Genomic DNA, 53,344 nt, shown 5'->3' with positions numbered 1-53,344 from the left:
ACTACATAACTCGCAAAAGCGGTGCCTAAAATTTTTGACCGTGTTATGTGTGTTGTAAACTGACGAATAGCAAGTAATTGTCATGCTGTACGCATGGTTCCATATACAAATTCAGTTATACAACCGGTATGAAACTGAGAACTGAGATACCAAGTACAACCTGCATTCACACACGGAAGCAATATACTTGTGTGTATGCCCTCTCCTCTAAAAAATGTATCACTAAAGTATTTGCATTGTAATAAATATAGTAATGATAAAACTTGGTAATTTGGTAGGTCTCCGACAGATATGATTTTCAGTTTTTTTACACCTTTGATTGATACGGATTACGTACCTGTAGTCTTGTCACTGTCTCTAATGTATCTGCTTGTTAGAAATTTCAAATGTCTTGTTACAACACTGTTCCTAAAATACGGCAGTTTCTTTTATCGTGTATAAATAGTTGATTCGTCTTGTCACGCAGTCATTTTTTACTTGATCGAATGATTTCCACAAAAAATTACGGCAGAGAGTTTTGTATTTTATTATATTTTTAGAAGATTTTAGAAGATGCTTACATCACTGTATCTCAGAACGTAAAACTGATAACATTCAAACATGTAATTAGTACACAGTTAATTGTTACATATAATTTCCTGCATATTCCTTTTTGAACAAAAAGCCTACATGTATACTGATATCGGTGTCCACTGTTAAAAGGGTATTAGTGCAGTCAGCCATGGTAAATGGAGAGACAATAATAAGGTGATTAATTATAGTCTGTTGCAGAATATGCGGTATAAGTGTAGTCATTGATACATATACACATTACACATATACAGATGAAATACACGATATGATGCAGTGCAAGAACAAATTAAGATACGGTTTCTATTAAAAATAATTATACGATTTTGGATTTAATTAGCATGTTTAAATTTTCAGGCCAACACGGCTGAGATACAGCACCGGCATGCTCAACTGGAGTTGTTTTCTGCCGGTCGTAAGTTCATTGTTTGACTGAGCACACTCGTGTCGGGGTTGCGATATTTTCTTCTCTTTGTTGGCAGCCTGCCACCGGTCTGAATTTTGAGAAAGGTCTCAGCATGGGACTGTTAATTACTTCTTAATGATGTCTACAAGCTTACAAACTTGTAGATGTTGGGTGCGGTTAGGACCAAACTTTTTCAGCTCAGAGTGTTAGTGGTCCTGGAACCCATAGTGTCAAACAGGTTCTGCACAAAACGTCCATCAGATTCTACTGTTCAGTAACATTGTCACTGAATTTCAGAACTCTGGCATGATATAATAATCAAGGATTTGGAAGGTGAACGAGGTGAAAGGCAGACGCACGTGGATTTACCCTCAGGTTATTATTGTCTGGTGTTCACATTTTGGGGCATTTCATATACTAATTGAACAGAGTTCACCTGCACATGTCCACTTTAGTGATACAGACTGTAACCAAAAATGCAATGAGCCGTAGCTCTTAATCCCTTATAACAACGGTAACAACAACCAGGGTGAGGACACAGTAAGGTTAAACCATGTCCAACAGACAATCTGAGGTGGCTATCTCCCATCAAGTCAGCTCTGTTTTTAAGCGCATAGTTATGTTTTTACATATTGAAATAAAAGGAATTTAAAAAATTATATTTAACAAACCTACACATTACCAAATACAAAAATGTATAACCCTCTCTAGACTTCGTTCCAATTAACCATTCAACTCGCTCGCGAAGGTCGTATGCGACTTTAAAGTGAATACGTCTACAGTGTACAAGTAACTTTTAACTGTATCATATATACTCATGATAAGCAATTATTTTCGTTCCTAATTCGAATGAGCACATTCTGAGGCTAAATCTGCAAAAGGACAGATAAAATATTTCTTTGTACAATGCAAACGATACAAACGTAGCGGCTGATAATAGAGACAATGATTTAATAATCTGCAATATATCAAGTGTTCTCGTTCAATCTATTGTACATATTGAAGTGATTGTAAAGTTTCAAGGAGTACTAAAATGTTGTGGTATTATGAATGTATTTAGAATATGAATAGCGAAAAACAGTCACCATATCGGATGTACATGTATAACTTGTCTTCCAACACCACGCTTGTGCCGAGGCCCATGGTCATAAAACTAATCGGTCCCATAAAAGGAGCAAATAGTTTCGCAGATACTTCTTGCTATGGTTCACTCACAATTGTCAGACGACCTAATCATCAGTCAGACCAGTCAAGTGTGACCGTCGTACCTGCCTGGTTTTGGCTCCTAATTACTGAACTGCCCAATACGTTCATACTGTGGGCAAAGTAAGCGGCCTCGTTGAGTGATACAGACTAACCAGATTATGATTGTGTTTGTAAGTTGCGTTTAATCTGTGTCGGGTTGCAGTTGTTTTATTAGTCAAGACTAGGGGTAGTTTTTTCAATGAAACCTTTTAGCCGTTGAGTTTGTTTTGCATTCATTTCATTAAATACATTGTTAGGTAGAATAATAACACGTTATATGGATAAAACATCTCCCTAATCTGAGTATAATCTCACATGTACTCTAAGTACCGTACTATATTACTTTGCGGAGACACTCAGTATAATTTTTTAGTTGGCATTGTATGCTGTCTGAATGACTTTACACAAATCCCTGCATTCAATAGACCCGTGAAGATCTTCAACAAACCATTCTTGGCGTAAAAGGGCGACTGGATTGTCTGGTCCAGACTCGATTATTTACAGACCGCCGTCATACAGCTGAAATATTGCTAAGTGTGGCGTTATACAACTAACAAACAAACAAAACACAAAAAGTGAAAGTGTATGAGTACTAAAACTTGCAAATGGTATGCGTACCCTACGTACACACATGTGTCCCATTCGACAGTCTACAACACACGAATAACTGTCAAACAAGTTTGGGTACCCTTTCTGTTCAGGCAAGTTATTTAGTTCGATAATTTTGTATTAAAATCCTTTTCAATTTGTTTTCATCCTTTTTCCCTATTCCATGCATGTTTATGTTGCTACATCTTATTGCTCATGATTCCAAGTATTGTAAAACACTTTAATGATTCTCCTTCTTAATCTAACGTTATAACATTTCCGGTCATTGCCATCATCTAATACACAAGAGATGATACCAAGACATATTTTATTCGGTTTTATGGTCTATGCGGTCTTACAATTGATTTTATTAGTCTTTAAATCTTATGTCTAGTAAATATTTTCACAAACAGGGCTGTTAACTGATATAAGGAATGTAACATCCAGTTGAGGACTGAATACGACGTACGTTAGTCTGGTAACGACATTTCTACAATTATTATTTTGAATAAGCCGTTAATACGCCAGTTGTGACAGGGATGATGGTATGGTAGATGTAGCAGACATATTGACAGCCGTTGTTACGCGAGTCACTAGGTTATTAGTACGGCATTGGCCTTGTTGATTGGTACTTTACTTTCTGTGGCCACTGGCGGACGTAATTCAAACTCCTTCCACACTGACATCGCACCAAATATATTTGTGTACCGATTACATAACTCTTACTGACAGGGTAGGGTGGTAGTTCACGCGAAACGGACGACACTGTGTATATTGAGCGGCTCCTTTGATATCGCCTCACAACATACTTTTAATGATTGACCAATTAAACGATGATACACATCAGGATCGCGGAGAAAATACAAGCTTCGCTCGCGTTGAATATATATATCAAGGCACAAATTCATCTTTCATAAACTTTTTGTGTCTTGGTGCTTAATATATCCACATATCAACGAAAATATGTAATACATGTATCCACAAAATATACATGTACAGGCTAGGTATTTGCCCACAGCAACACCTGCATAACTGTTTATTCACGCGTGGTGTGGCAGATTGTAATTGACCGACAACAAGTATTGTAGAATCACCTGTAAATAAGGCCGACACTGTAATTAGACACAACGTACTAATGAGAATATGAGAATTATCATAAGAAGGCTGTTACGTTTTTCTTAACTATTACCATTTTCATACCAAAAGTGACAATGCAGTTAAAAGTTGCTTTAGTGTCACAATATTCACTCACGTTTTCCTCAATCGCATTGAAACATAATTCCTACTGGTCAGTTCGACACTGCTTGTAATTAAATAATTATTTCGAGATTTCGTTAGAATGTAAGATATTCAGCCAAACGTTATGCAATAAAAGACGAATAGTTTCTTTCCATTAAAATACGCGAACGCGTACCTGTCACGTAATTGCACAGTGGGATGTATCAACGGGTCATAAAATGGGAAATGAAATAGAAACTAACTAAAATTTAATGTTGTACACGCACATGAATTCGTATGATAAACTGCCAAAACGTTTTGAGAGATAAGGCCGGGTTCATTAAAGATGTTGGGTGCGGTTAGGACCAAACTTTTTCAGCTCAGAGTGTTAGTGGTCCTGGAACCCATAGTGTCAAACAGGTTCTGCAAAATACGTCAATCAGATTCTACTGTTCAACAGCATTGTCACTGAATTTCAGAACTCTGGCATGATATAATAATCAAGGATTTCGAAGGCAAAACCTTTTCTCGCCCATGGGCGAAATATTTCAATAAATCTGTAAAATAGCTGAATTGAGTAAAATTGTGTTACATTATGTGCCATGAAAATAGTAAGAACACCTGCATGTATTTGCGAAACAAAAACATAAGTTTTAAGTAAAGGAAAATATTCTCGCCCATGGGCCAAACCCTTTTCTCGCCCATGGGCGAAGTATTTCAATATCGCTATAAAATCGTTGAATTAAGTTAAAATGAGTTAGATTTTGTGTCATGATACTTAAATGAATACATTAAATGTATTTGCGAAACAAAAACATGAGTTTTAAGTAAAGGAAAATATTCTCGCCCATGGGCCAAACCCTTTTCTCGCCCATGGGCGAAGTATTTCAATATCGCTATAAAATCGTTGAATTAAGTTAAAATGAGTTAAATTTTGTGTCATGATACTTAAATAAATACATTTAATGTATTCGCGAAACAAAAACATGAATTTTAAGTAAAGGAACATATTCTCGCCCATGGGCCTGCCCATGGGCCTACCCATGGGCCTACCCATGGGCCAAACCTTTTTCTCGCCCATGGGCGAAATATTTCAATATCGCTATAAAATCGTTGAATTAAGTTAAAATGAGTTAAATTTTGTGTCAATATACTTCAATAAATACATTTAATGTATTTGCGAAACAAAATCATGAGTTTTAAGTACAGGAACATATTCTCGCCCATGGGCCAAACCTTTTTCTCGCCCATGGGCGAAATATTTCAATATCGCTATAAAATCGTTGAATTAAGTTAAAATGAGTTAAATTTTGTGTCATGATACTTCAATAAATACATTTAATGTATTTGCGAAACAAAATCATGAGTTTTAAGTACAGGAACATATTCTCGCCCTTTGGCCAAACCTTTTTCTCGCCCATGGGCGAAATATTTCAATATCGCTATAAAATCGTTGAATTAAGTTAAAATGAGTTAAATATTGTGTCATGATACTTGAATGAATACATCAAATGTATTTGCGAATCAAAAACATGAGTTTTAAGTAAAGGAACATATTCTCGCCCATGGGCCTGCCCATGGGCCTACCCATGGGCCAGACTTCGCCCATGGGCAGGCCCATGGGCCACACTTCGCCCATGGGCAGGCCCATGGGCGACATAGTCTAAATATTGAGTTTTTAAACAATTTTTTTTTCATTTTTTCTTCCTTGGTATGTTCCCATGAAAACGGCATGTTTAATTTTGTAAATACCTTTAACCGAGACTGGGCAAAGAGCGTAGAGTTTCTGGACTTTTGGGTTTCCAGAATTAAAATGGGACGTGTTTAAATCATTTAAGCTTTATCAGCTTTCGGTGGCGGTGACAAACCTTCGACACGACATCATCCCGATGAAACATGGTTAGGTTTGTCGGCAGAATGAGACCAAAGGTCACTGTTGGCATGGGGTCATATTCGAATAAATATGCAAATGAAAATGGTCAAGTAGATACGACTTTCAGTGTTTACAAACAAACATGGCGTCGCCCTAGTCCAACGTCCAAGTCCCCATGTCACGAGTGACTGATTTTCCGTATACACTCATCAATCATGGGTTATTCTAATTATTACAAATAATCATATTAAAGACATGTTTTTAGAAAACAACGATCAAGATCAAGAATAAGCCACCGCGTGTGAAAAAACAATGTCCTCTAACGCCAAACGTATTTCTTAAACGTATTCATTAAAAATATAGTTCTGTTGAAACGCTTTAAAGATCACATTATTGCAGCTATATTTCTGTCTGATTTCACAGCGTACACTATCTAGCATTGATAAAACAAGACAATTTTGAAAAAAGACAAACGAGTTTTCAATCAGGGGTTGTTTTGACAATAGAAGTTCTCGCCATTGACAGACGGCTGCCGTTAAGCAAAGACGTGCATTTCACATAAAGACGAGGAAACGCGGAAAAAAACATGTCATTATTTTCATGCCAAAACCTGTTACAACAAAGAGAGGATGTACACAAGTCATGGGTGTTGGCTAAAATTTACGAAAGGGGTAAACTTTGAAAAGTACTATTGCTGTCACGGTGTTGAATAACCCGACTTAACCTGAAACCAGGAACGACAACAGTTTATTCCGGACAACAAGCTCTGTAGACTACCCAAAAACAGAATCAATAAGAATTGTTATCTTTGCGACCGGTAGATGACTGTCGACACCGGAGTGACCCGATTTGTTAGAAGAAATGGAGAAACTGAAAACACTTCCATATAAGAGCCTCGAGAACAGGGTGCGCAATGGTGCAGGAATGGACATCGCTTGGGATTTGAGACAAGTGCGATTGAAGGGAAACATGAGCATCTGGGATTTTAGGAGGACTTGTCAAACACACTTATGGAGTAGACATAGAAGATGACAAGATTTCTTTGATATTTTGATGTTATGATTCATTAACTGTCGAATAGCTGTTGGTAGACTGGACGTTATTGTGTCTCGAAACTTGCATAATCTAATTCTCTGGGGCACCATTGTCGGAAAAAGTTTCTGACAACACTCTCAATCTGAATCTTCGAACTTCAATCTGGCCATATGCATTTCTACATCAAAGACATTAAATGTGTTCAGAGGCTGAATACGAATAACTCTTCTGTCAGATTTCCGTCCGTATAACGAGGTCATTTACTTTGAAGGGCGTCAAGTGGTCAGCCATGTTTGTTTGCAAACAAAGTAGGCTTAGTTTTGTTTCTTGTAACTATGTTGATTGTAAACTGAAAATCATGTGAAATAAAAGCTTTGTTGATTATTATATGAAATTATATCGTTGACATGGAACTATGTTTCTTGTCTTATAAAGCTCGATTTGTGAGATTGTAGCGGGCAAAAATTACTTAATTAATGTCATGGACTTGTGCATGAACGCAATGAGAGAAAAAATAGTCCCGTCGTCCAATGAAAATTGATCTTTGTTAACTGATCACTCAGCTTCGACAAGCACCAACCGCACAAAATATTACACTGCATATTTTAGACCGTATGGGTAAATATACATGATATTTACCATCCCAAAAGACACTTGCGTGATACACTCTATATGCTTAAACATTTCTCGTCTATTAAAGGCCCTACTGAAATAGCATTGGTTGCAATGACTTTCAGGGTATGCTGCAGTGTATTACTGATTCTATATTTACACTCATAGTTATGAGTAGCCATGTGGTCGTCCATAGGTAGAGCGTTAGCACGTCATACCGATGTGTCAGGTTAAACTTTTTTTCAGATTTTTCAACGTGTGAAGCTGATTTTTCGGTGTCCCCGTCCTGTGACTGGCATGGTTTTGGTTTTGTTTGTTCTTTAACGCCACACTCAGCAATGTTCCAGCTATATGACGGCGGTCTGTAAATAATCGAGTCTGGACCAGACAATCCAGTGATTGATATCATGAGCATCGATCCACGCAATTGGGATCGATGACATGCATTTTACGACAAGCATAGTCACCTTTTACGGCAGGAATGGGTTGCTGAAGACCTATAATAATTCTACCCCGGAATCTTCACGGGTCGTGACTGGAATGGAGAAAAAGTGACGTTAAACCACCCTGTACATTTTATTTATGATGCGGAAAATGCAGAATGTTCTGAATGAGAAGCCGAAAATGTCAGATGCATATATGTATATCAATAAGTGTCCGGAGTGTGTCAAGAGTCCGGATCTGAAAACAGTCAAAGCCCAGGTTAAACAGCTCGATTGGTCAGGAATACAATAATGAGTACATAATCAACAACTTTGCTTGTTCAATTTGTTTTTTACTTTTCTTTTTGTCAGCTAACGTTGACAAGCTCAACTGTGCCACCACTACGTGTGTCAGTGGAAGCACCTGTTATGACAATGGTGGAGGAGCCAAATGCTACTGCGACAGCGAACACTACGGCGACTTGTGTGAAAGGAATCGATGTAAGGAAGCGACTCCATATATCGTACCTTATGTTGACATATTCTTTAAAAAAAAGAACAAAATTTCGTGGAATAATTTTGACAGGCATGAGTACATAACATCGAAAGATAGACACATCAAGATATTATTTTCAAACACTGATCCTCTTCAGTTTCCCTGACCTGCGTTGCGGACTTGATGGTCATTGGGATTAACCCGTACAGTACTTCTGGATTCGAAGCTTTCGTGGAGGACAAGAAAGGCATCGCTGGCTGCGACTCCCAGCCAGTGCCAAATCCGGTAGACACGTTCGATAAGATCCCTGACAGCTGGGAGGGGCATTACATCCAAGTAGAACATGACAGTGCAGGCTGCGGCCCCAGTGTGCCAGTCATTGTAAGTACATACCACATGCATGATGCATACGAGCACAACGATTCTGTTAATAAAGGAAACTGAACCCAAGGTAACGTCCCTCTTCTGCATGTATCATTTACCACAGCATGCCTGGCGTATTAAATATTATGGAAAACTAGTCAAAAGAAGAGCGCAAGTGTACGTCAACATTCTAAGCCCAACCTACACACCAGGAATAATCAGGAAGGTTGGTCCTGATTAAAAACAGAACATTATCTGATAACTCTGCTGTGGCCTAAATGATAGGCCAATCGCCAGTGTCAGAAATGGAAAGTCCCAATTTAATAAAAAATGTTCTCATAATGTCAAGATGTAAATCTTAAATCTTGCTTTTTCCCTCTGATTATATTTTTTACTTTTCAAAGATGTTTACTCGTCCAGACAATTATTACATGTCTTATATTGTCATTTGTCTTACTATGATGTAATTGATCGAGGACATCATATCCAACTTTTGTCACCTTCGTGCAGACCGGCAACAGGAAAGAATTTAACCGTGTGGTGGTGGTGAAATACAGCCCGAATGACCTGACCTTCATCGACGATCGCTACAACGTTAAGTGTATCCTAGATAACACTGTACCCGTTGATAGCAGCGTCGTCAAGATGAACGTCACGGGCGCGTAAGTACTGACGTGATAGTTTATGAGAATGCAATGGCACGATCGGGCAAGTGATTTTTGTGGCATTAGATTGCCTAATCAGCCATCTTTTTGCGTTTATGTTAACTTACCATAAATTTTAAACTCCATGAACGCCAAACATATTGAAGTCGATACTTTAGTAGAGCAGCGGTCATGTGAGCACTTGTGAAACACACGAGCGTGAACGAATGGGTTTTTTAGCAAATGTTCACTTGGGAAACAGAAAATCAATTTTAACGTGAAAGTCATAGATGTTGTCATGGGTTTTGTGGCCACTTTTTCACAAATCATCAAGTTACAAGTGGATTTTGAAAATCGCCGTGCCAAGACTTTATAAACATGCGAGAAATGCTATTTGTAGGCTTGATGCTGTTGAATCAGAAGGCATTTAAATGCTACCAAGAATTAAATATCACGATACTGGCAACGTGGTAGCACCCGAGATCGTCCAAGATCAGGCACGTAACTCTGCATCAACACTGCCGCTGAGGACAACTACACCCGTGTCCTTCACCTTCAAAACAGGACACTTACTATCACGAACATGACAACACATACTCCTGGTTATTTCCATTTTGTGCTCTGTCATCCGTTTACGACCTGACCCGTGAAGATTCCGGGATAGAATAGGTCTTCAGTAACCCATGCTTGAAGTAAAAGGTGACTATGCTTGTCGTAAAAGGCGACTAACGGGATCGGGTGGTCAGGCTCGCTGACTTGGTTGATGCATGTCATCGATCCCAATTGCGTGGATTGATGCTAATGATATTAATCACTGGATTGTCTGGTCCAGACTCGATTATTTTACAGACCGCCGTCATATAGCTGGAATATTGCTGAGTGCGGCGTTAAACAACAAACCACGACCTGACCGAATCTGAGAAAGAAGGTCCTTCGTTGGTGTTATTTTACTTCGTCATATTCGACACAGTGGCTGCAGTTGTGTCGATGACATCATCAGCGCCATACCCATCGCTGGTGTTGCGTTTGCTTAAGAAAGTTTGGTGCATAACACATATTGGTGATTCAGATCCAAGTGATCCAACTCGGGTGTACAGCCTGATCACGACCCTCGCCAGAAATGAACTTGCATAACACAAGATTTTGAAAGAAATTTATGACTCACGGGAAACCAATGTCATAAAATGTAGGTGAAACATGATCATGTCTATGGCGAGGGGGAGACTTTTCTTGCTGCTGTATTTTGGATGCATTGTAGCTTGCTATTCGGTCATTGAGGTGCCCCGCAAAAAGACTAGTTACATATGTTCTGAATTGGAGTAAAGGGCTGACATGATCCTCTAAGGTCAACTCAGAATTAACAATTACTCCCAGATCCCTGACATATACTGGCAGAGGATTGAGGCTTTCTCCCACCTGAATGGAACCCAGTTCGCTAGTACAAAATGAATGCTTAAAACAATGTCTATCAAATGATAACTTAATATAGCCAGAAACTAGTAGACTACTTCGAGGTATGATTGCAAAGGGTGGCGAATGATTCACGACAGATACTGCAATGAAAACCTTCAGCAAAGGAGATTGTAGATAATTGTGCAACTTTTTCACATTATATCCACTTAGTAGGACTACAGCTAGAGGTAGGCAACATATGTTAGTTAAATCGTTAATGTTACTTTCCAACCAACACAAGTTTTTAAAATGTATAAAGATTACGAATCGCAACATGTAAACGACACCAGTGATTTTCCTTCTCGCTCTATTCAAACGGTGGCTAGAAAACTTTATAGCGATTACATAACATAAAACTGACCTCTCTTTTGTCTATTTCTATTCCTGTTCTATTTCAATGATATTAGAGCATCGTTGTCAATCACTGTATGATATGATAGAAAACAATAGAAAATTTTAGGCACCATCTACTATATAGTAATTTCCTTTATGTGTCTGCATTACCTCTAAAGTACCCCATCCTATGTACATGTCCATCCCTGACTCCATACCTACCGATTTCTTAAACCAGAACATAATCGGATCTGATTTTCCCACCGCACACACATTGGGTCCTTATTTTGTCTCTCATGGATATTTCGAGCATCGTTTTGTTGATAGGCAACATGTAGGATACATTCGTAACATATTGGAACTGTTTACTTTCATCACGATGAGTTAATATCAAAGAAATAAAACATCATGGATTTATGCTCCCATATTTCTGTTGCAACACGAACAGTATTTGCACATTCTCATGTCATGTAACACATCTCATAATAAGGGATCACATTTTAAGAAAGCATCTCATGAGCCACGAGTGCCAGGAGCGAAACTTCTTGTCCTCAAGGTACAACTATCATGTGAACACGAATAAAAGCCTTGGATGTCTATTTGGATCCGTTCATAAAATACGAACGCAAATACAGCCGTGTCAACACCTGTATGTCGGTTAGTGCCCTGGAATAAACAGATAACTTCTGAAACATCTTGATAAATTGAATGTAAAATAGCATATGGAGGCAATATTAAAATCTTTGAAAGTGATAATTGGATTTGTTGTTTCAAATAAGGCAATATAAACGTATCCTCGAATCTTTCAGTATGAAACTGCCAAAGTCATAATAAGGAATATATCCTCAGGAACAGCCAGCACGTAGTGTCTCGCGAGGATATGGTCAAGGCTGTGGACTTCTATCTATTTGTCGATGGTGGATTCTACAACGGAGATCTCGTTGACGCTGGGGCAGAACTTAAATTTTTGTTTGGAGTTCAAGGAGGTTGGTTTTTAACAAACATTTTCATCAATTAGTTTCTATTTAAACATTCAAAAGCCACAGGACTATAGTACACACTGTATGCTTAAAACAATGTTTGTAAATATTTATTGTCTATGCTAGAGAATAACCAGTCAAGATAGCTGTGAAAATAATATGAATGGACCACTGAAAATCGGAGATGACACATCTGTATGGCAACATCTCTGTACTATATGTACTAAAGGCATTGGGACTTTAAGAACTTGAATACAGATTGAAAGATGCAAAGATTTATACGTTTCTTGTTGAATGTTATAAAAAAATTTTTTCGAAATATCAAAGCCTTATGGTTATCAAATATGTAATCATAAGAAAGGAACTTTCTCCCACGTATCAATGTAGAAGTTACAATCATGACACCAGGAGTAAGTGAACCATGTGACCATGACCGCCTTTCCAGTCCAAGACCAGAAATATATCAGAAAATACTAATTTAAAGATGGTGAAATATTGGCTGAAGTATCCCCCCGGGGTTTGACCATAGCATTGTTAGTAATGCTATACATATATGAACACTGTTTCCCCAGTGTACACGTCAATGCGTGTGGAGGAGGGGGAGGCCAACAACACCAACTCCAACACCGAAAAGACGCTGAAGCTGATAGAAGGAAGGTAGGTGTGGTCTTCAGGGAGGTGCGTTACAGCGTTCACCTGGGACGATGACGAGCGAATGTTCAATCCTCCATACTGGGACACCGTATACTTAAAATGAGGAATTTGTAAAGCAAATAATCTTTTCCGGAAAAAATAGTTAAGAAGTTATACATATAATTAAGGAAAATGTTAATTTCTTCTCAGGTTTCACCCCAAACTGAATTTCACCGGTCACTTTGGATTTTGTAGATGTTCTGAAATACGAGGGGTGTGTAAAACTAATGTATGGTTAATAGAAAAAACAGTCTTGAAGCAATTACTTTAAAAAAAGGAATCTGTTTACGAACACACCCATCCCCAGAATATTAAATGTCGGGTCCCTAATATGTTTAGAATAAACATTTCTTTGTCCAAAATATCCATGGCCTTTCTTCAGCTCCTGAATAATAACATATGTCATTCTATAAAGAAAATGTATACCTTTCTACATCTTGTATTGGACAATATTCACAGAGCAACCATTTAATCATATATTGTTTGTTCTACAGACGTTGCGGTCGAAGTTTGAGACATTGTTGTAAAAATGTGTTGTTTGTTCAGTGGTTATGGGCAAAGATGGAAGTGCGTACCCCAACTCAAACATGATTTATGAAATGTACTTGTAGAATCTGCAAGATCATCGCAGAGAATTGCCTCAAGTGCAAGGTCGACATGTTTATTTGTTTCAGCTGTGTGCACACTGACGGGCTTCCTTTCATCTCAGAAGCAGTGACCCCCGACCATTCTAACAGCAGGCTACTCAGTCTGGTGATAAAGGCTTTCCACTTCGACGGAAATGACGAAGTGATTTTCTCCTTCCGGGTCAGAGTTTGTGTGGCAGCAGACAACTCGGCCTGTGACCCGGTAGGTGACAACTTTTATTCATCGTCACTGAAACTAAATCATACAAAAATATCCGACATTTCAATTGCACGTCTTATTAACATACATCGACAGATACATGATGCATGACACTAAACAATGAAAGAGAATGATACTCTTCCACGCAACTAATAATATAAAAATAATCGCAATCTTCTTAAGAGGGAGATGTTTGTGTGACGGATGACATGTCGGCCTGTTGCTCTGTAGGTGATAACGTTTATGAAACATATGGAACATTATATATTTCTACTTTCTCTTAGGATCTCAAACTTAAAATCACCTTAAAATGCTTTTGTTATATTATTGATATGATCTCGTTGCATGTATAAATGGGAGAGATCTTAAAATGTGCATTTCTCACCTTCTGTGTGTCAGGTTAACTGCACCGCGCCTGACAAAACAACCCCCACACCCTCAACAAAAAAACACCCCGCCCCACCAAAACAGCCCCCACACTCCCAACATATGAACTCCCACACCCACAACAAAACAACCGCACACCCCACACCCAACAAAACAACCTTCACATACCAGTCAAAATTAATTATCTTCGGAACACAAACTGGCCTTTGAACTGCCTTGGGATATTAAACTGAACATTTCTCACCTTCTGTGTGTCAGGTTAACTGTTCCGCTCCAGGCGGTGGTTACGGCAGAAGGAAGAGGGATGCCGGGAACGAGGTGCAGCTTTCCAAGGTGGTGAAGATCCGTAGTCAGGGCGGTATGGTTTACCTCGATTTTATATATATATATATTTTAAGGACCACCACTGAAATAACAACATACATAAACTTCAACAATAAACAATAAAGTAGATCTTCACAGCCTTGTCTGACATTAGTAGTCAGTAAGAATGTTTAGTATTCATCTCTCATACAGTACATCAGTGGTAAACAGCACAGAGACACATACGTCCCATTATCTCGCATACATTACGCCAGTGGTACAAAACACACAACTGCTATATTCTGATACAAAACAAACCACTCCGTCCGCCCGACAGAAAAGCTTCATTTGTTGGAGCACAAGGAAAAGTCACTCCTCGATGATTCTTTCCCTTTCAAACTGCTATACATTTTACATGCGGAATGGAAATAACAAGGCATTGTATATTACCCAAACATTGCTAGGCAGAATTTGAAATTAAAAATTTGAATTTTCCCAAAAAAATCCTACATGTGATAGACATGATAATGCTACTTAGTGTGCATGTTGATTTCTGTATCAGGCGATATAGTTATTAATGAGACTCATTACTAATATATCTTATATGTTTCGTAAATTATAACAAAGGACACAATTCCTCTGACGCCACTGTATTAGTCCTGCATCAATTGATTCAGTACATTGACCATCCATACCTTCTTCACAGAAACCTCCTCCCAAACTACCATCTCTGGCTGCGAGACATCTTGGGAGATCACAGCAACTGTCATCGTCATGGCTGTGGCCATCGTCCTTCTCATCGTCTTCTCTGTTGCCCTCATCGTCATCGTGGTCATCCTCGTCAGCGTTATTGCTGCTGGAAATCGAAGATTGGTGTGTATGCAAGGTTATCAGCCACCGTGAAACATCGGTGAACAACGGAAAGAAACGTTCCCCTTTCTTTCAGTGATGAGGCGTTGCACTTCTCAGATAAATAACTAATTCTGATTTTTTAATAATTCCATTCTACATACAATGATATTTCAAACCTGGATCAGAAAGTCAACCCAACAAATGTCTTGTTACAGATACACAGAGCCTTGATAAGGGCGTTTTGAACGCTTTCGACCTTTCAGCTACAATGACAGAGCATGCCACTTCATCGTGAGGTCCGTTGTTTTTTTACCTTTCAAAGATCGATGACTCACAAACTCTACTTCATGGAATGGATAATAACATTGTCAACATTACATAAAGACATCATTAAAAACAAATCTCTGTCACGTTATTCTTTATATGCGCATAACAGCTTTGTTACATTTTATGTTAGTTCCTGATGTTATACAATGACAGTCAATCTCACACATTGATTACGAGACACACACGCACTGTGTTTTCAGATATGCGGATATTATCTTCAAATGTGACTATTTAAGCAAATCGAATTATAAAATCACAAAATGTTTTTCAGACAAATTGAAAACGTCAACTGTTACTCCTCTCCACACGTGCCGTAACAACCGTGAGATAGACATGACGCATACGTCACTCTAAAATGCTTTGACGTAATATGCTTCCGCAATCCAACTAGGAGCAAGCAAAGAAAGCGAAACTAGTTAGCAGAAGTTGTTTCGATAACAAAAATCAAGTTAAAAGTACATAGCTGAATGCCTTTATGCCGAATGTCACTGTGTTTTTTTTCAAAGTAGGATTGAGAACAAAAAAAATGCTCATAAAGAGAAGTGTTGCAGTTAGAAGTCCATAACATTCTCGGTCTTATCGATCTTCGTCAGTTATTCAAATATATACCAAATAACGTAAGCAGCTTCCTACCAACTGGGGGGCGGTCGGGTAGCCTAGTGGTTAAAGCGTTCGCTCGTCACGCCGAAGACCCGGGTTCGGTTCCCGACATGGGTACAATGTGTGAAGCCCATTTCTGGTGTCCCCCGCCGTGATATTGCTGGAATATTGCTAAAAGCGGCGTAAAACCATACTCCCTCACTCACTCCTACCAACTGGGATTCTCTAAAATCGTTATGGATGCTGTTCAAGCATATGCAAAACATGGACAGAAAGAGAAGAACAATGTCTATCAGGGCGAGGTAAGTCAATGCGTCATGTTGTCATTGGTGAGAATGCACAAATGAAAAAAAGAAAGCAGAATTGGAATAACCCATTCTGTCCCAGCCATGCACCATCCAAAGTCAGGCTGCCCTACAAGTAAAGTAGTTGACAATGCCTCAAATAACATAACCAGTATACTGTAAGCATCACTACATTAATTGTTTGAGCAAAGAACTATAAGTGACAGATCAAATAAAGCCACCTATGCCGCCAGTATGTAAACTGGGAAAGACTGGGATAGTTCACAGGTTCGGATCAATTTAAAAAAAAATCAAATCAAATGCCATCAGAAGTTTACTGAGAAAACAATATGTGATATTCTGGACTTCCTCGTTGAAAACGTTAATGTTAACCTTGGGGCTATGACATTTAGGTAAATCGGAATTTCTGCTCGGATTGGCAAAGTTAAAAAGGAGAATTTGGCTTCAGGTATATGAGTGATATGATATCGTTCAAAAACAGTCAAATAGCCAATTCCCTTCCACTGATTTACTACTCTGAACTGGTAATAATGGAGACTAGTTGGACCTCGTCTGTATTTATGATTAGATCTATACACAAAGATTCAGAGTGACAATAACCTATCAACAAGCGTGTATGGCAAGAGGGATGACTTTCCCTTAATGTCGGCCAATATTCTAGCAGCTCCAGCCTGCAGTGTCTACATTTCACCACAATTTCTTCAGCTACAATCGAGGATGCTCTTTCTTCGAAGAATTCACAGAGCGTCATACGACTCTTCCTCCCTTGCTCAAAACTTGTTTGATGAATGTCACACCATTCAATGCCTCTGCAAAGCTTTCAAAACGTTTTATAGAAAACATTTGTACAATTGACTTGCCTTTGCACGTGTTTTTGACGGATGTCACTGGTGGGAAAGGATACGCTGACCTTTTCGCGAACACCCCTTATAATCACTTAAAGACTCTAAATATAAATATATATATTCCTTGTGGAATATTAAAGAATACATGTTATGTCACTTTTATCACAATTTAGGAAACAAATATAGAATATATGTCAGTCTGTCATACATTTAATATCGTATTTTTGCTGCATGCTCCTCAGAACTTCTTTGGGTGTTTCAATGCTCACCAGATACATGCATATTTAAATCAAGTTAATTTAAGCAAACAATACCTTACACCGACGATGTTTTCAACAAGAAAAGGAGCCTACGATTTCTGATTTAAATTGACATGGCTATGCGATTGAACAACTACAACGGTATATTGTGTGTATACGCCTTGTTTATGCATCCTCAAATTGGCAATTATAATAAAAGCGACACAACCCTGTCCATATTTCTTTCCATGTCTGCGAAAAGAAAAGTCCTTTGTACAATTCAGAAGTGGTTGTGTGTATGTGTGTGTGTGTGTGTGTGTGTGTGTGTGTGTGTGTGTGTGTGTGTGTGTGTGTGTGTGTGTGTGTGTGTGTGTGTGTGTGTGTGTGTGTGTGTGTTTGCTTATCCGGACACATTTCACGTTTCCTTTGTTTGACTTCTACAACTGAAATACAATAACATCTAAACGTGTACAAAATTAAAGTTAAAAATAACACCAACGGTAACTTATGATTAACATGACTTTTGATTTTGGCTATGTTTGTTGTTTGTTTGTTGTTTAACGCCACGCTCAACAATATTCCAGGTGTATAAAGGCGACGGTCTGTAAATTATCGAGTCTGGACCAGACAATCCTGTGATTGATATAATGAACATCGATCCACGCAGCGGAATACGATGACATGCATTACTCAAGTCAGTGAGCGTGACCACCTGTTGCATTTAGTCGCACAGATTTCTAGGGACCACTGTTATTACCTAGAATCCATACGGGAAGTCATGACTTTTGAATGTTGAAAGACAAAACTAGCTGTATGTGACCAGCCATGACATGAGGGACCTTAGGGTGAAAAAAATAACATTTTATTAACTACAACTACAGTATCTTAGGACCACAAAATACAATTCATCAGCTTCGACTCATATTTACAACAGAGACACATGGCATCAAACATTTGGTCTCATTTTCTGCAAAGTCCCATTTTCAGACTTATAACTGTTTGTGTAGTGATTGCAGTTTTCAGATAGAATGTATCATTAATTGAAAGTAGACATATATGCTGGAATGATTTAAAATATGTTTTTATTCCATTACAAAGTGACGAGAGAAATACAAGATATATGTGTACAGATCGCACACATGGCGATTAATACGGAAGTAAGTTGACGTCAAATGTCTTTCAGAGCAAAATTGTATCCTAGCACCCAATAGTCTCTTTTCTGGTTGGTCACATATCATTTTGATACATGTGAAACTTCAACGGAAGGGGTACTCGTGCAAAATCTAAACACTGAAATGATATCTAAGTATAAGAATAGTTTTTAGTATTTGTTCAGAAAATATTACCACACCCATTTACATTCTTATATTCTTAGCAAATGAGACATGCATGATTCAATACGAGATAGTAAATCATTTCCAGTCGGCAGATCATGCGCCAATAAACGAGCAGTGGGTGTCGTCATTAAACGAACTTACCAACAAGCCAAACAGTTGTCGTTTAAGGAACGTCAATGGGTCTCTTTTAGCTTCGATGTGGCAGTGCCACGATCTGACCTTGAGCTACAAGCTGCCATGTCCGTATCACCAATCAGGATGTGCTGACAATAGTTTATCGTTACTCGGCAGATACAGAAGAAGGCTGTTACTTTGATCGAAAAACCACTGCAGCATGGATCATATTATATATAAACTATTTACCGGCTGTTGTAAAATAAACTTATGTGTTATTCTGGTTGGAAATATCAATTCTAACAACGCCGCTCGATGACATGAACAATGAACATCATTATTTATCCTCTATATCTAAAAACCCAGACTACCTCAATACCAAATATATTATATTATATATATATATATTATTATATCGTCATTCGGCAGATACAGAAGATATATTTCTCTGGTGGATTTGGAAGCCTCCCTGCAAGTTACATAATGACATTTCCCTCACTCTGCTTACTTCGATTTCGTTCAGCCAAACTACATGTATGAATACAACACCCAATATCTGATGCATAGCGCTTCATACAGGCGCTGTCAGGGCGTTCTAAGCCAGGGCACCTACACCCGCCAAAACCGAGTAGATACACCAAAACCAAGTACAACCTGTTTCTTAGTTCCTCCCTGATAATGACACTCATGTTTGGATATTAAAATGTAAGAAAGGTGACTTCTTCAAGTGCATTCGCCATCTTCCAAACATTGACTACGGACGAGAGTCTTATGTTACATACACGTGTGTGTGTGTGTGTGTGTGTGTGTGTGTGTGTGTGTGTGTGTGTGTGTGTGTGTGTGTGTGTGTGCATAGTCTAGTTCTGACTAATGCTAGTTTTATAGTGCTAGCCCACTGAGATACCATGCCGCAGTTTAACATGGATACCTCTCTCTGTCACAGTATACTAACTCCTTGCTTTATCTCAGCCATGCAGAGCACCAGTCAGGAAGGCAACAAGCATTATTTTTTACGTCTTTTGGCATGACGTGGGATCGAACCACAGACGCTCTATCAACATCGCTACGGAGGCTGTTTCTTTGATTGAAAAACCACTGCAGCATGGATCATATTATACATAACTATTTACCGGCTGTTGTGAAATAAACTTATGTGTTATTCGGGGTGGAAATATAAATTCTAACACAACGCCACTCGATGACATGAACAATGTTTGTCAACCATCATTATTTATCCTCTTTACCTAAAAACCCAGACTACCTCAATACCAAATATATTATATTAGGAGGTACATGTATACCCTCATTCTACATGTGCTATCTCTGCAAATGCGATTCAAACTATCAAGAACAGTTACATAAGTCAAAAGGCCTTTGTAATATCCAATTTAAACATGTAAATAATACACGCATTATTCAAAAGTTTGACGACGAAATGTTTGTTTGCACAAAAAGAAATACCTTTCAATTACATTTCACATATGCAGTGTACATCTCCAGCCAATGGATATTGTCAACGTGTTTAATAACCCCTATAAAATGGACAGGAGAGCGAATGTTTGCGCACTCGTTAATTTTCTGGATAACAGACAACAGAGTTTATCTTGGTCTAAAATAGGTAAGGCCTTTGATTGACACATTGCATGTCTCAGCAGGATACAATGGATTGTAGGCTTGTTTCCTTTCGCCCATCTCAAACCTGTCGTTTATAGGATCAGGCCAGTTGTCAGTAATAGCTTGTTTCCTTCAAGTCTCACTAATATAACTGTGTTGGTTTAACTTAACGTTGTGATGTATTCGCAGCAAACTACCAATATAATGGTGCGTCAGCTTCACTCTGAGGACCGACAGTGAGTGAAACTAAATTGAATTTGTCAGAGCCTGTCTATAAATAATGCATAATGATGTTATTGTCATTTGTCTAATAGGGTGAATATTTACACGATGCATCTTTCTATATTAAATTTTAGGATTAAAGGCCATTCGGAAGGACCATACTTATATTGTACCTGCCTGGTGCCTTTAAAAGACATTGTGACTTTAGAGCGTGTACATTCTATTCCTATATCATAGAAACTTAAGACATATCTGAGTTACAAATAATCAATGTTTCGGAGGTCATTTTTCAGAAATGTCATTGTATACATTCAGGGGAATTTACTAAATATGACACGTCGCTTGTCTACATGATGCGCAATACTGTCTCATTCTTTGACGCTCTTGCTCACTCTCACTTTATTTTTTTAATGAAAAGTGTGAGATTGATGTTTGGTATCAGGTAAAGCAAAACATGTCTACCCTTTTCGCGAACACCTGGTGTCTACACTGGTTTTCCGTGACCCATCATGTATTTTCTATATTGATGTGCCGTTTTTGCCCAATTAGATCTTTTGTGGCCGATATTAGTGATTGATTGTTCTCTGGCGTTGACGTTTTGAATTGATGTATTGGAAGCTGGGATATTTGCTATAGATCCCATTTGACACTAACAAGAAACCACCCTTTGACGATGTTTGATGTATGTGAATTCTGAAATTATTTGCTCACTTCATCAGACTTCAGCCCAGATATTTGTTTACCTGTTGTAATTCCTTGATGTACCGATAAACACCGCGCATATAATGTTGTGTGAATTCTGTACACATTCGACTTCTTCATTTCATTTACTTCACCACAAACTCGTGGGGATTCGAGGTTAGACACCCTCATCAAACTATGCTGGTCGTATGAGGCGACTCACTTCGTCTCACTTTCTTTATCACAATTCCGTGAAGATTCCAGCCTAGGGTAGGTCCCTAGTACGCTGGAAATGCCCTTTGTGACAGCCTCAGTGAGGTCTTGAATGTTGTAATACTGATCATGATCAAATAACTTTCGAGGCACTTTGAGCATGCTCGATTGTATCTCAAATGTTGAGAAATGTAGTCACCAAAAACTAGAACAGCTGGAATAGTGCTGGACATTTTGAAATCATTCCTCTAGTCATACAGGTTTATGTCAGTGGTACATACATACATTTTCCAAAGCTATTTTGCCCTTTACACAAAATGGAATCTGTTTCGGTGGATTATCAAAACTGGTTTTGTCTCTTTTGTTGAGAGATCTTCATTAGATGTACTGGATAGCTAGTCTGGATGAAAAGATGCTAAATAGTGTATGTGTTTAGTACAACAATGTTCTTTCAACGCAATACATATTTATACACGAACAAATTTAAATTCCTATTTCACACTGTGTAGTTGAAGATGTTGCCTATGGCTTACGATATGTTAAGACCATGACAATGTTTTTGTAAACAATAATCCTAGATGTGTATAACCTGAACCACTTTCAATAACATTGCCAATGTTCATACCCCAATAACACACTATGGCTTCCGCTTTATGAATACAATAACTTTTGAATATCTAATTTCACTGATTTGTTTTGCTGTATCAGCAAAAACGCTTATCATCGGCAAATAGCCATAGCCTTTCGTATCTATTCATCATTAAGTCTTTGTAGTTCAGGTGATGTCCCATAACATCATTTGGCACCAAATTGACTCATCTCACCCAAATCCAAGAGGTTACGATTTTGAAACTGGCTATTACATGTTCAGAACCTTTATTATATATGTTTATAGTCGGTATATATGGATATAGATCATGTGTTTCTCGTGTGAAATATTTTGTTTCATTTAAGAAGGAACCTTTATATATTTATTTCTGTGGTTGGCATTAATCATATGAATTAATGAATATGACTTCTGTTGCTGCTCTAGTTCCCATCATGGCCAGTGTTCCGATATTGGTTCTGACATTGTCACTCGGCCTTGGTGAGTAGTACTCCTACATCGACAAGTGTCTCATGTTGTCTTCATTAGTGCTGACATTTGTAACTGACATTTATAAAACGTGATGTAATGGTGTGTTTGTTTCAGAAAGTATTGAAGATATTCTGCTACTACTTTTTGCCGACGATGTGACTATGTTCTCATATACAGTTATTTGTCTACAAAGACAATTAGATATCTTGCATTACCTGGGGCCTAAGTGTGAATCTTGATAAAACAAAAACAATTGTTTTCCGAAACGGTGGCATTATACGAAAACATGAAAAATGGTTCTATGGCTCTATAAATGTAAAACTTGTCACTTACTACAAGTATCTTGGAGTATTTTTCCCCTCAAGGCTAATCTGGACAATGGCCTGTAAAAGCCTAGCATCACAGGCTTCTTAAGCCACTAGAGCCATTTATCATGTTTTCAAAAGAAATAGCTATATAACATTCGAAACAGCTTGTACAATGTTTGATTGTAAGATTGCTCCTGTATTACTTTATGGGGCTGAAATCAGGGGGGCAAAATATTATGAATGTATACAAAAAGTACATACGTCCTATTTTAAAAGTTATCTTTGTATCGGAAAATATGCCTCTAATAAAGCTATTCTTGGTGAAACTGGACGATTAAATATGTTCGTGTTTAGCAAAATAAGGGTACTTAAATACTGGTTGAGATTGCTACGTATGAATCAATGTCGATATCCAAAACAATGTTACAATCTACTTAAACAGTTAGATGATAATGATAAACACACCTGGGTGTCTGATGTAAGATATATTTTGTTTTCTTCAGACTTTTCATTTGTATGGATCTCTCAACATATTGGCGATGAAAATCTCTTTTTGCTAAAAATAAAACAAAGGCTGAGTGATATGTATTCTCAAGAGTGGCATGACTCTATTTCTTCATCAAAATATCTGTCACATTATGCAAATTTGAAATCACTTTTACAGCCAGAATTTTACATCAGTAATCTCACGAATTAATCACTCAGGAGAGCATATTGTAAATTCAGAATATCGCTACACGGTTTTAAGATTAACATGCTACGAAAGTCAAAACATACAAATGAAGACTTGAGTTTATATCTATGTACCCACTGTAAAGGGAGGCAATTAGAGGATGAATTTCATGTTTTGTTTATATGTTCAAAATATTCCTCTGTCAGAAACCACTATTTGCCTTGGTTATCCAATGTCCATCATGATAATCACAGTTTATGTAATCTACTCAACTCCAAAAATATCAACATTGTAAAGGCTTTGGCCTTATACTTAAATCATGTATTTAATGTGAAATAAGACTACTTGTATTTATTTTCCTGACATCACGTGACGCAGCAATTATTGTAATTGTAATTGTACTCTAGGCCACATGGCCCAAAATACTGAATAAAGAATCTTGAATCTTGAATCTTGACATTTGAATAAGATAGTTCATTTTTATATTATGATTTTTAACCAGTTGCATGTTCTTATAATTTGTTTGTTACATTATTTCTAATATTTCAGTAGGAATATATAGTAGCATAATTAATGTTTCATGTACAATTCGGGGCGGTCGGGTAGCCTAGTGGTTAAAGCGTTAGCTAGTCACGCCGAAGACCCGGGTTCGATTCCCGACATGGGTACAATGTGTGAAGCCCATTTCTGGTGTCCCCCGCCGTGATATTGCTGGAATATTGCTAAAAGCGGCGTAAAACCTCACTCACTCACTCATGTACAATTCCCTTTTTCAAAGTGCGTACCTGTATGTACATGGTCATTGAATTAATATACACATATAAACTGTTGTTTGTTTTTCGCGGAAAATCCGTTATGCAAAACAAACTTCACCAACAATCAGCGAAAAATACTATGAAACAAGAATCACACCCAAGAACGTACGGAACTAATTATAACAAGTGCAAAAGTGAGCGTGGCTCACTAATACCCCCGACCCGCCTTGTGTGTCAGTAGTTACAAATTAAATAGCTAGGATAGGGTTAGCCTTAGGGTTTGAAAAATTCATTAAAAAAATGGAAAATTAATATAAAAAAAATTTTCCTTTTGACTGCATCCCTCCATATGACACAGATTATATGTACTAAGTTTGAGATGGATCCACTGAATAGTTTAAGAGAAATCACGCGGACAAAGTTTTCAGACGGACGTTAGGGTTTGAAAAATTCATAAAAAATGGAAAATTAATTAAAACATTTTTTTTCTTTTGACTGCACCCCTCCATATGACACTATTATATGTACTAAGTTTAAGAGAAATCGCGCGGACAAAGTTTTCGGACGGACGGACAGACAGACAGACAGACGGACATTTTGTCGGGGGTTTAATAAAATTGTGTATATTGCCCTTTCGACCTGCTCTTTCCAGCTCATGCCACATTTGACTGCCGACGCCCTAACCAGGCCTGTCTGAATAGTGGCACCTGCACCTTCACTTCCGCGGACTGCCTCTGTACCACGGAATACAGTGGCTATGACTGTCGTCTTGAATTAGGTGAGTGCTCAAGTGTTTATCGGCACATATTTTCTTGAAATGGACGTTTTCGTAAATCTTTTACACTTCTAAGAAACCTTCGATCAGATATTGACATGACGTAACTTTGTCGTATAATATGAAGGTTACTCCGCAGGATAAAGCCAAAGGTATCCGTTGGGGCCATTTTTGGATACATTACAAATAACAAAGTTCAGGTAGAATAGTTTTAGCGTATATAAACATGGCGTCCTGACCAGAACTCCTCACCACCGTGACATACCTGCAATCTTTGACCGAGGCAGTAACCAGGAAGCTCTTGACTGATGGCGTTGTTTTGCCGCCGAACTGATGATCACTTAAATTTAAACCAAGACGAACTTAGAAGTCTTTTTCACGTTACTTGAATCATATTGTTACATCATACGATCCAAATAATAGTCTAAAATACTGAAAATCAGTGTCCAAAAACTTTATTGCCTGTTGTCACTGTCTGACTGACTAATTACAATCACACTTGTGTGTCTTGGGATGGTAAATATACTGTATTATAAATTAACACTTTGTATTAAGGTTCATTGACGATATTTACCATCCAAAAAGACATTCATGTTCTAACCTCTATATCCTGAATTTCGCATTGTCAGGTAACGTTGATCAACACAACTGTTCCACCACTGCATGTGAAAACGGAGGCACCTGCTATGACGACGGTGTGGGAGCCAAATGCTACTGCGACAGCGAACACTACGGCGTTATGTGTGAAAAAGATCGATGTAAGCACGCGATTCCATATATCATATGTTATGTTGACAATGATATCATGATATCCTCTTCAGATTCCCTGATCTGCGTTGCGGACTTGATGGTCATTGGGATTAACCCGTACAGTACTTCTGGATTCGAAGCTTTCGTTGAGGACAAGAAAGGCATCACTGGCTGCGACTCCCTGCCAGTGCCGACCACGGTAGACCCGTTTGACAAGATTCCTGACAGCTGGGAAGGGCATTACATCCAAGTAGAACATGACAGTGCAGCCTGCGGCCCAAGCGTACCAGTCATTGTAAGTACATCCATATGCTTGATGCATACGAGTACAAAGAATCTGTTAGTCAAGGTAACACCCCTCTTCTGCATGTATTATTTACCTCGGCTTGCTTGCCATGAGGCAGGTTCCACGTACATTTTTTAACTGGAAATCGTCCAGCTCGTCAAAAGAAGAGCGTATGTTATGTTACGCGAGTGTACGCCAAACCACAGCCCCCCTAAGTAAGGATAAGAATGCAAAACATAACGTCAAAGGCATGTAAGTTCATACAGAACACAGCGCCACGGGCGTGTAAGTATATGCAAAACATAACGTCAAAGGCATGTTAATTCATACAGAACACAGCGTCACGGGCGTGTAAGTATATGCAAAACATAACGTCAAAGGCATGTAAGTTCATACAGAACACAGCGTCACGGGCGTGTAAGTATATGCAAAACATAACGTCAAAGGCATGTAAGTTCATACAGAACACAGCGTCACGGGCGTGTAAGTATATGCAAAACATAACGTCAAAGGCATGTAAGTTCATACAGAACACAGCGCCACGGGCGTGTAAGTATATGCAAAACATAACGTCAAAGGCATGTTAATTCATACAGAACACAGCGTCACGGGCGTGTAAGTATATGCAAAACATAACGTCAAAGGCATGTAAGTTCATACAGAACACAGCGTCACGGGCGTGTAAGTATATGCAAAACATAACGTCAAAGGCATGTTAATTCATACAGAACACAGCGTCACGGGCGTGTAAGTATATGCAAAACATAACGTCAAAAGCATGTAAGTTCATACAGAACACAGCGTCACGGGCGTGTAAGTATATGCAAAACATAACGTCAAAGGCATGTAAGTTCATATAGAACACAGCGTCACTGGCGTGTAAGTATATGCAAAACATAACGTCAAAGGCATGTAAGTTCATACAGAACACAGCGTCACGGGCGTGTAAGTATATGCAAAACATAACGTCAAAGGCATGTAAGTTCATACAGAACACAGCGCCACGGGCGTGTAAGTATATGCAAAACATAACGTCAAAGGCATGTAAGTTCATACAGAACACAGCGTCACGGGCGTGTAAGTATATGCAAAACATAACGTCAAAGGCATGTAAGTTCATACAGAACACAGCGCCACGGGCGTGTAAGTATATGCAAAACATAACGTCAAAGGCATGTAAGTTCATACAGAACACAGCGCCACGGGCGTGTAAGTATATGCAAAACATAACGTAAAAGGCATGTTAATTCATACAGAACACAGCGTCACGGGCGTGTAAGTATATGCAAAACATAACGTCAAAGGCATGTAAGTTCATACAGAACACAACGTCACGGGCGTGTAAGACCTCCACCACGGTGATCACCTTGACGCAAGGGCAGTACTAAAATTCGTGTTTTTTTGCGCCCTTCGAGGTAGTTTTTTCTTTTCAAAAACATTTCAATCAATCTAAACTTAAACGCCACAGGCGTGTACGCGTGGCCTTGATTGATTGATTGATTGATTGATTGATTGATTGATTGATTGATTGATTGATTGATTGATTGATTGATTGATTGATTGATTGATTGATTGATTGATTGATTGATCGATTGATTGATTGATTTGGTTCTAGTTGAAATCATGTACATATATTCTCAGGAACACCCAGGCGGTGGACTTTTATCTTCTTGTCGGTGGGGACATCTACGCCGGACATCCTGTTGACGTCGGGACACAACTTATATTCATATTTGGCGTTCAAGGGGGTAATTTGTTTTCATAAAATAGTTCTTGTTGATTTCAAGTAGGCCGCAGTGGGCAATATTATGTGAAAGTGTGCTTTTTTTAAACATCATATTGCTTTCAAATATGCAATCATAATTCCAGAACCTAGCCCTACGAACAATAGTACAGGTTACAATGATGACACAAGGTGTTCGTTAACCCTGTGTCTATGTCCTGACCTTCCAGTCCAAGACAAAGTCTATGGCCAGAATGTGTCAGGAAGTAGTAATTTAAAGATGGTGAAATATTGGTTGAAGTATCCCCCGGGTTTCGACTATAACATAGTTAGTAATGATGAACACTGTTTCCCCAGTATACACGTCAATGCGGGTGGAGGAGGGGGAGGCCAACAACACCATCTCCAACGACACGAAGACGCTGAAGCTGATAGAAGGAAGGTAGGTAGTGTCTTCTAGGAGGAGGTCGGGTAGCCTAGTGGTTAAAGCGTTCGCTCGTCACGCCGAAGACCCGGGTTCGATTCCCGACATGGGTACAATGTGTGAAGCCCATTTCTCGTGTCCCCCGCCGTGATATTGTTGGAATATTGCTAAAAGCGGCGTAAAACCATACTCACTCACTCACTTCTAGGAGGGTATCACAACCGCCACAGTGTTGAGTGAAGGTTTACTCCTTAATACTAGGATACTTGATAATTAATAATTAGGATGAATTTACGAGTAAAAGGCTGGGAAATAATTATTTATTCTTAATGTTTTACCCCTCAACATTGTTCAGAAAAATAATTAGGGGGGTGGGTCCAAACAGTCTTTTTACTCATTGAAACACATAAATCTTTTGAGCCAATTCGTCCCAGACATCCCAACCCCAAATGCTTGAAGAAAAAAATCTTTTCACGAAAATGCAGGAAAAAATAATTTCTTCTTAGTTTTTATGTCTTGAATCGCTGAATAAGTAAATTGTTTAAAAATAAACTTTCAGACATGATCTCAATCCCAAGAATATGAAATGCTTGGTCCATAATACATTTAGTATTAACATTTTCTTGTCCTGTATTTTCCACAGTCCCTGAATAATAGTAGGTAGCATTCAATAGAGCCAATGTAAACATTTTCCATCATCCAACATGTGTCATAAACATCTAGTATAGGACAATTTTAGCAGATCATCCAGTAAGTAATATATTGTTTGTTCGACAGTAGCTGTGGTAGATGTTTGAAGTACGTTGTTTTCCTTAAAAATATGTTGTTTGTTCTGTAGTGGTTGTGGGCAAAAGTTGAAGTGCGTACCCGACAAATTAAACGTGTACATAGCTTGATTTGCGTTCAATTATTAATTACAATATAATTTTGTAGAATCTGGAAGATCAGGGTAGAGATATACCTCTTCAGGTGCAGGGTGTACATGTTTCTTTCAGTTGTGTACACACTGACGGGAACGCTTTCATCTCAGAACCGGTCACCCCCATCTCTGGTAACAAACAGAAGTTCAGTCTGAAAATAAAGGCTTTCCACTTCGACGGAAATGACGAAGTGATTTTCTCCTTCCGGGTCAGAGTTTGTGTGGCAGCAGACAACTTGGCCTGTGACCCGGTAGGTGGCAACTTTTATTCAACATCACTGAAACTGAAGGACAGAAAAGAGCCTCGAGACTCCAAGTGTATCATTTGCAAGCCACATTACAATACATTGATAGATTTCCAAGCAATGGAAGTGAAAACGATACTCTTCCTCACAACTAAATATGGAAGGTGGTACATCTCATCAAACAAAGCTGTCTGGAATATGTGGTCTTTTAATGAGAAACAAAACAACCATCAACGAAACAACTCTCACAACACCACAGACACACACAGGCACGCACGCACATACGCACACACACACACACACACACACACACACACACACACACAAAAGTCAAAATCTTTATAATCATCTTTGAAACACAAACTGGCCTTTGAACTGCCTTGGTTATATTGATAAAATTATGTTGCATGAATAATACGTGTATCTTAGAAGGGATATTAAAATGTGCATGTCTCGCCTTATATGTGTCAGGTTACCTGTACAGCTCCAGACGGTGGTTACGGCAGAAGGGAGAGGGATGCCGTGAATGAGGTGCAGCTGCACAAGGTGGTGAAGATCCGTAGTCAGGGCGGAGGACAATATGGAGGTAACGTAATGTAGTCCTATTTGGTGTAGATCCGTAGTCAGGACGGAGGACAATATGGAGGTAACGTAATGTAGTCCTATTTGGTGTAGATCCGTAGTCAGGACGGAGGACAATATGGAGGTAACGTAATGTAGTCCTATTTGGTGTAGATCCGTAGTCAGAGCAGAGGACAAAATGGGGGTAACCTAATGTAGTCCTATTTGGTGAAGACCCGTAGTCGGGGCGGAGGACAATATTGAGGTAGAGTAATGTAGTCTTATTCGGTGAAGAACCGTAGTCAGGGCAGGGGACGATATGTGTGTGTGTGTGTGTGTGTGTGTGTGTGTGTGTGTGTGTGTGTGTGTGTGTCTGTGTGTCTGTGTCTGTGTGTGTCTGTGTCTGTGTCTGTGTCTGTGTGTGTCTGTCTTTGGTTTGTTGGCGAGTCTGTTTGTTTGCTTGCTTCCTTGCTTGCTTGCTTGCTTGCTTGTATTGTAGTTCGGCTAATGCCGGCTTGATACTGCTAGCCCATCCATTGAGATGCAATGCTACAGGTTATCATGTATACCAGGACACAGCATACTGATCATGCCTTGTTTTATCCATTTAATACCGAGCGCCAGACAGGGAAACATGTACCATCTATTGACGTCTTTTGGAATGACGCGGCCGGGGATTGAACCGCCGACCTTCCACTCTCCGAGCAGACTTTTTATCCACTAGACCACGATGACGGTCCCCACCAGACAGACAAGCTTGATGTATTGAGGTACAAACCGAAGTGCCACCTCGATGTTTCTTTCCCTACCAAACTGCCGTACATCTCCAATACGGAATGATTACCAAAAACGATATTACATGGCAGTAGTTTAGTTAGCAGTTCTACAAACATGACTATTCTTAAATGAGTTCACGATTTCATTGTTAAAAGCAAAAGATTCGAGTAGCTTAATTTTATGCATGTAGTAATGGAAAACGGCTATATCTTATTTCACAGACACCACTTGTATTGGCTTCACATATTTAATTTGTGCATTTAGTATGTTTATGTTTAGCACTATCTTACATGTAATCTTAAATATAACCAGCTGTTGTAAAGTTATTACCTGGAGAGGTATTTACATAATTTATCAAGTTTTGCTTGTTTACCGATCCAGGTTTCTGTTGAAATTAAAATATGTTTCAACCATACGGAATGAAAATAACGGCGTTGTAAGTGACACAAACATTGCTTGGCAATGAAGTTGATTTCATAATTTTGAATTTGTTTTATATATCTGTACATGTAGTTAAATATATGTGAATACAAAATACTAAATATAAATATATCTGCACGCTATAAATCTTCACACTTTCAGAAAATCTTAACGACAAAATTAAAACTATAATCAATCGTAGCATAATAACAGTTTCTGATACGTTAAAACATACTATTGAAGAGACCCTGGTTCAGTTACTCTTACGCAACGGTAAGGGGGCAGCCCCAACAGAGTGAGTTTACTGACCATCCATATCCTCTTCACAGAAAACTACAATCCAAATACCTTCCCTGGCATCACAGGCACCGTCTCTGAGACATCTTCGGAGGTGACAACAACGCTCATTGCCATGGTTGCCATCTTCTTCCTCATCGTACTGTCTGGCGCCCTCATCGTCATCATTGTCCTTGGGATTCTATCTAAAAAATAAATTGTCTCCGAAAATTCTTTGAAATCTATATTTTATTTCAGACTGTTGAAAAAGACATTGCCGGGCACAAAGATTACGTTGTTGCAAAGTGGTTTTGTATAAAAAATAAATCAGGCTTATATAGATTTAAAAATAATATCTGCTTTTGTAGATGAAGATGAAAAACTCATTTGATACAAAATCCCACGATTCTGACTTTATATAAGCAATTATGCTTTTAGCAACGTTTCCTCTACTTTGTGAAAGTGCCGACAATCCGCCGTACAGTGCGTGCTTACATTACAAGTAGTTCACCACAATACTTGCTTCACATCAGCGTTATATTTATTGTCGCGTAATCTTTGACGGATCGTTCAATAGAACGATGCAGCCTGTATGGTTTACATAAATCGAAGCACTGTGCCTATTAATCTGTATTTTAATGTCGAATAATAGGCTTTATATTGTCTTTTAAGTGTCACATATGTGTTTAAATTTACAATGTATACCACGAACTGCTCAGTGAGTGGGTATGGTTTTACGCCGCTTTTAGCAATATTCTAAGCAATATCGGACGAACTTATGATAGTGATCGGTAGGCAGTAATCAATTTGATTCAGAGTATTACTGTTTTCCACTCACTGGCCAAGCCCTTACTCTCCTAGAAAACGTACGTTTATCATTGATATTACGCAATTAATGTATTGTTACTGTGTACATTTTCACAGTTATGTAGATTATCCGGGTATTTCTATTTTTTAAACCTTGAGTGCAACGTATCCTATATGCATATATATACCAGTGTATTATGTATGAAGGGAACAAGTGTTTTGGGGAAACGAATAAATTCTATTCAAGAGTACGTGTATGTGTCGTTATTACTTTTTTACATCTAGTTTTTAGAGAAATGAATATTAACAGGATGAAATTACGGTAATCTTTTGATATCGAATTTATGAGCAAAAGTCGATAGAGTGGCAAAACTCAGAGAGGTTGTCTACTTTTATCGACGAATGTTGATATATTTCATATTTAAAGACACTATGGTGAGACTTTATTTATTATCCAATGACATTCTCAGTGCAAAAAGTATGTGTTAATTCAAAGATCATCTTTAAATGTTTGGTTCGTCACCTTGCAAACAAATATTAAAATGCACTTCTTTTATTTAATTGAAACGTGTACCGTCCAGCTGTTCTTTGTAAAATCATCACGACCTTATGAAAAACGCATATTTAACAGACATGACCGTTTTCGTTCAAATGGTACATTTGCCAAAGGTTATATCTGCTGAGAAGCACAGATGACTGTAGATATTGCTATGCTCCCTTGTGTGATGCAACAGCCGAAACGTGAGGTCACAACAGTCGAACAATGACGTTACAACAGTCGAACAATGACGTTACAAGATTAGAACGTTTTGGTCTTTCATTCAATCACATTCTCACAAACAAAAGAGTTCGGGATTTGAAATTTGAAATAGCGTGACAATGATGGAACGAAACGAATAAATATATGCTTTTCAGCAAACGATAGTCAAAATTAAAGACTAAGCCAACGTGTTTGTCAACCGACCAATTGGTGACTAGGAAAGCAATTACTCCAAGGAGATTCTCATTGCATACCTAGACATATTCACATGCACAGGACTGTCATAATCCAACACGTGTCATAAACGTTATTTGTATGTTCATTGTGCCCCCCTTGCTGATCTTTTGAATATCTGTTCGGATCGGCAAATCAAAACAGGTACTTTGGCTAATAGGTTTAAAAAACCGATTGAAGCATACCGATGATCTGATATAGATAATAATGGTTAAATAGCCACTTACCTGAGCTAGAAATAAAAGAGACCAGTGAAACTGACTCATATGTTTTCAGAATGGCAGAAATCCATCCACAAGACTGTATGACAAGAGGGATGAGTTCAATCGCTGGAATGTGATGTGCACGATAATAATTGAGATTTAATCGTTCCCTTTACACTAGCTCGTGCTATTCAAATATAAATTTTATTTGCCAAAACATAATGCTTCATTACCTCTTCAAAACATCGTATATGTCCCGCTAATGTCCAAAACATAGCCATAATTGTCGAGCGTCTGGACCACACGATTCTTCAACACATGTTATGACCGAGTCCCATTAAAAAGGACAAGAATCTGAAGTCCTGGGTCAAGATTTGGAAGATGTCGAATGCACATGACGAAGTCACCTTTCTTACATTAAATTTTACATGACAGCGTTGATGTTGTATTGAAGTAGATGTTTTGTTATTTATTTCCCATGTGTCATCAGAAGAGAGGAACTAATTAACGGGTTGTTCTTGGCTCCTGTGTATCTGCTGGGCATTGGCGGGTGAAGGTACCCTGTCTTAGAACGTCCTAACAGCGCATGTATGGAGCATTATGCATTACATATAAAGTATTATATTCCATGTTTAGGCACATGAATGGTTCTTTCTAAGTCAACAGAGACAGGGTTGGATACATAGACATTTTATTGCATAAATAAAAGCGACAAAAGACTTTTTATATTCATACGAAATTTCTACCAAAAGCAGAGTCGATAACTGGCAGTGATACATCTTTTATCTTTGCCGAGTGATGATAAACTTAAATCGTCGCAAGCAGCTTTCATGTGAGGATCGCTCATCATCCCTGATTCCCTGACTAGTCGTCATATTATTGGTTATACAGATATCTAGGCAGCTCTTAGCTCAAGGTCACCAGCGCGGTACTGTCACGCCATGACTTGAGGAGATCCATTGACGTTCGTTAAAAGACAACTATCTGACGTTTTTGTTAATTCCTCTTTATGACATCCACTGCACGTTTACTGGAGTCTGCCGTTTGGAAATGTCATTTTCTATCTGGTATTGACTATTGATGAAAACAAATCTGTCCAGAAAACCTTTATGTTCGAGGACAGCGTTTGATGTCCCGTGAAATGGGGTTAATAACGTTACGGCCAAGATTATTTCATTTTTATAGCGACGTGCATGTTCATATATATGTGTGGCTGCTTCTACTAGTCCGAACTTATGCTGGTTTTAATAGTGTAGCCCATTGAGATTCCATGCCGCATTTTTACATGGATATCCAACTCAAGTACATTATACTGACTCCGAGCCGATCAGTCCTTGTTATCCCATTAATTAATGTCGAGCGCCAGGCAAGGTAACACAAAGAATAATCTATTCTACGTCGTTTGCTAAGTACTTTGAGAAGTACAGACATGCAAAAACCAGCTTGAATAATATTATGCATAAAATATTTTCTGGCGGTTTTTAAGTACACTGTTGGTCTAATGTGTTGGTTTGGTAAGAAAATACCAATTCTAACAACACCACTCGATGACATAACAACGCTTGTTGACCATCATTAATTATCCTCTTGATTAATAACTTAACGTCGCATATATAATAGTAACAGGTATACTCTCATTCTTCATGTGTCTTCCAAGTAAAAGAGATTCAATTTCATACGTCTTCAGTAAAATCCAATTTAAACATGTATATAACATGCCTATAATACACATGTGCATGAAAAGAGTAAGTGTTGTTTTTTTTGTTTTATGACGCCGTAATTCTCCTCGACGGCGGCCTGAAAACAAAGAAGACATATGCGTTAAAGTGTACATTTCCAGCCAATGGATATTGTCAACTTTTTTAAAGTGCCCCTATAAAATGGACAAGGGAACATATGTTTGCGCACTGGTTCATTTTCTGCTAAACAGACATCTTGATCAGAATAAGGTAAGCCCTTTGATTAATATTTTGCATGTCTCTCCAGAACACAACTGAAGGCTTGTTTTCCAATATGCAGCTCAAGCCTTTTGTTCTATGTTACTTGGACCACGTCAGTTGGCAGTAATAGTATGTTTCATTCAAGTCTCACAAATATACATGTGCTAGTTCGTAAGAGAGTGTAAACACTCCACGTAAAGTTCATAACATGTGATATCATCGCGCTTCAGGGGGCACGGGTGGCCAAGTCGTCTAAGGCGCCGCGATTCGCTGTGCAGAGTTGCGTCCCCTGGACACGCCAGAAACCTATGATTTGAGTTCGAATCCCTGTTCACCCCGATTATGTTTCTAGGTTTGTCAGCACCATACGCGTGCTCGTGGGTTTCACCGAGGTGGTAAACGTCTGAGACCTGCATCACTTCGGGCTTTTCTCCCACATTAAGTTGACACGCCGTGATATAACTGGAATAATGTTAAAAGTGGCGTTAAACCCAACTCACTCACTCACTCGCGCTTCAAGTTGACAAGCGACGTGTCATATTTTGTAACTTCCTCTGAATGTATTTGTTTCTTTGGTTATTTGTTTGTTGTTAAACGCTGCACTCAGCAATATTCCAGCTATATGACGGCGGTCTGTAAATAATCGAGTCTGGACCAGATAATCCAGTGATTGATATCCTGAGCTTCGATCTACGCAATTGGGATCGATGACATGCTTCAACCAAATCAGCGAGCCTGACCACCAGATCCCGTTAGTCGCTTCTTACGACAAGAATCAGTTGCTTTTTACATAGAATTTATGAGGAAACATTAAACGTCAACACAAAAGAATAACCAAAGGCGATTGTATTGTTTCATTTTAGAGTAGGAGATTTGGTATACAATACAATCAGCGATGAAGGATCAACCTTGTTATACTTAAATGAATGTTATTAAATGTTATCAATTGAATGATATGAAGTGACTACTGCTAATACAAATCAATGCTGCAGTTACGTGTATTGTGTTTTGTTTTATCCAAGATGGCGGACGTTTCCGAGCGAAAACGTCTATAACGAACAACGGATATAACGAACTGATTTCTCCGGTCCCTTGTAGTTCGTTATAGCCGTGTTTTACTGTATTCATTTTATGTGGTTGGCATTAATCATATGAATAAATGAATATGACTTCTGTTGCTGCTCTAGTTCCCATCATGGCCAGTGTTCCGATATTGGTTCTGACATTGTCACTCGGCATTGGTGAGTAGTACTCCTACATCGGCAAGTGTCTCATGTTGCCTTCAGTAATGCTGGCATTTGAATTATATCGTATATTCTTATGTTGTTGTTTTTAACAAAATGCATGTTCTTTTTATTGATTTTTGTTACAATACAAATATTTCATTAGTGATGCTAGTATATAGGTGCATAATAAATGTTTGAGAGACAAACAAAGTATTATTTTCTGAATGTGAACCTGTAAGTATTGGGGAATTCAATTATACAAAATACTCCTAATCTGTAACAATCTATGAAAAGTACAATAAATCAAGAATGAAACTCCAAAACGTACGGAAATATTTATAATGAAATAGTATATATTTCCCCCATCAACTGAACTTTAGTGAACTCTTTAGCACAGGCCACTTACGACTGCCGACGCCCTAACCAGGCCTGTCTGAATAACGGGAACTGTACCTTCACATCACCCAACTGCACCTGTACCACGGAATACAGTGGTTATGACTGCGGCCTTCAATTAGGTGAGTGCTCACGTGTTTTTGTACATATACATTCTTCAAGTGAAGGACCGCCTCCGTGGTCTAGTGGTAGAGCGTCCGCCCGGAGACCGGAAGGTCCGGGGTTCGATCCCCTCCCGCGTAATACCAAAAGACGTCAAAAGATGGTACTTGTTGTTACCCTGTCTGGCGCTCGGCATTAAGGGGCTAAAACAAGGACTGGTCGGCTCGGATTCGGTATACTGTGTCTGAGTGGGGTATTCATGTTAAACTGCGGCATGGTATCTCAGTGAGCTAGCACTATAAATCGGCATCAGTCAGGACTAGTACAAGCAGCCACACAAACACATACACGTGCATGCACGTCGCTATATAAGTGCAATAATCTTGGACGCAACGTTAAACCCCATTTCACCTCACCTGACCTTCAAGTGAAACGGTTTTACTAACTCTCTCAGCTTTTGGAGGCAACACAACTATTGACGTTTTGACAGCATAATGTAACTATATCGTGGGTCGGTTTCTCTGTAGGATAAACTAAAGGTATAAGTTGGAGTTATTGGATTGTAAATATGTTAATAAGAAAGGTCAGATATGTACTACTTTCAGCTTTTCTTAACAAACATGACATCGCCCTTCATCTGCGATCGAGTCATTTAGGGGAAGCATTACCATGAATATCGTTCTTGATAAGAAGACCTCACCACCGCGAAAATACCGGCATCTGGTAATAACTGACTCAGACAGTAGATGGAAAACTCTTCATTATTGTTGTTATTTCGGCGCCGACCTGTTGACGACTTAGACTGTTCACATGCAGAAACGCAGAAACTTACACAAAAACAATCCCTTGTAGTAATATTCATACGTTCATTGAAGCTTATTGTTATGTCATACCATGAATTTGTTATCATTATCCACATAAGATATATATGTCTTAAACAAATTTTCCTTGGAACTATTTTTCCAACTGACTCATCACTGACTTCGATGATACACTGACCGACGTTACACATATTCAAGCGCTCATTCCATCACAATGTTTGTCAGAGTGAGATTTGAAGAATGACATTTTATGATAAAGAAATTATCCCGTAACTTCTTTGAGAGGCACCACGCTTACAAGTGTATTTTGTGATGGTAAAAATCCTATATTACGAATAAACCCTACATGTATGAGACCCGTGAAGATCCGGGGTAGAATAGATCTTCAGCAACCCATGCTAGCTGTAAAATGCTTGTCGTAAGAGGCGACTTACGGGATCGGGTGGTCAGGCTCGCTGACTTGTCATCGTATCTCAATTGCATGGATCGATGTTCGTGATTTTCTGGTCCAGACTCGATTACTTACAGACCGCCGTCATATACCTGGAATATTGCTAAGTGCGGTGTTAAACAACACACAAACAAACATGTATGTATTGAGGCTCTCTGAATACCATGTTTAATCCAAATACAGGAGATGCACCGCCCCCAAGGACACCCGCATGATATCCCTTATATTCATATATTAATTCTTTCTCGTCCATTGAAATAACATTGATGGCAATGACTTTAGGGTATGCTGCAGTGTATTATTGATTCCATATTTACAACCCGTGAAGATTCCGTGGTAGAATAGGTCTTCAGCAACCCATTCCTGCCGTAAAAGGTGACTATGCTGGTCGTAAAAGGCGACTAACGGGATCGGGTGGTCGGGCTCGCTGACTTGGTTGATGCATGTCATCGATCCCAATTGCGTGGATCGATGCTCATGCTAATAATCACTGGATTGTCTGGTCCAGACTCGATTATTTAGAGACCGCCGTCATATAGCTGGAATATTGCTGAGTGCGGCGTTAAACAACAAACCAACCAACCATATTCACAATCTCAGTTATGAGTAGCGCTGTGGTGGCCTACTGGGAGAGCGTTCGCACGTCACACCGATGAATCGGGTTCAAGTCACAGATTGGTTCAATGAGGGAAGTCCATTCTCGGTGTCCCCGTTGTGACATGGTGGGATGGAGCGAAAGGTGACGTAAAACGTTCAGATTATGGCACTGAACACACAGAACGTTCTGAATGACAAGCGCCAAACTTCTAGATGCATGCATGTATATAAATATGTTAGAGAATGGATCTGAAAACAGTCATAGCCAAGAAACGTATAACAGACTTAATCAAGAACTTTGTTGGTTATTTTGTCCTATTCATTTTTCATCTTTCCTATTGTCAGTTAACGTTGATCAACACAACTGTACCACCACTACGTGTGTCAATGGAAGCACCTGCTATGACGACGGTACCGGAGCCAAATGCTACTGCGACAGCGAACACTACGGCGACATGTGTGAAAAAGATCGATGTGAGCAAGCGATTCCATATATCGAACCTCATCTTATCGAAGTCTTGAAAACAATTAGAATAACGTTTCAAAAATATATTTGAACAGGCATGAGTATATAACACAGAAAGATACAATGAAATTAAGGCATGATATTTCAGGAAATGCACTATCGTGTCACTGGATTATCTGGCTCATCTATCATCTGATTGTCTGGTGTGTTTTTACTGAATATAGTAAACTACGGTTATAACGAACTCAAAGGGACCACTACTTTTAGTTCGTTATAACCGTAGTTCGTTATAGGCATATATACAGCATAACTACAGCAAATTTTAGGGACAAAAAAAGTAAGTTCGTTATATCCTTCAGTTCGTTATAAGCGTGTTCGTTATAACCGTAGTTTACGGTACTTTACTCTTTGATGGAATTGTGTGAATGGTGGGTCTACCGGTGGGGAAGGACATTCTTACCCTTTTCTCGAACACATGGTGTCATCACTGGTTTTCCAATAATTTCCACAGCTATTTTGCCTTTACTCCAAATGGATATAAATTTGTTTCGGAAGAAAATTGTGACTGGTTATTCTCCTTCATTGATAATTTATGTTTTCAAACACTGATCCTCTTCAGTTTCTCTGACCTGCGTTGCGGACTTGATGGTCATTGGGATAAACCCGTACAGTACTTCTGGATTCGAAGCTTTCGTGGAGGACAAGAAAGGCATCATTGGCTGTGGCTCCCGGAGAGTGCCCACCACGGTAGACACGTTCGATAAGATCCCTGACAGCTGGGAGGGGCATTACATCCAAGTAGAACATGACAGTGCAGCCTGCGGCCCCAGTGTGCCAGTCATTGTAAGTACATACCACATGCATGATGCATACGAGCACAAAGAATCTGAATATCAACGTTCGTACCACGTCCTTTTATCAACGTCACTAAGCCAAAGGTAACGCCCCCCCCCCCCCCCCCCCCCCCCCCCCTTGTGCATGTATAATTTACCACTGCGTGCCAAGTACCAGGCAGCTTCATGTTTTAATGGAAAATCGATTAAATCAGCAAGCTCTCAAGCAAAGAGCGCATATTATGTTAAGTATACGATACACACCCAATGTTACGCTTCACGAACTGACGGTGATTAAACAGGTTCGTGATGATTAGAAAAACGATCGTTTTCTGAAAACTCTGTTAAAGTCGTGAATGCTATGCCAATTGGGAGTGACTGAAATTGAAATGCCCAAAGTAATTAGATTTGTTCTTGTAATATTCTAATTGGGAACACAATTTAAGATGTAAATCAAAACTCTTACCTTTTCTTGTTGGTTATATTATTTTACTATTCAAAGATAATTACTCGTCAAGTTAACTAATGTAAATACAAAATTGTCATTTGTGATACTGGGATAGATAATAGATCGAGGACATGACTAAACGTTTCCTAGTACTTTTGCAATTTTCATACAGACTGGCGAGAGGAAAGAATTTAACCGTGTGGTGGTGGTCAAATACAGTCCGAATCTGCTGACCGACATCGACGACCGCTACTATGTTAAGTGTATCCTGGAGAAAAACGTAGTGGTTGACAGCAGCGTCGTCAGGATCAACGTCCCTGGCGTGTAAGTATGTGTAGAATACAACGTCACTGGCGTGTAAGTAGAAGTAGAGCACAGCGTCACTGGCGGGTAGGTAGAAGTAGAACACAAAGTCACTGGCGTGTAAGTAAAAGTAGAACACAACGTCACTGGCGTGTAAGTAGAAGTAGAACACGAAGTCACTTGCGTGTAAGTAGAAGTAGAACACAACGTCACTGGCTTGTAAGTAGACGTAGTACACGACGTCAGTGGCGTGTAGGTAAGAGTAGAACACAACGTCACTGGCGTGTAAGTAGAAGTAGAACACAACGTCACTGACGTGTATGTGGGAGTAGAACACAAAGTCACTGGCGTGTAAGTAGAAGTAGAACACAACGTCACTGGCGTGTAAGTAGAACTAGAACATAACGTCACTTGCGTGTAAGTAGAAGTAGAACACAACGTCCCAGGCGTGTAAGTAGAAGTAGAGCACAGCGTCACTGGCGTGTAGGTAGAAGTAGAACACAAAGTCACTGGCGTGTGAGTAAAAGTAGAATACAACGTCACTGGCGTGTAAGTAGAAGTACAACACGACGTCACTGGCGTGTAAGTAGAAGTAGAACACAACGTCACTGGCGTGTGAGTAGACGTAGTACACGACGTCAGTGGCGTGTAAGTAAGAGTAGAACACAACGTAACGGGCGCGTAAGTAGAAGTACGACACAACGTCACTGGCGTGTAAGTAGAAGTAGAACACAACGTCGCTGGCGCGTAAGTAGAAGAAGAACACAACGTCACTGGCGTGTAAGTAGAAGTAGAACACAAAGTCACTGACGTGTATGTTGGAGTAGAACAAAACGTCACTGGCGTGTAAGTAGAAGTAGAACACAACGTCACTGGCGTATAAGTAGAACTAGAACATAACGTCACTTGCGTGTAAGTAGAAGTAGAGCTCAACATCACGGGTCTGTAAGTAGAAGTAGAACACAACGTCATTAGTGTGTAAGTAGAAGTAGAACACAACGTCACGGGCGTGTAAGTAAAAGTACAACACGACGTCACCGGCGTGTAAGTTGAAGTAGAACACAACGTCACGGGCGGGTAAGTAGAAGTAGAACACAACGTCACTGGCGTGTAAGTAGGCGTGGAACACAACGTCACTGGCGTGTAAGTAGAAGTAGAACACGACGTCACGAGCGTGTAAGTAGAAGAAGAGCACAACGTCACCGGCGTGTAAGTAGAAGTACAACACGACGTCACGGGCGTTTAAGTAGATGTAGAACACAATGTCAGTGGCCTGTAGGTAGGAGTAGAACACAACGTAACGGGCATGTAAGGAGAAGTAGAGCACAACGTCACCGGCGTGTAAGTAGAAGTACAACACAACGTCACTGGCGTGTAAGTAGAAGTACAACACGACGTCACGGGCGTTTAAGTAGAAGAAGAACAACGTCACTGGCGTGTAAGTAGGAGTAGAACACAACGTCACGAGCGTGTAAGTAGGAGTAGAATACAATATTACGGGCGTGTAAGTAGAAGCAGAACACAACGTCACAGGCGTGTAAGTAGAAGTAGAGCACAACGTCACTGGCGTGTAAGTAGAAGTAGAACACGAAGTCACTTGCGTGTAAGTAGAAGTAGAAAAAACGTCACTGGCGTTTAAGTAGGAGTAGAAAGCAACGTCACGGGGCTTGTAAGTAGAGGTAGAATACAACGTCACGGGGCGTGTAAGTAGAAGTAGAATACGACATCACTGGCGTGTAAGTACATGTAGGAGTAGAACACAACGTCCCTGGCGTGTTAATACATGTAGAACTCAACGTCACTGGCGTGTAAGTGTATGTAGAACACAACGTCACTGGCGTTTAAGTAGGAGTAGAAAGCAACGTCACGGGGCTTGTAAGTAGAAGTAGAATACAACGTCACGGGGTGTGTAAGTAGAAGTAGAATACGACAACACTGGCGTGTAAGTACATGTAGGAGTAGAACACAACGTCCCTGGCGTGTTAATACATGTAGAACTCAACGTCACTGGCGTGTAAGTGTATGTAGAACACAACGTCACTGGCGTGTAAGTGTATGTAGAACACAACGTAACTGGCGTATAAGTGTATATAGAACGCAACCTTACGAGCGTGTATGTATGTGAAGAATACAGCGTCACGGGCGTGTAAGTATGTGTAGAATACAGCATCACGGGCGTGTAAGTGCATGCAGTACTCGACTTCAATGGCGTAGGCGTACACATATATGAATGTCTGAATCACCATCAAAGTGATGACGCCAGGTGTTTACGAAAAGGTGAGCATATCCTGCCCCATAGGTGACACTCGTCACAAATACAAGCAAAGGCAAGTCAATCACGTCTTGGTAATGTTTAATGATACATGTTGGCATTACTAACCTTTAGAAAGTGATAATTTGATTTGTTGTTTCAATTATTGCAATATAAAATATACTCGAACCATATAGCATTAAATTTCCAAAACCTATATCTCAGGAACAGCCAGCACGTAGTGTCCCGCGAGGATATTGCCAAGGCGGTGGACTTCTATCTAACTGTCAGCGGTGGCCTCTACAAGGAAGATCCTGTTGACGTCGGGACAGAACTTAAATTCACATTTGGCGTACAAGCGGGTAATTCAAATAAATTACAATGATTTCTTGTTGATATCATGTTTGTTTGTTTGGTTTGGTTTCTTTATTGTTTAACGCCGCACTATACCAGGTATATGACGGCGGTCTGTAAATAATCAAGTCTGGACCAGACAATCTAGTTATTGACATCATGAGCATCGATCCAATTGGGATCGATGACGTGCATCAACCAAGTCAACGAGCCTGACCACCCGGTCCTGTTAGTCGCCTCTTACGACAAGCATAGTCGCCTTTTACGGCAAGCATGGGCTGCTGAAGACCTATTCTACCCCGGATATTCACAAATCTGTATCATGTAGACCGCAGGGTACAATTTTATTAGAAAGTATGGGTTTTTCAATCGCCACAGCCTAACAGATTTCAAATATGGAAGCAAAATTCAACAACCAACTCCTACGAATCAATATAGAGGTGTTCGTGAACCCTGTTTCCCTGTCCTGCCCTTCCAGTCCAAGACAAAGACTATGACAAGAATGTGTCAGGAAGTAGTAATTTAGAGATGGTAAAATATTGGTTGAAGTATCCCCCGGGTTTTGACTATACATAGTTAGTAATGATGAACACTGTTTCCCCAGTATACACGTCAATGCGGGTGGAGGAGGGGGAGGCCAACAACACCATCTCCAACGACACGAAGACGCTGAAGCTGATAGAAGGAAGGTAGGTAGTGTCTCCAGGCAGGACAGTATCCATCGAGAACAGTGATGAGGAATTGCCCAAAACATACTGAAACACGTAATAATTAACAGTGAATGAGTTGGGTTTAACACCTCTTTTAACAGTATTCCAGTTATATCACGGCGTGTCTCCTTAATGTGGGAGGAAGACCCAAAGTGATGCAGGTCTCGGACGGTGACTACTTGGATAAAACCCATGAGCACTGGTATGGTGCTGTCAAACCCATCAATTCCCGGCGCGAACTCTGCACAGCGAATCGCGGTGCCTTAGACGACTGGGCCACCCCACCCCACCCATCCCTCCCACTCTTCAACAGTGTTCAATGGACATGCTGCACGTTCTTAGAAATGTCCGGTGGGTCCAAAGGTGTATGCTTCGCTCCGAAAAACACTGCATGCCTTGAAGCGCTTATGAAAAAGTAATATGTCAACAAATACACACACGCCATCTCCAGAATATTAGGTATATAAACTGACGTCCAAAAGAAACTTTACCAGAGTTTGAAATCACTCTTGCTCAAAAACAACAAAACATACATGCATGAAGTAAAGTGTATTGAGAAGATCAATATATCAACATAATCAACACTGAAAATGACAATCATACCGCGACCGAGAATGACGTCAGAGCCCCTCCAAAGTTGGGTGTGGTACAAAACTCGAGCTTTCAGAATCATGGACAATAGGCAGAGTACATAAACAATCGCTCATGTTCAATAACCACCAAATGCCTCAATACACGCAAAAACTCACAGAAAAAGTCAGTCGTCTGATGAGGTCACGTGGGATTTGACGCCATTCTTCTTGGAGGGCCAAGATCAGTTCTTGCCGGTTGGCTGGAGAGTGGGGTCGTTGTCGAACACGACGATCAATCAAGTCCCAGAGCTGTTCTATGGGGGACATGTCGGGTGAGCGTGCAGGCCACGGCAGGACGTTGACGTTGTTGGCTGCGAGGAAGTTAGTGACAATTCTGGCTGTATGGGCTCTAGCGTTGTCATGCTGATAAGTGACACAACGTGGCTGCTGTTGGAGAAATGGTAGTACAACTGGACGAAGAATGTTATCCATGTAACGCTGAGCTGTCAAGTTTCCGTCAACGATGACCAGCGGTGTCCTCTCCTGCCCACAGATCCCTCCCCACACCATGACACTCCCTCCACCATGTGGTACGACCTCCTGCACGCAACACGCCGCCGTTCGTTCACCCCTTCGGCGATAAACACGTTGTCTTCCATCAGCCCTAAACATACAGAATCGACTTTCGTCAGCGAAGACAACCCTCTGCCAGTCACGTCGTTGCCAACGTCTTACAGTCCGGGCCCATCTCAATCGCAGACGACGATGTTGCGCTGTCAATAGCTGTCCTCTGTATGATCTAAAAGCCCTGATTTCATGAGCCATGAGTCTCCTGGCCACTGTCTGTCGACTAACCCTGTGACCTAAGGCATTTGTCGCCGATGACGTCACTGTCAGGAAGCGATTTCGGAGGTGCAAGGTACGCAAGTACCGGTCATCATGGGCCGTGGTCACCCTGGGTCTGCCTGTTCTTGGCCTGTCAGCGATCCGCCCTGTCTGTCTGTGACGTTGCATCAAGTTGGTAACGGCAACACGGGAGCAACCGAAGGTTCGTGCAATATGGGCGTGGGTGGCTCCCATCTGTACCATACCCAAGGCTCGTTCACGTTGTTCGACTGTGAGTCGTGGCATTTCTTTTGTGTTTCTGTGGATGTCTGACTTGCCGTTGCAATCGTTTTATACCCTTACCCACACGTGCATTTGCAGTTGTCCGTGGTGCACGTGTTTTTCACTTTTTCGCGTGTTCTCCCGCAAACAAATAACAGACGATTAACATTTTCTGCATACTCTATTGTTGTAATCAGGTTATGTGTTTGAGATAGACTTCATCGGGAAAAAAAATTATACTTTGTCTGAAATTTATATTTTCAGTTGGTAAAGTTTCTTTTGGACGTCAGCTTATATTTTATTGTCCCTGATATGTTTAGAGTTATCATTTACTTTGTCCAAAGATCCTGTCCTTTCCACGGCCTCTGATAATAGATGAAACCTTCCAAACACCATCTGGTTTCGGACAATTTTCGCAGATCAATCAATTAATGTTCTTTGTTTTTTAGTGGTTGTAGGCAAAGTTGGAAGTGTGTACTTCAGAAATCAAACGTGTATATAGCCTGATTTACGTTCATATTTCAATGCAGTTATAGGATCCGGAAGAACATTGTGGAGAATTGCCTCCTAACGATCAAGGTTCGCATGTGTGTTTCAGTTGTATACACTCTGACGGGTTCCCTGTCATCTCAGAGGCTGTCACCCCCGACTCTAGCAACAAACAGGAGTTAAACCTGAAAATAAGGGCTTTCCACTTCGACGGAAATGACGAAGTGATTTTCTCCTTCCGGGTCAGAGTTTGTGTGGCAGCAGACAACTCGGCCTGTGACCCGGTAGGTGGCAGCTTTTATTCGTCTTCACTGAGGGACAGAAAAATCACCGATACTCCAAGTGTACCGTCATTTAAAAATACATAAGTAGACACATATTGATAAAACAAATAAATTAATGACTATTGAAAACGATATTTTTACACAATAACTAAATATACGCTCTTCCACTTCGAGGGAAATATTTGTGTGACTGAAGACATGTTGGCCTGCCGCCCGGTTGGGGATAACTTTGATGAAACACAACTGTATGGATTGTAAAAAAATATAATTGACATAACATAGCGGAAATAGAAATAGAAACCAAATCAATCACATAAAACACAGAAGACTATTGGTAAAATATAACCTCTGGGCAACAGCTATACCCTATGAACATGCGTCATGTAAATGCACTTAGTGAGTGAGTGAGTGAGTGAGTGAGTTTATCTTCACGACGCTTTTAGCAATATTCCAGCAATATTACGGCGGTGAACACTACAAATGGGCTTCGCACATTGTACCCATGTCGGGAATCGAACCCGGGTCTTCGGCGTGAAATGCACTTAGGATAACGTTGTTTTTTCAGAAAATACTGAAAACACATAATTTGACCTCAGATTTTCTGTAACCCCCCACCAACCAAAACACCATCTCGTTACATGAATAACAGGTGTATTCTTGGGAGGGATATTAAACTGGGCATTTCTCACCTTCTGTATGTCAGGTTAACTGCACCGCGCCAGACGGCGGTTACGGCAGAAGGAAGAGGGATGCCGGGGATGAGGTGCAGCTTTCCAAGGTGGTGAAGATCCGGAGTCAGGGCGGTATGGTATATATAATTATGAATATACTCCTCACAAAAAGTTAAGCAACAAATCTATTATGTGACAGTCCAATACCTAAAAACTGACTAAGGTAATGTAGTCCTATTGGGTGAAGATCCGTAGTCAGGACGGAGGACAATATGGAGGTAACGTAATGTGGTCCTATTGGGTGAAGATCCGTAGTCAGGACGGAGGACAATATGGAGGTAACCTATTGTATTCCTATTTGGTGAAGATCCGTAGTCAGGACGGAGGACAATATGGAGGTAGCGTAATGTGGTCCTATTGGGTGAAGATCCGTAGTCAGGGTGGAGGACAATATGGAGGTGGTGTAATGTAGTCCTATTTGGTGAAGATCCGAAGTCAGAACGGAGGACAATATGGAGGTAACATAATGTAGTCTTATTGGGTGAAGATCCGTAGTCAGGACGGAGGACAATATGGAGGTAACGTAATGTAGTCTTATTGGGTGAAGATCCGTAGTCAGGACGGAGGACAATATGGAGGTAACATAATGTAGTCTTATTGGGTAAAGATCCGTAGTCAGGGTGGAGGACAATATGGAGGTGGTGTGATGTAGTCCTATTGGGTGAAGATCCGTAGTCAGGACGGAGGACAATATGGAGGTAACGTAATGTAGTCTTATTGGGTGAAGATCCGTAGTCAGGACGGAGGACAATATGGAGGTAACGTAATGTAGTCCTATTGGGTGAAGATCCGTAGTCAGGACGGAGGACAATATGGAGGTATCGTAATGTGGTCCTATTGGGTGAAGATCCGTAGTCAGGACGGAGGACAATATGGAGGTAACGTAATGTAGTCTTATTGGGTGAAGATCCGTAGTCAGGACGGAGGACAATATGGAGGTAACGTAATGTAGTCCTATTGGGTGAAGATCCGTAGTCAGGACGGAGGACAATATGGAGGTAACGTAATGTAGTCTTATTGGGTGAAGATCCGTAGTCAGGGTGGAGGACAATGTGGAGGTGATGTAATGTAGTCCTATTGGGTGAAGATTCGTAGTCAGGACGGAGGACAATATGGAGGTAACGTAATGTAGTCCTATTGGGTGAAGATCCGTAGTCAGGGTGGAGGACAATATGGAGGTGATGTAATGTAGTCTTATTTGGTGAAGATCCGTAGTCAGGACGGAGGACAATATGGAGGTAACGTAATGTAGTCTTATTGGGTGAAGATCCGTAGTCAGGGCGGAGGACAATTTGAAGGTAACATAATGTTGTCCTATTTCAGTAACACTTCTAAAGAATCAACGTACCGGTCCAGGAATAAACATAAATGTAATGTCAATGCTAATCAAACCTGTCTCCTCTCCGTGTATCACAGTCATTTACATATTCCAGGTTACACACAAGTGTACCACAGAAAGATTCAAATAGTGTGTATACGTTTACTGACCATCCGTACCTTCTTCACAGAAAACTCAAACCCAGATACTATCCCTGGCATCGCAGCCAAGGGCTGTGAGACATCTTGGGAGATGACAACAATCCTCATCGCCATGGCTGTGGCCATCTTCTTCCTCATCCTCCTGTCTGGCGCACTCATCGTCATCGTTGTCTTTTCTCGTCGGCGTCGTCGCAACAGCAGGGAGTCCAAGACTGGTGTGTATGCAGTGTCATCAGCCATCGAGAAACGTCTGTAATCCTCACATGAACAACGGACAGAGACTCTCCCCCTTAATATGATTTAATTTAATTTAATTTCTTAATGTCAAATATTTACTGAAGAGGCGATGCACCTTTACCGATCCTCAAATAATTCTAATTTCTTTTTTTATTTCAACGTCTCGATCAGAAGGTCAATCCAACAATTGTTTTGTTAAAAATGCACAGAGCCTCGTGAAGGGCGAGTTTTCGTTCATTCAGCTACAGTATCAGAGCATGCCACTTCATCTTGAGATGTTAACTTCTATTGCAGGAATATTGTTAAAAGCGGCGTAAAACTATACTCACTCACTCATCTTTGTGCCTCTTCTTCAAGTTTTAGCTTATTCCATATTACTAATGACATCGTATAAAAACAACATTATAAACTCGCTCTCTCCTTCATTCCCAATTCGCTCTCTCACTCCTCTCTCACTCTCACTCACTCTGTTACTTTCTGGGGACGGTGGTGTAGCCTAGTGGTTAAAGCGCTCGATCGTCACGCCGAAGGCCCAGGTTCGATTCCCCACATGGTTGCAATGTGTGAAACCCATTTCTGGTGTCCCCCGCAGGGATATTGATGGAATATTGCTAACAGCGGCGTAAAACTACACTCACCTACTCACTCTCACTTTCTCTCTTTCACTCTCTACTAGCTACTACTACTGACAACATTATATAAAAGCATCATATTTAGCTCTTTCTTTCACTCGCTCTCTCAATCGCTCTCTCATTCTCTGATTCGCTCTCACTCTCTCACTCGCTCTCTCATTCTCTGATTCGCTCTCACTCTCTCACTCGCTCTCTCACTCTCTCATTCGCTCTAACTCTCTCACTCGCCCTCTCACTCTCTCATTCGCTCGCACTATCTCTCTCCTCTCCCACTCTCTCATTCGCTCTCGCACTCCTCTCACTCTTTCTCTCTCTCTCTCTCTCTCTCGTTACTCTTCATATATAAACAGGGATTTTTTATTATATTTTATCATAATATATTAGCTATACAATGTTGTTATTGATGTTACGATCATTAACGTTATACAACGACAGTCAATCTGACAGATATTGATTACGAGACACAGTGTGATTTCAGAGATACGGATGTTACCTTAAAATGTGAATGTTTCAGCGACTGGGATACGCGACAGTTGCATTTAAGATTACATAATTAGTCTATTAGTCGTCATGTCGATTGAGACCTTTTTCACATTTGGAAATAAAACCCAAAAATGCTTATAAAAAGAAGCATTACAGTGAGAATACCGTTACGGTACTATTCCCGGTCTTAGATTCCCCGTTACTACGTTATTGAAACCAGTCAGATTGTGCCACACATTTTATTCGCTTTACGGTAAATAGTATTACCATGGTTGTACAGAGAGAGGGTAAATAAAATTATAAACCATTATTGAACAGTTGATATACAGAGATATATGCATGTACATACACATAAGAGCGACTGTAACCATTTCCATGAAATAAGAAATCTCAACTAGATGTCATTGTACGATTCCAACTATATATGTAAGCGCAACAATACTATAACCAACGTTTGAGAAAAACGCCGATAGTCCAATACAATAAGGGGAAAAAACGTTCCCTTTCAATACTGAAAAACAAAGGTTCCTGTGACATTGACTAAGATTTAATGCAAAGTTATGTTTTTTACCAAATCTGAAACAATTTGGGTTTGCAACAGATAAAAGACTCCTGGAAGTGTTCAAATGGTTTAATTTGCCATACTGACTTCAGAAAATGCGTGATTTCATATAAAAAAAACATGAACATGCCAAAATGTCAATTTACAAATCAATAGCGTGTGTGTCCACCTCTGGTTGAAATGCAAGCAACACATCTTCGTCTCATGGAATGGACCAGGCGTCGCACAAAGTCCTGTGGGATATCTGTCCATATCTGCTGGAGCATGTTTTGAAGTTCCCCGAGTGTCTGTCTTACCCCACATGTGCTCGATTGGTGAGAGATCAGGGAAGCGAGCCGGCCAGGGGATGACATTCACGTTGTTTTGTTGAAGAGAATCCTGAACAAGTCGAGCAATATGAGGCCGGGCGTTGTCATGTTGAAAGGTAATGCCTAGGGCATGACGACGCAAAAACGGTAGAACAACAGGGCCGATGATGTCGTCGCGGTAGCGCTGTCCATTGAGATTTCCCTCTACCACTATCAAACGGGTCCTCTGTCTTGCTGTAATCCCACCCAATACCATAACGCTGCCGCCCCCAAACCGATCTTCTTCCATGACACAATGATTGACGTAACGTTCACCGCGACGTCGGTACACTCGAATCCGTCCATCGCTATGGCTGAGGTGAAAACGAGACTCGTCAGTGAATAGAACTTGTCCCCACTGCATGGCCGTCCAGCGTAGACGCTGTCTGCACCACTGTAGACGTGCTTGACGGTGGTTTCCTGTCAAAATCGGACATCTGACGGTTCTTCTGGCGACAATCCCTGCACATCTAAGGCGGCGACGTACGGTTTGCGAAGATATTCGTCGAAGGCCAGGGATGCTTCTTGCAGTCACTGTTGCTGGCTGGAATCGATTCCGTAGGCGTTGTGTTCGAATCCAGTTGTCTTGTCGATTATTGGTTACGCGTGGCCTGACAGATCGTTCAGTAGCCTGTATGTGTCACCTAACTTGAAGTTGAGATTGATGTAGCCTCTATGTGTCACATAACTCGAAACTGGGATTAATGAAGCATGTATGTGTCACGTAACTCGAGGTTTGGATTGATGTAGCTGTTTGTGTCACGTCTCTCGAAGTTGGGATTGATGCAGCCTGTATGTTTCACATTAGTCGAAGTTTTGATTGATGCAGCCAATATGTGTCACATAACTCGAAGCTGGGATAGATGGAGCATATATGTGTCACGTAACACGAAGTTGGGATTGATGCAGCCTGTATGTTTCACATTAGTCGAAGTTTGGATTGATGCAGCCAATATGTGTCACATAACTCGAAGCTGGGATAGATGGGGCATGTATGTGTCATGTAAAACGAAGTTGAAATTAAGTAGCCTGTATGTGTCACGTAACTCGAAGTTTGGATTGATGAAGCTTGCATGTTTCACGTAACTCGAAGTCGGGATTGATGCCGCCAGTTTGTGTCACGTTACTCGAATTTGTTATTGATGCAGCCAGCTAGTTTCACATAACTCGAAGTTGGGATTCATGCAGCCTGTATGTGTCGCGTAACTCGAAGTTGGAAGCATTCCGTGACTACTAGTATTTATCTGCATGTTAATGTCCAATAATAAACTTTATGTTGCCTCATTGATTGTAGGTATAGCATGTCTGTTTAAATTTACAATGGATGTTACGAACAGACGACGGCGATCGATAGGCAGCACGGTGTGTTAATGATTTAAGAATCAATATTATTGATACTTATTTGCCAATCTCTAAGTCTTACTCTCTTAGGAAACGTACGTTGGTGTTAAATATTACACAATTAATGTATTGTTGCTTTGAACAGGTGAGCCATCTTCCGTTCAGTATCCGTTTATTTTATTCTATTACACTTTGAGTGTCATATCGTACATGCACATGTAAATTGTATTATGTTTGAAGGGAGCAAATGTTTGTGGGAAGCTAATAAATTCTATATAACCGTATATGGTGTTGTGACTGTTTTAACAACTCTACTTTAGTTGTTGTTGTTGTTGTTGTTGGTTTGTTGTTTAACGCCGCACTCAGCAATATTCCAGCTATATGACAGCGGTC

General features: G+C 40.0%; 2 protein-coding genes across 2 annotated transcripts in view; both read left to right on the top strand.

The window, feature by feature from the left end:
• The window catches only part of LOC124111456, a 19,579-nt gene extending 3,731 nt beyond the window's left edge, over positions 1–15,848 (top strand). Inside the window, exons 3-11 of the mRNA XM_048401207.1 lie at positions 8,342–8,470; positions 8,623–8,846; positions 9,339–9,490; positions 12,107–12,243; positions 12,810–12,894; positions 13,605–13,779; positions 14,422–14,521; positions 15,173–15,339; positions 15,534–15,848. Coding sequence (XP_048257164.1) covers positions 8,649–8,846; positions 9,339–9,490; positions 12,107–12,243; positions 12,810–12,894; positions 13,605–13,779; positions 14,422–14,521; positions 15,173–15,339; positions 15,534–15,563 — 1,044 coding nt within the window. The 5' untranslated portion in view covers positions 8,342–8,470; positions 8,623–8,648 and the 3' untranslated portion in view covers positions 15,564–15,848. The remainder of the gene's footprint in view (positions 1–8,341; positions 8,471–8,622; positions 8,847–9,338; positions 9,491–12,106; positions 12,244–12,809; positions 12,895–13,604; positions 13,780–14,421; positions 14,522–15,172; positions 15,340–15,533) is intronic.
• Positions 15,849–20,665: 4,817 nt separating this feature from the next.
• LOC124111458 (EGF-like domain-containing protein 1) lies at positions 20,666–50,061 on the top strand. The gene is made up of 11 exons (XM_048401206.1): positions 20,666–20,703; positions 22,849–22,902; positions 37,348–37,473; positions 39,668–39,796; positions 40,408–40,631; positions 41,242–41,393; positions 43,849–43,985; positions 44,582–44,666; positions 46,965–47,139; positions 47,843–47,942; positions 49,379–50,061. The coding sequence occupies exons 2-11, from the start codon at positions 22,857–22,859 to the stop codon at positions 49,603–49,605; spliced, it is 1,401 nt and encodes a 466-aa protein (XP_048257163.1). The 5' UTR covers positions 20,666–20,703; positions 22,849–22,856; the 3' UTR covers positions 49,606–50,061.
• Positions 50,062–53,344: the final 3,283 nt, after the last annotated feature.

The sequence above is a fragment of the Haliotis rufescens genome, unplaced genomic scaffold (assembly GCF_023055435.1).
Source record: "Haliotis rufescens isolate VD_foot unplaced genomic scaffold, xgHalRufe1.0.p SCAF_21, whole genome shotgun sequence".
Taxonomy (NCBI): Eukaryota; Metazoa; Mollusca; class Gastropoda; order Lepetellida; family Haliotidae; genus Haliotis; species Haliotis rufescens.
The sequence above is the reverse complement of the archived record's forward strand: the minus strand, read 5'-3'. Positions and strand labels throughout refer to the sequence as shown.

Coding starts and splice junctions, on each gene's coding strand:
- LOC124111458 (XM_048401206.1), top strand. CDS start 22,857: ATGGCCAGTGTTCCGATATTGGTTCTGACATTGTCACTCGGCCTTG. Junction 39,797..40,407: donor CATGTGTGAAAAAGATCGAT/GTGAGCAAGCGA, acceptor GATCCTCTTCAG/TTTCTCTGACCTGCGTTGCG. Junction 44,667..46,964: donor CTGAAGCTGATAGAAGGAAG/GTAGGTAGTGTC, acceptor TGTGTGTTTCAG/TTGTATACACTCTGACGGGT.